General features: G+C 45.5%; 1 protein-coding gene across 1 annotated transcript; it reads right to left on the reverse strand.

The window, feature by feature from the left end:
- Positions 1-8,162: 8,162 nt before the first annotated feature.
- On the reverse strand, positions 8,163-55,406 carry LOC148436094 (embryonic protein UVS.2-like). The gene is made up of 8 exons (XM_088465276.1): positions 55,370-55,406; positions 55,160-55,277; positions 33,875-34,053; positions 33,682-33,763; positions 33,390-33,517; positions 9,527-9,642; positions 8,282-8,507; positions 8,163-8,218 (listed from the first exon to the last, which is right to left on the reverse strand). Exons 2-8 carry the CDS (start codon positions 55,243-55,245, stop codon positions 8,163-8,165), a joined length of 873 nt encoding a protein of 290 aa, XP_088321402.1. The 5' UTR covers positions 55,246-55,277; positions 55,370-55,406.
- Positions 55,407-72,089: the final 16,683 nt, after the last annotated feature.

Consider the following 72,089-nt stretch of genomic DNA (forward strand, 5'->3'; position numbering starts at 1 on the left):
TCAATGGTTGAAGTGAGCTATTGCAGGAAATGGGCTGTAACTGGATGGGGAGTACTGAGTCTATTAATACAACTCATTTTCATAGGGATGTCAGGGGCGCGTAAGAGTCAGCATGGGACAAGGGAGGGAGGGGGGGCGCCAGCATCTGTCTTGCCTCCGGGCAACTGGGATGAAGTAACGCCACTGCACAGGAGAAACATTTACCACATTCTTTCAGTGGCGCTAAGGGACCAGTTACCTGTAGTTGTTTAAACTGCTACCTAATGGGGTATTGTAGCTTCCATTGAACCAACCAGACAGGCAGATTAACACATAAATAAAACAAGGAGTGCTATAGCAACTTGCACAAAAATAATGTATGATGTGTGACTATTAAATAACAAGACTGTACTTTTAAAAATAAACCATACAGCATGAGTTAAAAGGGAGTGAGGGAACATTGACCTTGGACTATCCCAAAATGGTTTTGTAAGTGTCACCACTCTCGCACAAATAGTCACACAGCATCCCTGCTTGCAAATTTACTAAAGGCAAAGTCGGGTGAGTTAGGGAGAGATTTTTCTCATCTCCCTCGTAAAACTCGGGTGAGATAGCAATCTCGAATCAAATCACCATCGGGCCAAATCGGAAGTACTTTTCACCTAAAACATACATCTCTCAAATTTACCAAACATTGGGATGACAAGCTCTGGTGAGATAGGAGCAAACTCTCTTGCAACATCACTTTTCAAACTATCAACCCCCTGAGCTAAAAGATGGTCAGAAACATGCACAAATCATTGTGATTTCTGTATGTTTCTTTCTGTAACTGTAAAAAATAGGGATAAATTGAGAAAAAAAAAATGACGTGAGGTCCCCCCCAAAAACACTAACCAGCCTCGGGCTTGCCAGCCTGTCCAGGTTCTTAAGTTGCGGGCCGCAGGGCCAATCAGCGGCGGCTAACATTAGCGGCCGCTCATTGGCTGGGACCCACGTGGGCTTAGCCAATGAGCAGCTCCTCCATGTGGGTACCAGCCAATGAGCGGCTGCTAATGTTAGCCGCCGATGATTGGCCGGCGGCCCGCGACTGAAGTCTGCTCGTTCCCACGAGTTGACAGTAGCGCCTTGTAACAGCATGCAGTAACATGCTGTTACATTGTATCAGGGGACCATCTTGGATTTCTGCGGAAAACATCGTGGGACAGAAAGGTGAGTATTGGATCTTTTTTACAGGTAATTCCAATAGGATACTTTACGTTGACAAGTGGACGTGAACATCTGGAAACAGGTGAGTATGTATGAATGTAATAAAGCTTTATATTACAGGTGTGTTGTGTGTTTTTTTAAACATTTCTTTACAGGTGAAGTACAGGTACCAGTGGGCCCTTAATGCCCCACATGCTGGTACTTGTGGTTCTCCAAGTACCAGCATGTGGGGGAGGCTTGCTGGGACCTGTAGTTCCACTGTAAAGACAATGATGATACATATATTTTTTACACTTCACCTAACACAATCAACCCGCCACCCACCACCAAGGGGTGGTGGGGATAGCCCTGGGCTACCAGCCTAGGCCAGAGGTGCCCTGGAGAGGGTGACCCCTTTATTTGGAGGGGGTCACCAACTCCCCAGGGATCCCTGGCCTGGGCTGACTAACGGTCAGGGCTGATGCTGCTGGGGCTAGGGGGCCCGGTGAAAGGGAACTCACGTCATTTTTTTTTCTCCGTATATTTAAAACCAGCTCTGTCCCTGCTGCCTTGTGCTGGTTCTTACATTACAGGGAATCCCTACACATTTTTTCCCTGTAATGTTAAGAACCTGGACAGGCTGGCAAGCCTGGGGCTGGTTAGTGTTTTGGGGGGAGGAAATCACATAATTAAAAAAAAAAAAAAATTTTTCAAATTTTTACAAAGGGTTAACACACAAGCAGCAAGCACATATCTCACTGATATGTGCTGGCTGCTAGCTCGGGAGAGATTTGCAGAGAGAAAACACTTCAATTTCGGGTGACTAATCTCCTGCAAAATGAGTTACTCGGGAGAGATATCTCGTTCTGCTTCACCATTGGCAAACTTGTTTAGCTTCAAATCGCCTGCTGGTAAATTTGGTAAAATAAAAGGGATTAAATCAACCGAATTTGGGCGAATTCCAGCGAGATAAATCACTTTGAAAATCGGGACCATCTCGAATCTTAGTAAATTTACCCCTTAGAACCTCATTTATGAAAACGTTTTTTCATATGCAACTAGTGGTTTCAAACAGATGACAGTTGAGAGCGAATTGGCTGGAGCACCATTATCATACGCAACAAATGTTATCACTTCTTGCATACGATAAAACTCATTACTAAATAAGACTCTTATACTGTAGCTCCACTGCCTGAAGGTGAGCCAGTGCTGCCTGTCATAAAGGGCTAGACTGGAACTGGATTTATTGACCATCTCCTTCATAACTCCTGAGTCCTCATTTTTTATATACAACCCCCCCTCCTTGCCTGCAGTCTGCATGGCCAGTGTCTGTGCACTAAGCCAGTGCAGGCTGTCATTGCACAATAGCCAGCTGCCCCCACAGTACTGTGGGTTATATTTACTAAGCAGTGTTAGGAGACAGAGTGAAAAGTGATAAGACAGTGATAAGGTGACAGCCAATCAGCTCCCAACTGTCATCTCACAGGCTGTTTGAAAAATGACAGTTGGCTGGCACCTTCTTACTTCCTTATCACTTTTCACTGTCTCCTAACACTGCTTAGTAAATAGACCACTGTGTGTGTTAGCTAGTTATGGACATTGGACACTCATCACATCTGATCCATTTGATTGTAGAACCATCATGGTTTGCACATGCAAAAGAGAGACCCGTAGCCATGCTGTGGCCAGTCACATTTTTAACAGCTGTAGTCAGCTGTATTTTAGCATTGGAAAAACATTGCTTCAATACCATTCAATGGCAGCAAACATCAGAAAGCCATCATCGAATGGGAAAAACATTACCATCGGAAATTAACCAGACAATTGAGAACCTTTGACTATCAATGTCCGTTGCTCCCAGGAGACTCCCGGACATATCTGGATGGTAGACAACTACGATTGATACTCTATTGGTTATATGTACTGATCACTGTTGAAATCACTATGCTATGACACAAATCGCAGTCTACTCAGTTCCTCTATGTCTAGCTGTACTTTTAATTTGTAGGAAAAATTATTAATTCCTTGAAAAAAAAAAAATCAAATGTTGCCAACTATGCCCAAGGTGTCAGTGAGATAAATATGACAGATATATGACTATTGTGTCACTGCCGCGTTGAGTGTTAGGCTTGGTTAATTTATTTGTGGGATAATTACTATGCAGTTGCTACATCTAACTTTCTACTTTCTGTCTAATAACCATCCACTATCTTTGTTATATTACACATACTACACATAACAACTACAGTATAGCTATATGTCTAGTATTTCTGCAACTGACATTCCCATCACCTCTTCCATTCTGTATGTATTATGCGGAATCGGAAAGATTTACCGTCGGCCGTTCAAATCCCAACAGCGGAAGCCCGGCTGGGATGAAAATCCCAAAGCTACAAAAGGTAAGTATCGCTAACCTTTTTTTTTACCCCCTAACCATCCCTTAGGGGTGCCTAACCCTAACCTCCCCCCTCAAGTGCATAAACCTAACCTCCCGTTCCCCGCAGCCTAACCCTAAGTCTCCCAGGGGGGTGCCTAACCCTAACCCCCCCCCGGGAGCCCCTAACCTAACCCTCCACCCCCAGCGGCTGTCCGCGCACGGCTTACCTTCAATCGGTAAGCCGAGTGTCGGGCTCCCGGCGTAGGTCTGATGACAGGCGTCGGGATTTCGACGCCTGTTATTAGTACCTTGCCGGGATTAGACAGTCGGGAAGCCGGCGGTTGGGGTTTCGTCCGTCGGCTTCCCGACTGCTTCCCATATTATGTCTGCAGCAGGAAATTGTACAGGCAGCTCAGCCTGGGTTCCTCAGACAATCACTGTATGACTGTTTACTGTCTGATCTGTTTAACATTTGCAAACTGAGAGAAGAGTCACAGCAGATAGAGGGGTCTATTTACTAAGCAGTGTTAGGAGACAGAGTGAAAAGTGACAAGAAAGTGATAAGGTGCCAGCCAATCACCTCCCAACTGTCATCTCACAGGCTGTGTTTGAAAAATGACAGTTGGGAGCTGATTGGCTGGCACCTTATCACTTTCTTGTCACTTTCACTCTGTCTCCTAACACTGCTTAGTAAATAGACCCCTTTATCTCCTAACACAGCTTAGTAAATAGACCCCATAGAGCATTACCGTAGCCCGGGAACTGGGGCTCACTGTGAGCTTTTCCCCTGTGCCTCCCTTTAATCCAGCTATGGTGGGCCCTAAGGTAGGTGTTGGGTCCCTCAGGTACTGGGGCCTAGCAGGGATAACCCTGGTTCTCCCCATAGCCAGTATGACCATGCCTCTGTGTGGTGGTATCAAGTTTTTACCATCACTAGGCAAAGTGAAGTCCCAAATGTTAGTTTGTTGTCTACCCTTGCTGTAGATAACAAGTGATAAGTGAGACACTGATTTAGCTAAAAACAACAGTGTTCCCAAACCACTTCATTACTGTATGTTGATATGTCCTATTGGTGTGAAACCTAGGAGCAATAATAGGCCTCAGTGTAATTGTGAAATGGAGTTTAGGCCACACAGTGATCCTTAACCAGGTAACTGGATTTATAAAGGAATAGCATGTAGGAGTTAACACACAGTGGTATCATATAGCAACACATTAGTGGTGCCGTGTCAGCCTGGAGCAAGTAAAGGGTTGCTGGGCATTGTGGTGCACCTGGTGCAGGATGCACCCTCGAGCTCTGTACCCACTGTGGGGCCAGCGTTATGCAAGTGGAACTAATCAGTGGTGGCACAGCTTAGATTGGCAGCCCTTGTGGTTGTAGCAGAGTCCGGTGCTAGTGGACTGCATCCATGCACCGATGACATCAGAGGAGAAGAGCGAGCAGCAGTGACTCACATCCAGCAGGACGGACATGCTGTAAGAGCCGCCATGGGTCCTAGTGCCCGCCTGCTCATGCAAATAAGAGTGAGGCATCACAGAGGGGATGGGTACTGGTTGCCGGCGTTTGGCATCCCAGTGGTCAGAATCCAGACGCCGGCATCCTTATCAGGTTACAATCCCGATGCATAGAGGTAAGTAAGCCTAATATTAATCCCTGTATTATTTCAGAATATTAAAGTTAATGCATTGAAAAATGTTAGCACAAATGTAGAATATAAAAATGTTATTGAAGTGTACACGTTATACAGTGCTAACTCTATTTACTAAGATATAAAATATATTACAATTCATAGAGAGCGAGATATTAATACTCATATAATCTATTTTCAGAAATAAATGTGATTGTATTGATTATATAGACAGTATATTGTTTTATTCTAACCAGATTTTTTTTTTTTTAATTAGAACTATAAAATAAAACATATTTGCCATATAGAAATGGAATTCATATGTGAATTTGATCCAGTTATGATTACAATTAGTCATTTCTCCCACTGCAGGAATCTCTCGTTGGTTTTTCTTACTGTCCTCATGGGATCATGTACTTTTTTACTGTAGTGATAGACAAATAAATGAGAGTTATAGCAAAATGATTACACAAATACTGTGTACATCTGTAACAGCAAAGCAGTAACCTTTCATACCACTCTAAATAAATGATATCACTCTATGGGTGAGATATACTAAGCCTTGGAGAAAGAGAAGGTGGACGGAGATAAAGTACCAACTAATCAGCTCCTATCTGTCATTTTTCTAACACAGCCTATAACATGGCAGTTAGGAGCTGATTGGTTGGTACTTTCTCTGTCCACTGAATCTTCGCTCCAAAGCTTAGTACATATGCCCCAGAGTGGGGAAAGATAAAGTACCCACCAATCAGTTCCTAGCTGTCATGTTACAGGCTGTGTTTGAAATCTTACAATTAGGAGCTGATCAGTTGGTACTTTGGGATCTATGTACTAAGACTTGGATGGAGATAAAGTGTCACAGGCTGTGTTTGAAAAATTACAGTTAGGAGCTGGTTGGCTGGTACTTCATCTCTGTTCACTTTCTTTCTTTCCGTCCAAGGCGTAGGTAATAGACCCCTTTATCTCTATTCACTTTATCTTTCTCCAAGGCTTAGCACAACTATCTACCCCCCACCAGTCTGTAACAGCAAACCAGTAACCTTCAATACTAGTCTAAATAAGTCATATCACTCTATGGGGGAGATGTACTAAGCTTAGGAGAGAGTTAAAGCAGTTATTAGCTGATCGGTTGGTACTTTATCTCTCTCCAAAGCTTAGTACATCTCCCCTTATGTGACATTTAAGTATCATACTTGCTGACCTTGATGGTGGGAGGTGATGAGGGGGGCTGGATGATTCGCATTAGGCCACGTCCCCTCATGGTAAAATGATGCGTTTTACCCACTTCCAGTGGTGCGGGGGCTACACAAAAAATCGGGAGCCTCCCGCAGGTCCCAGGAGAGTAGGCAAGTCTGATGTATCAGCAGCTAACAAAGAGCCTGATTTAGAGCTGAATGCTAATGCCACTGCAGCCGCGTCTTTCTATGGCACCGCTGTGCAACAATATGCAAATATCACAGGTGCCGGGATTGTCCCACAAAGATGCAGCATCGGTCATATGGCTACTGAGAATGGGACATGCCCCGAAAACGGTCACAACACCTCCCTGTTACCTTCTCCAAACAGTTTGTGACTGCCAATCACACTGCGAGTAAAAAGTCGCTATGATCGGTCGATGGTAATGTACCTTGACGCATGCGCTATGGGACTTAAGCCGCATACACACTTGCCGATGCCGACCAGCGACGGACGACGGCGGGGGGGGGGAGGGGGAAGCAGGGCCATGCTGCATTCAGCAGCATGGCATCGCTCACGATATCCCCAGATTGGACAACTTGTACAGCCGACTGGTGATATTGTAAATGACCAGCGGGAGCGCGCATCGCTGGTCGTTTTTAGCATACACACTTGCCGATATTGTGAACCATATCGTTTAATATATCGGCAAGTGTTTACTAGGCTTTAGACGCATGCACAGTTTTTTGAAAATCGGTCAATTGTGTAATCATCGGCATTGCGTACATGTCTGAATCAGGCCCAATGGAATGATATATCCATTATAATACATGTACTGTATGAAACTGTTATAAATAGATTGTACTGTAATAGTCACTGGAGCTTGAATAGGTCTTAGCTGAGAGTGCTCTGATGTCTGTTAAATCACTGTAGATAATACAAAATAAAGGCAGTGATGACCAGTTATCCTTCGGTGCATTGTGTCATTTTGCACTGCATAGAAAGCTAATGCACACACACATATACACTATGCAGCTGGCACAATGCAAGCCTTATGGCTGGAGAGCTGGAGCATTTTCTGCCAATTTTGTTACCAACCCTCTATCAGCCCCAAAGTCTCTACAGTAAAGGCACCCATACACGGGCGATTTTTTACACGATATGGCTGTTTTCCACTGATCGTAACGACCAACCGTGTGAAAATTAGAGTTTTCATACAGGTTTACCATGCAATGCGCGTCCCCGGCATCGTGTATCGACATCGTAGATCAGATGGCTTTGCAGTAGGATTTCGACTGAACAGTACGATGTGACACATCTTAATACATCGGATCGTATGGTAGTTTGTACAATCGTACCTTTTCTACACTCAAATCGTACAGAACGTCAAGGGAATCGTATGCAAGATCGGATCGGATACAAATTGCCCCGTGTATGGGGGCCATTAAAGGTACCATAGGATAAAGCAAAGAATTCTTGTTATTCTGTGACATATATCTAACTAGTGTAGCTGGTAATTGCATATTCTAATTAACTGCTGAAAATACTCTTTGGGTTGGGTAAGGGGATTCTGGCCACGGGATCCCGGTGGTCAGAATCCCGACATTGGCATACCGACAGGGTTAGGATACAGAGAACTGTCTGTAAGTATCCTAAACCTACCACTAACCGTCCCTCTCTAGTGCCTAACCCTAAACCTACCCCGTAGTGCCCAACCCTAATACTCCCCCTAGCCCCACTACTTACTGTCGGGATGCCAGCGCCGGGATTCTGACTGGTGTTGAGATTCCGGCACCGGTATCCCTACAGCAGGGATATCAACTAACTCCCCTCTCCAATGCCGTGCCATATAATGCAAGATACAATGCTTCATCTGTAGAATATTAAGACAGTGGAAAACCGTAACATTAAGCATTCCTATAACTTGGTACAATACCTGTGTTGTATGTAGCATTGAAGCCGGTCCCTGGGGCACTGCTGTCACTTACAAGCTCTATCAGCATCTGGTTGGTGGAAGCAGTAACTAGAGAGATCAATGCCCATCCACAGGTTCTGTCCAGCAGCACAGGATAGGTCTTATCGGGACCATCATAAATCTTCATGTACTCAGAAGCACAATTAGGGGAGGACTGGATTTTAAAGTTAATGAAATTCAGGGTAACCTAAATATAATTAAACTATACATCAGACAGTCAGCAATTAATTAATTTGTACATTTAGTTTCATAAATACCATAATGTGTAACTTAATTTGTACACTCCTATGCTAAAATGGACTTTACAACAAGGATAAGCACTTAGGGTCCTAGTTATCATTATATACAGTATTTGTGACATATTCCCCCAAAACACCCATGTTTAGGTGATACTCGCAAATATTTTGTATCCCCCAGATGTATGAGGGTGGTTTAATAAGTAAGGTAACAAGACCTCTCACGTGTGTAATATTCTCTATTTCATTGTAATTTCCCACCAGGCCAGAGCAGATAGGCCACTGATTCCCTTATGGCTATTAGACTGTGCCTCTTATCAGTTATACTGTCCCAACATCAGTTGTGAGATGGCGAGGCTGGTGGAAACATTGGCTGCAGGTCCTTCGGGGCTGAGAAGATTGCATTTTACAGTGAGGGTAAGGATAGTGTAGGAGGTGGCAGAGACCTATCAGCTCCTACCTGAGGCAGATACTTCCTAATGCAATCTGAGTGGTGATCTTAATTTCAGCACACTATCCCTTTCTGGGCAGACCTAACCTTGGCGCTCAATCCCCTTCCCCAACACACTTCATAAAGGCTGTAATCATGGAGAATCCTACTCTCAGACATTGCCAAGCTCACTAATTAGCCAGTGAGGGAATAACGGGAGCATGGGAGATGGGTCATACCAGTGTGGAGCTTACTGAGAGGGAAAGACAGAGACAAACACCTATATAAGTGCTGATAAGTCCCCCTTGTGATGGTGGGCAGTGTATCAGACCCAATTGCTTAGCAAGAAATTACAAGAACTTGGTAGACAACTATAAGACCTACAGTAGGTGTGGTTCCCCTAAGACTTTGGGTCCCACTGCACCTACTATAGCAAGGCCCAGGCACCCAGGTACATTTGATGTAATGCCCCTTAAAGTAACTGACTATATTGTACAAGTGTACACTAATATCTGTGTTTGCACAAATTCATTACTGTACCTGCCCAGACGGGTTCTTGATCAACCAAACACAGCTGGCACTATTGGGATAGGCTGAGCGATCTTTGGCCGATTGCACAGCTCCACTCTTATCATTAAGCAAAAAAACACAAACATCTAAAGAAAAATAAAACAAACAATAATAAAAAACAATGACCATAGAACTGATGAAGTGTATATGGGCCAGATTCAGATGTGGTCGCACTGCTGATATTTACACAGAGTGAGCGACTGTTAGCCATTGCTCATGTGCAGTGATTGCAATTCCGCTCACACAGAGGATCCACTCGCAAAGTGAGTGTTTGCGGGAGGTAATGGAGGGTAGTTAGACAAACGCAGTTGTGTCGGGACCATTTAAACAATGTTTTTTGGTTGTGCATAAATTAGCCACTACGTTCTTGCTGGCAGCAGGAGAGCCCTCTGTGTGTCTGGAGACCGGCTATATCTGCGACAGCTTAGACTTAAGCTGGTCACACATCTAAAGATTATCTGTCCAACCAGCCAACTTGTTGATTGGTTGGAATGAAAATGTGGTAAGGATGAAAGCAAATGACAATCAGCAATTTGCTCCCAAATGCCAGAAAATGGACAAAAACTGGTGTTTGAACAAATTGTTTAGATCAAACATTTAACAAACTTTTCTGACGAACATTTTCATCTGTTTTCTGGCATTTAGGAGCAAATTGCTGATCATCAGTTACTCCCATCCGTTACCAGATTTTCATTCCAACCAATTAACAAGTTGGCTGGTTGGATGTAAGTTGGTCTAGTGTGTGGCCAGCTTTACTCAGAAGGCGGATGTGAGATGCTGTCAGTGGGTGTCTCTAAGCTCTGTACGGTGGGTGGCTCATTAGCATATTTTCACATTTGTGAATCCGTGAGAGATCCCAGCTGCGATGGCATTTGCGTCTATATCTGAATCGGGCCCATAGTTAATGATGTGCGCATGCACGTGTCACCCATCACCGCTGCTGGGGAACACCACCCCAGGAGGTGATAACAAAATAGTAGAGCAGCCCTGCTATTTTGGTGTAACCCCCTCAGATAGTGTCACCCAATGTGGCCTGCACCCCCTATGTGACACCACTGCCTATCGATCGTGCAAGATGATTAAATATCAAAATTCGTTGCAACATTTAGGACTCTGTTTAGTAAAAATGCAGCAATAGTTTAAAATGTTTTGTATATTATTGCGGCATATTTCAACACTATTACCACTATTACTATTTAAAATTGAACTTCATTATGGGACAGACCGTGCAGTAACGATCTGTCCCTGTGAGGTTATCTCCACTGTACATGCACCGCTGGGTCTGACAAGTCACATGACGTCAGACCCGACTAGAGGGGCACGAGAGTGCACGGCAGGACCCTCTGCAGCTGTGCAGTATTAAGGTAATGGCTGCTGCATCTCTCACCTCAAGTCCTACAGTGTCTGCAATTATTATATTACCAGTGCTGCCAACTTTTCTAGGGACTCCTACAGTACAGTGGAAACTACACACAATGGATAGACAGCAGTACTCACGGGTCTTGTGAGCCATAAATCAGATGACAGACTGTGCTGGTTCATTCAATGTTTCAGTCCGAGGTGACTTTATAAAGATAAAGATGTTCTTGATAAAAGTCTTCACGGAGTGAAACGTTGAACGAAATGCCGAAGTCTGTTGCCTAAACTTATGGTTCGCAAGACCTGTGAGTGCCGCCATTTTTCCATTGTATTTTATTTAATATACATTTATAAATATTTGAACTGTGTAAGTGGAGTGCTCGTTATTAAGGAAATGAAGAGAGAACAAGCAGCAAATTGCGCCTAATAGTATAGTTAGCAACTTCAGTATCCATCAAATGCTTACAGTATGAAAAAGAGCAGAAGATGGAGCTGTAATTTGACCTGATGCAAAACAAAAAATCCACCCAGATGGCATGAAGAGAAAAACAAAATTCCTAATGCAGCTCTACCAAAGGTGGCAAGAAGCTAATCCTCATTTAAGACACACTGGGCCTGATTCAGAGCCGGACACTCTGACAGAGCGCTTGCTCTGAATCAGTGCACGCCTATTGTATTTTTAGAGCGGCCTACTGGCCGCTCGCATAGCTGTGGGTGACCACCCACAACTAGTGCGAGCAACCAGGATGATGGTCAAGACCATCGTGACCATCGGACTTGCGACAAGACCCTTGTGGTAGGGTCTCGTTGCCGCAAGTCACAGTGGACTTCTTGCTCTTACAGAGCAAGAAGTCCACCCACTGACATCACTTGTGATGTCAGTGGGGCCAGCCCCAGACGGTAGGCGTTCCCATGGGAACACCTCTGTCTGGGAAGGCACGCCCCCGGCCCGCCCACCAAAGGGGGCGTGCTGTCTCTCAACATCGACAGCACGCCCCCTTTGGTATGTGACCCAGAGCGACGGATTGCCCGTCGCTATCCGGGTCTCTCGCATGCGCACGACGGAGCCGGCTCCGTCGTGCGCATGTGCACTGGGCCAACATCGACCCGCTTGCGAGCGCTTCCAGTTCCTAAGTGAACAGACTGGAGAGGTTGACAGAGCAAAGGAGATATGGGCACCTGCACAACCACCCTCTACAGCAGTGGTAGCCAACCCTGGTCCTCAAGACCTACCAACGGTGCATGTTTTGCAGGTCTCCTCACAGAATCACAAGTGATATAATTAGCTCCACCTGTGGATCTTTTCAAATGTGTTAGTTAGTAACGAATACACCTGTGCACCTGCTAGGTGGTCTGGAAAACGTGAACTGTTGGCAGCTCACGAAGACAGAGGTTGGCTACCCCTGCTCTACAGGATAATGGGACTATAACCTGCTTACGACAGACCATATGGTGCAGTGATGTCTTAAAGCAGCTTACAGTATAGCACAAAAACTTTTTGTATAAGAGAGACTCTATAAGAAGTCCACCAGGGATTGGGATCCACTCCACTGAATTGCACTTCAAGAGTGCTACCCATTACCCCAGACATTTGTGAGTATACATGTGGGATGCCACTCAAACATATTACCCCCAAGTAGACATTCCCCACTGATTGTTGCACAGCATACCACCATAATGATTAACAACTAAATCAATACCCTACGTAGAGACAATCCCTCAAAGAGAAGGTGATTGGGATAGTATGTACAGTATATACACACACACACACATACAGTGATTGGGATATTAGAGATATGTGTGGAACCCCGTGTTTGGTTCTACATTAATTCATCATCAAGTTTGGTTTTGGCAAAACCATCAAGTGTTTTGGTTTGGGTTTGGATTTCACAAAATAGGCTAAAATTATGTAATTTGGACCTGTTTACATGCAATCAAAAACCTGAGTTTGGTTTTTAAATTTCCGAACTGACAACAGACCCAAGCCGGGACTCTGTTCTACTTGGATCCCCAAAGTGATTCTTAACTAGGAATTGATTTGACCCAAAACCCCTAAATTGGAATTTCAGGAAAACAAAAACCACACATCTCTAATATATATGCACCAACATTCCTGATAGACACAATTTATTAGAGATGAGCGGGTCCCACCCGAACTTCATGTTCCGAGACGAGATCCGAGTCTGGCTCAGGTTTTCCCGCCTGACTTGGATCCGAAAATTAGACAAAATGCATCATCCTCCTGCTGTCGGATTCTTGCGCGTTTTGGATTATATAAAGGTCCCTGCAATCGGTGCCATTTTCACTCCGGCTGTGGAGAGAGAAGTTAGCAGACGGGTACTATAGTCACTGTCAGTCACTCAGTATGTGTGTCCAGTTGGGGTCTTGGGTTGAAGGCTGCTGCTGTGTTCTCCATAAAGGGGCTTAGGCTGCAGTATATAAAGGGGGTCTTCCTTCTGTGGGTGCTACAGCTGCTGTGTCACTTGTCCTGTGTTGTGGCCTGAAACATTGACATCTGCATTTTTTATGATGATGTGAGTAATTAAATTATCCTTTATTGCCTGCATTTGAAGACTGGTTGGAGATTGTGGAGTCTGACTACCAAAGGCACACTGTGTATAAAGGGTTATCTGGTGAGAACTGTAGGTTTAAGGGTCCATTTAATCCACGAGGAAGACATCAGGGTGGTTACAGGGGAGCTGGAAACTATTCCTCTAACTCCTCCTCTGAAGCAGAATCCATTGAAAGCTTGCCCTCCTCTGGTGCATCTTTTTTAGGCCCCGACCCAAGGACAACAAGAAGTTGTATAGGCCCAAAACAACAAGACCACAGCCAAGGAGAGGGCGTGGTAAGAGGATGAGGACGTCCAAGAAACAGGATGGGTCAGAGGAATTAATTTTTAATCTCTCTTCACATTTATTAAAGTCTGCTAAACAGTCTCTACTCTCTAAAGGGTTGTCATTTATACCAACAAATCCCTTTGACTCATTCAAGTGGTCTGTGGACCATTTTCGGATGGGCAGAAAGTTACGCTTAAGGGAATTGTCACGCTGGGAGGCGGTTTTCTGGAAGCTGAGGTCTGAGGCTGCGGGAGGAAACGGAGGCGAGGGGCCTGAATGTACGACCTCCGCATCCACGGGTCTTGGTCGTTGGCGAGACCTAGTCAAAGGTGCGGAATCTAACCCACGAGATGGTGTTCGCCAGTGACCCCACCAATCGGGATACGGGCTTGAGCTGCACCTCGTAAGCAGGTCGCGGTCCTTTGACTAGGTGACCAAAGCCTGCGGGAAAAAGGAGAGACGAACACTCGTGGCCCAAAGGGTCTGTGCCAGTAAGGGGCACGTAGGGACACTGTACTTGAGGTACAAGGAAGTGTGCACTGTGGACACACTCTACCGGGTTGCCGGTTAGAAAGAGTGCACCACGGTGCAATACTGTAACATGTAGGTAGGGACCACAGAGTCTAGTAACGAGGTGGGTAGAGGTACTGGAGCCAGCCAGAGATTATGACGCTGGAGAGGTGGGTACGTATAACTACACTCAGGCTGTGATGGTAAAGCACTGGTGAAATGGATAGTATACTGCACACAGGCGGCGGTGGTAATGCACTGGTGGAATGGAGGTATACTGCACACAGGCGAGGTGGTAACGCACTGATGAGATGAATGATATAGCTGCACACAGGCTGAGGTGGTAAAGCACTGGTGAGATGAATGATATAGCTGTACACAGGCTGAGATGGTAAAGCACTGATGAGATGAATGATATAGCTGCTCACAGGCTGAGATGGTAAAGCACTGATGAGATGAATGGTACAGCTGCACACAGGCTGAGATGGTAAAGCACTGATGAGATGGATGATATAGCTGCACACAGGAATAGATCACTGGAAGCAAGGGAACCTGGAACGAGAGACCACTAGTAACACTAGCAGCGACAATGGATGTTAAGGCAACTACCTGATACACAGGAGCCGGATATATACCCCTGGAAGCCCACTGATTGGTCCACAGCGTCAGCTGACCGGCCAGACTGTCAGGGAAGGAAGGATAGTCAGAAAAGGAAGTGTCATTGTGGCGCCCATGACAGGAACTCCGATCCCCGCGCACCAGGCCGCCCGAGACACCAGCATCAGGGAGAATGCTCAGCACCTCCCACGTCGCCGCACCACCCACCCGACTGCCCGGGAAGTCAGAGGAAGCCGGCGGGACGGTAAGGGACAGCCGATCCCTGGATGAACTCTGACAGTACCCCCCCTTTCAGGGTGGACACCGGACACCCACCAGGTTTACCAGGAAATCTAATATGGAAGGCTCGAACCATTTGAGGCGCGTGAACATCTGTTGCTCTGATCCATGCCCTTTCTTCCGAACCGTACCCTTTCCAGTCAATGAGATATTGGAGGTTGTTAGATTTGGAAAATCGAGAGTCCAAAATCCTCCCAACTTCGAACTCTGTACCTTGAGAAGTTTGCACTTGAGGTAACTTGGGAGCAGAAGTTTGAAAACGATTCAGCGCTAGAGGACGCAGCAAAGAAATATGAAAGGTATTGGATATTCTTAGTTGAGGAGGGAGTTCCAACTTATACGCGACTGGGTTGATGACCTTGCGAACACGGTAAGGACCAATGAAGCGTGGGGCTAGCTTCTTACTGGGTACTTTCAATCGGATGTTCCTGGAGGATACCCAGACTTTATCTCCAACTCTCAGCAGTGGAACAGTGACACGTCATCTATCCGCAAATTTTTTGTAGTTCTTGGACGACTGCTTCAGAGAGGAATGAACCCTCTTCCAAACGGTTACGAAAGACTCCACCAATTCAGAAACTGCAGAGACCTCTACTGTAGGCAAATTTTGAAAATCTGGGACTTGAGGATGTCTCCCAAACACCGTAAAAAAAAGGAGTGGCTTTGGAGGAAGTGTGATATTTGAAGTTGTATGAAAATTCTGCCCAAGGTAATAGATCCAGCCAGTTATCTTGTGAGGAGGAAACGAAGAGTCTTATGAAAGTCTCCAACTCTTGGTTAACTCTTTCGTTTTGCCCATTAGTTTGTGGATGGTAGGCTGAAGAAAATTTTAACTTGGTTCCACAAGTGCTACATAAGGCTCTCCAAAATTTAGCTACGAATTGAACTCCGCAGTCGGAAATTATCTCTTTAGGAAGTCCATGCAACCTGAATATTTCCTTAACAAAGACTCTTGCCAACTGAGGAGCAGAAGGGAGACCCATCAATGGAATAAAGTGTGCCATCTTAGAAAAGCGATCCCCCACTACCCATATGGTATTGTATCCTTGGGAGCATGGTAGTTCAGAGATGAAATCCATGGATATATGGGTACAAGGAGTATTAGGAATGGACAGGGGTCGCAGGAGACCTGCTGCCTTCTTGTGGGGAGTCTTATGCTCAGCGCATTTTACACATGAAAGAATAAATTCTCGAATATCCCCTTTCATTGTGGGCCACCAATAGGAACGCTGAAGGAACTTGTAAGTCTTGAGGATACCAGAATGGCCAGCAAACAGAGAGCTATGAGCCCAAGTTAGTAATTTTCCCCGTAGTTCTGGGGTCACAAAAATTTTCCCTGGAGGAGGAGTCAACATTTGAGTAGAGACGAAGACTACAGGATCTAAAATTGGTCGGGAACGTTGATGATCCTCTTCCTGAGTGCTGGACAAGAAAGACCATGAGAGGGCGTCAGCTTTTCTGTTTAGACTGACAGGACAAAATTGAAGTTTTAAATTAAATCTTGAAAAGAACAAGGACCAACAGGCCTGTCTAGCATTTAGACGGTGAGCCGTTTGGAGGTAGATTAAGTTTTTATGATCTGTGATCACGGTAACTGGAAAGTTGGCTCCTTCCAACAAATGCCGCCATTCCATTAAAGCTAACCGCAATGCTAGTAGTTCCTGGTCACCAATTCCGTAGTTCTTTTCGGCAATGGAAAACTTACGAGAAAAATACCCACAGGGATGGTACTTTCCATCACTTGAGATTTGAGACAGTACTGCCCCTACCCCTACTGAAGAAGCATCTACCTCAACTGTGAACGGTTTGTCCAATTGGGGTTGGCACAGGATAGGTGCAGTGGAGAAGGCTTCTTTTAATTTTTGGAAGGCTTGGATGGCAGTATCTGGCCAGCGAATGGGATTGACACCCTTCTTTGTGAGATTTGTGATAGGAGACACCAGTGTGGAGAAATTTGGTATAAACCGCCGGTAATAATTTGAAAAACCCAAGAAGCGTTGAGTAGCCTTCAAGGATTTTGGTAACGGCCAGTCAGAAATGGCTTTTAAATTCTCGGATCCATCCGGAGGGTCTTTCCAGAAATTATGTGTCCTAGGAAGGGTACCGAGGTTTGTTCGAAAAGGCACTTGGATATTTTTCCATAAAGATGATGCTTCCGGAGGCGTGACAAGACTTCGCGGACATGCTGGCGATAATCTTGCAAATTTTGGGAAAAAATTAGACTATCATCCAAATAGACTATAACAAAACTGTAGAGGACATCCCAGAAGATCTCGTTCACGTAACCCTGAAATATCGCTGGTGCATTGCAGAGTCCGAAGGGCATTACGAGATATTCGAAGTGGCCGTCTCTGGTGTTAAAAACGGTCTTCCACTCATCTCCAGCTTTAATACGTATTAAATTATACACACCACGCAGATCAAGTTTGGTGAACAAAGAGGCCCCGCGAACTTTATCAAAAAGCTTCGGAATCAGAGGCAGAGGATATCGATTCTTTACAGTAATCTGGTTGAGACCCCGGTAGTCAATACAAGGACGAAGCCCGCGGTCCTTCTTGCTAACAAAAAAAACCCCGCCCCTGCTGGAGAAGTGGAGGGCTGGATAAACCCCTGAGCTAGATTCTCCTTTATATATGCCGCCATAGCGGCTGTTTCAGGAACTGATAATGGGTAGGTTCGACCCCGAGGAGGGTTCTTCCCTGGCAGGAGCTCAATACCACAGTCCCAGGAACGATGAGGTGGAAGTTTATCTGCAGCCTGTTCGCAAAATACATCGGCAAAATCTTGATAAGTTGCTGGTAGACCGGGAACAGAGAAACACTTGGGCTTGTCAGACGGGGGGAAGCTTATATTTCCTCTGGAGGACACCGCGTTAGTGCGGACAGGGAGTACTTGGATGAGACATCCATGGAAACAACTTGGACCCCAAGATAAAATCTGCATACTGGACCACTCAAATATAAGATTGTGCTTTTGTAGCCAGGGGAGGCCTTAAACTAGTTCATAGGCTGAGTCGGGAAGAACAAAAAATTCAATAGTCTCCTGGTGCAGACATCCAATCCGGAGGAACACTGGCAGGGTTTTTGAGGAAATGGATCTCCCTAGCAAGGTCTTGCCATCTACACCAGAGAGCAGTAATCTGTTTGGCAATGGAACCACCGGAATGCCTAGGGTCTGAACCAGTGACTTAGAAATAAAACTGCCGGCAGCCCCAGAATCCACAAGGGCTTTAACCATCCTTGTCCTGGACTGGTAGGAGAGCGACACAGGCAATAAACTGTCATTTATTGGGAGGAGTCAGAAATAACCCCCAATTGCATGCTCCCAACATCAATTAGGGTTTCGCGTTTCCCGTCAACACAGGACAATTCCTTAATGTGTGCTCCGGAGCAGTACAATACAAGCACAATTTATTTTGAAAACGCCGCTTCCGTTCGGCGGTACTTAACCGGGATCTGTTAATTTGCATCGGCTCCTCACTGCTAGAGAAGGAAGGAAAGGAATGACCTCCCAAGGATGGGCGATCCCGAGGACGATCTCCACGCCCCCTATTTCCCCACTGTTCTCTATGGCGAAGGTCAATTTTTATACAGAGGGATATAACATCCGAGAAGGTGGGAGGTAAATCCCTAGATGCCAATTCATCCTTCATCCTCTCAGATAAGCCATGTAGGAAGGCTGCCTTAAGTGCTTCCTCGTTCCATTTTAGTTCGGATGCCAGGGTTTGAAATTGTACTACATATTGCCTGACGGACCGGGTACCCTGACGGACACGAAGCAAATCTGAAGAAGCAGAGACAGATCTCCCGGGTTCATCGAAGATCCTTTTGAAAGCTGCCACGAACTCTTCATATCTAGATACGAGCAGATCTGCTCGTTCCCACAAGGGGGAGACCCAATCCAGAGCTGCCCCGGTTAGTAATGAAATTACATAGGCCACCTTAGACCGGGAGGTAGGGAAATTCTGGGGTAGGCTTTCGAACTGGATCTCACACTGGTTTATGAAACCACAATATCGTTGAGGAGTACCATCGAACCTCTCGGGAGTAGCCAAGTGCAAACTGGATTTTTGAGGAACGACCCCCGAAGGTAATACAGGAGAAACCGTAGGAGCGACAGAAGGTGGAGCATGAGACATAGCTGCCAGTGTTCTGAAAAGACAGGAGCTGACCAGATAATTCCTGTAGGTACTGGACCACATGCTGCTGTGCCGCCTCTTGGTTATCCATGCGAGCCGTTAGCTCCTGGAGATTCCCAGTACATGGGGAGCCTGTAGCTTCCATTTGGCCTGAACAAACTGACACGCTGGGAGGCGGTTTTCTGGAAGCTGAGGCCTGAGGCTGTGGGAGGAAAACGGAGGCGAGGGGCCTGAATGTACGACCTCCGCATCCACGGGTCTTGGTCGTTGGCGAGACCTAGTCAAAGGTGCGGAATCTAACCCACGAGATGGTGTTCGCCAGTGACCCCACCAATCGGGATACGGGCTTGAGCTGCACCTCGTAAGCAGGTCGCGGTCCTTTGACTAGGTGACCAAAGCCTGCGGGAAAAAGGAGAGACGAACACTCGTGGCCCAAAGGGTCTGTGCCAGTAAGGGGCACGTAGGGACACTGTACTTGAGGTACAAGGAAGTGTGCACTGTGGACACACTCTACCGGGTTGCCGGTTAGAAAGAGTGCACCACGGTGCAATACTGTAACATGTAGGTAGGGACCACAGAGTCCAGTAACGAGGTGGGTAGAGGTACTGGAGCCAGCCAGAGATTATGACGCTGGAGAGGTGGGTACGTATAACTACACTCAGGCTGTGATGGTAAAGCACTGGTGAAATGGATAGTATACTGCACACAGGCGGCGGTGGTAATGCACTGGTGGAATGGAGGTATACTGCACACAGGCGAGGTGGTAACGCACTGATGAGATGAATGATATAGCTGCACACAGGCTGAGGTGGTAAAGCACTGGTGAGATGAATGATATAGCTGTACACAGGCGGAGATGGTAAAGCACTGATGAGATGAATGATATAGCTGCTCACAGGCTGAGATGGTAAAGCACTGATGAGATGAATGGTACAGCTGCACACAGGCTGAGATGGTAAAGCACTGATGAGATGGATGATATAGCTGCACACAGGAATAGATCACTAAGGCAACTACCTGATACACAGGAGCCGGATATATACCCCTGGAAGCCCACTGATTGGTCCACAGCGTCAGCTGACCGGCCAGACTGTCAGGGAAGGAAGGATAGTCAGAGAAGGAAGTGTCATGTTGGCGCCCATGACAGGAACTCCGATCCCCGCGCACCAGGCTGCCCGAGACACCAGCATCAGGGAGAATGCTCAGCACCTCCCACATCGCCGCACCACCCACCCGACTGCCCGGGAAGTCAGAGGAAGCCGGCGGGACGGTAAGGGACAGCCGATCCCTGGCTGAACTCTGACAGGAATATTTTGACAACCGGACAAAAACCAACCTACAAGTGTCCAAATCTTCTTTTAAGCGTCCAAGAACGTTTGATCCTATGTCCAATAATGCTAGCCTAAAAACGTTTGAGAGTTGTAGATCAGGAATGTAGACATGAGGCTAAAAACTATAAATCTTATGATAATTTGAGTACAGCTGAAAGAAGGGTGCTGAAAGCCTTGCAAGAGGATTCTTCTGTGGTATTCTGCAATGCAGATAAGGGTGGGGCGGTAGTGTTACAGAATTTTGACCAATATAATCGAGAAATCAAAGATAGTTATCTGACATCTGACATATAGAAAGGTTGATTTGATCCAGTATTCGGTTTTAAAAAACAAGTTGATGAGTTGCTGAATATGGGCCATATCCAGGTATAGAACAGTGAGGAGACAATATTTTATATCGAACAGTGGAATACCCGATTTGTCACATATTATATACATTACCAAAGATTCATAAGTCCCTCGCTGACCTCCCTGAAAGACCCATAATTTTGGCCAGAGGCTCCCTGCTCCAGCCGCTGGTAAAATATATAGACCATTTTCTTCAACCTATTGTGACATCGAATTTGAAGGATACGGGACATTTCCTGAGGGAGTTGAGACTGTTGGGCATTGTACCATCTGACTGTAGATTAGGCACCATGGATGTTTGTTCTCTATATACCGTGATTCTCCATGAAGGGGGGATCCAGGCGGTTGAAGAGGCACTTTTGATTGGTCCATATGAGGGACCTCCAATTGAGTTCCTGATATCATTAGTACATGCAGTGTTGGGACTGAATTATTTTATGTATCAAGGTGATTGGTTTATTCAATTAACAGGGACCGCTATGGGTTCAAACCTGGCGCCATCCTATGGCAATATTTTCATGCACCAGTATGAGTGGAGACACATCTTTGAACACTTTTCTGATTAGTTGTTTTTTTTTTAAGAGATTTATTGATGACATTTTTGTCATATGGATGGGCAATATAGACTCTTTTTTTGCAATGGTGGACTTTTTGAATCACCTAGACACCCCCATTCGATTCACAGCTGCAGTTGACCACTCCCAGATGCATTTTCTTGATGTTACTATAAGGCAGGAATATGCTTTAGGCTATACATTATATAGGAAGGAGACAAACAGGAATACACTTCTGTGGGCTTTCAGTCATCACCCTGATCCCTTAATATCCAACTTACCTGTATCACAACTTGTAAGGGTGTTAATAAATAATTCAAACCCAGACTGGGCAGAACGACAATTAGTGGAATGCCACAATAGGTTTTTGGAGCGAGGGTACAAAAAGAAGGATATTGAGAGATGCCTCACTAGAGCTAAGGCAATTGTCGGTGGTGAACAGGTTGGAGTGAAAAGAATGGAATCCGATAAAGTGTTTTTGGGACAACATTGTAACACAAACTTAAAGGCCACACAAAGATCAATTAAGGGAAACTGTCCGTTAATCACTACAGACCCAGCATTTAAATGCCTGAAGGATAAAGCTCCACTGTTAAGTGTGAGCAGAGGTCGCAATTTAAAAGATATGTTGTTAAGACCAGATTTGTGTCCAGGAAGTTTAAGAAAGGAAAATTGGCTGTCACTGAATAAAGGCTTCCACAAATGTTTGGGATGCATGACATGTAGATCCCTTATCACTGGAAAATTCTTCTGCCATCCACATAGTGGACAGAAAATTTATTTGAAACATAGGCTTTCGTGCCATTTGGATCATGTGATCTATTTCCTCACATGCCCTTGTTGGCTGATGTATGTGGGGAAAACGATCCGTACATTTAAGGAACGGATGTCGCAGCACTGTTCTTCCATCCGTCTCGCATATACTACGGGTACCATGGATAAACCTATAGCGTTGCATTTTTTGAAAGAACATCATCAGCTAACAACTTTGCGCTATATGATAAATGATTGGATTCCACCACCGGTTCGAGGTGGTGACAGAGATTTGTTGCTATTAAAAAGAGAAGCTAGGTAGATTCACCAACTGGATAGGGTGGCCCCGAGAGGACTGAACGAGATGAATCCTCTAAATATCTTTATATAGCTATCATGGTTTTGGACCCTTCCTATGATTTAAAAGTAGCTGTTGCTTATATATATATATTTTGTGTACATTAATATGCATGTTTGCTTGTAAGTGTGTTCAGTGCCTATATGTTCCACAAGGGTATTTTTGTATTTTTTATTATTTTTTTGTATACATGTGTGTGTGTGTATATATATATATATATATATATATATATATATATATGCATTTCTCCATATATTGAATTTGTTGTATTGTTCATACATTATTCTTTAATATTATTATTATTTTTGTAGTTTAGATATAAGTAAAATTAGTATCAGCTGATTTTCACTGTATTTACTTGAGTGTCCAGAGATATTTCCTATAGACTTAGCCCATTTGGGTCTTGTTGCTATGGTGATGAGAACTGGCTTGCAGTTCACTGAGAATGGGAAAGGAACGCAAGGCCCGTATGAACGGGCACTAGATGGCTTGGTGAAGCTCTAGAGCGAAATAATCCTATGTTCATAGCAGATGCAGCGTGATGGCTAGTTATACTAAAGGTGCATACACACACAACGATTATTTGAACGATTATCGTTAAACGATATTGTTTAACGATAATCGTTTGAAAAAATCGTTCACTTTCTGAGTCAAACGATGAACGATCATTGTTCATGCGCATTCACATTTGTAGTTTAGTCAGACTTGTCAACTCAACGATTTTCATTAAGTTAATATGCAAAAATCGTTTGTAGTTCATAAAAATCGTTCATTACATTTAAATGAACATAGTAAATGAACAACTTTAGTAAACGATTTTAGTTCATTTTTTCAAGGTAGAAAATAGTTTACTAAAATCGTTTAACTAAATCGTTGTGTGTGTATGCACCTTTAGAGTGTGACAGCTACACGTGTAATCACAGGCAAAACCTGGAATTGGACCTAAGCGGCACCTGTATGATTGCCGCGATGTGCAGCTTACGGTTTGCGTTCCAGTATGGTGGAACGCACGCCAGGGTAACACGTTGTGAATGAGCATCTGGTCATCCTGATGCTCTTCTGTTGATAATGTAAGTGGAGCTCTACATAGAAAATACATATGGATGTGCCTTTTATGAAGTTTTGTCGAATGATACAAGTGTTTGATATTGGCTTTGCTTCTTGTGCTAATCAGGGGGTGTGTCTATTTGGGCAGGTGGTATGGCTGGCTACTTACACACTCTGGGTTCTGGTCTTGACAAAGGGCCCTGTGTGGCCCGAAACATCAACATCTGCATTTTTATGATGATGTGAGTAATTAAATTATCCTTATTTTGCCTGCATCATGAGGAGTGTCCTCTCTCTCTCTCTCCCTCTATATATATATATATATATATATATATATATATACAGTGATTGGGATATTAGAGATATGTGTGGAACCCCGTGTTTTGGTTCTACATTAATTCATCATCGAGTTTGGTTTTGGCAAAACCATCAAGTGTTTTGGTTTGGGTTTGGATTTCACAAAATAGACTAAAATCATGTAATTTGGACCTGTTTACATGCAATCAAAAACCTGGGTTTGGTTTTTAAATCTGAGTTCCAAACTGACAACAGACCCAAGCCGGGACTCTGTTCTACTTGGATCCCCAAAGTGATTCTTGACTAGGAATTGATTTGACCCAAAACCCCTAAGTTGGAGTTTCAGGAAAACAAAAACCACACATCTCTAATATATATGCACCAACATTCCTGATAGACAGTATATTGAACACAATTTATTAGAGATGAGCGGGTCCGGTTCTCTGAGAACCGGACCCACCCGAACTTCATGTTCTGACACGAGATCCGAGTCCGGGTTAGGTTTTCCTGCCTGACTTGGGTCCGAACATGAGGCAAAATGCATCATCCTCCTGCTGTCGGTCAGACCACTGTATAAGTGTGCTGATATGAAGGACGATCAAACGAGAGGAGAGCAGGAACCACATAACAGTCTTGCAGCTGCTGCCAGCAGTCATGATGATGAAAGACCGTCAACGTAATCTACAAAGACTGATGGTTCTGCATCTTATGATGATGTAAGCCCTTCTCCATATAGAAGTGTCAAAAAAATTTAAATCGCTAAGACACATGAGTCAACTGTGTGCTCAGAAAAGTCACAGATCCCTGAGAGTTCAAGTGTGTCACTGGTTGCAATGTATGAGCCTGACCTTTCGAATACTGTACTTGAAGAGGATCCTCCTTCCAACATTTGTGTGCTCTCAGCAAATGTGTGGATAAGCAGCACAAGTCAACATGCTGACATAGCAATTGAGGATGCTTCCGTGGAATTGCACCAGGAGGATGAGGAGGATATTTCTGTAGTTGGCACTAACAAGGATGATGAGGATGCTGATGATGAGGATTTTGTGTAAATCAGGCAACCGTTGTTGCCAATAGTATGAAAAAGCCACTTCTCATGTGTGGAATTATTTTTGCCCAAATACAGACAACAGTTGTCAATCCATCTGTAACGTTTGCCAAGCAAGAGTGAGTGGAGGTAAGGACCTTAACCATCTAGGTACCTCCCCCATGTTACGTCACTTGCAGCACATTCATCAAATTCCAAATTATTTGCAAAATTCAGAAACTTTCGCTAAAAACTTAACAATCAGTCTAACGTCACCTAGCTGCTCCCTTCTCTCTGTTTGATCCATCTGCCTGCAATCTCCACCACCAACACCTTCATTATCAACCTCTTCATTTGTGATTGGAAGTAGTCCTGCTGCATCCAGTCTCATAAGCATGACTGACTCCTCTCCTATCCGTGATTCCTCAGAAGGATCCTTGAGTGCTCCGCCTGTTGTTGTTGCTGCTGTTGTGAGTGGATCTTCATCCCAGAAGGGGACAAGGAAGACTACTTTTAGTAGTTTAACAAAACAATTGACTGTCAAACAATCCTTTGCAAGGGGGAACAAGTATGACAGCAGTCACCCAGTTACACAGCGGATTACTGACGCCATAACAGCTATGCTGGTTTTAGATGTGTGTCCAGTATCCGCCATTAATGCAGTGGGTTTTAGACAGTTAAATGAGGTCCTGTGTCCCCGACACCATGTCCCTTTTAGATTCTACTTCACTAGAACAGCAATTCCCAGTCTGTACAAGGACATTAAAAAAAACCTTATTAGTGTCCTCTGAAATGCAGTTGTTCTCACTGTGTCATCAATCGCTTGAAGCACCTATGTGTGTGAAACGCACTGAATTAAAGAGCTGAGGTATCATCTTCAAACTTCATTTTGAAGATAAAACTCGATCCTATTACATTTGGCCCGCAAAGTTTGTTCCTACAGACTTCAAAGGGACATGGCTCTTGTACAGGGACCATGATACACATTTATGTTATAGGTGTGTGACCAGGGTTTTACTGATGAGTCTATTTTATATGCTTTATAAGATGTTCCGACGTAGGTCCAGGGAGTATTTTAAAGTCAATACCCTGGAGTCACAACAAAATGGCACACAGCATACAATCTGACCTCTACATTATTATTAATAATAATAATAATAATAATAATAATATTATTATTATTATTATTAATAATAATATTATTATTATTATTTCCAAATCACTTTTCTCCTGCTAGGACACAAATAGGGGTATTCAATATGGAGCGAAAAGTCATTTTTTGCAATAATTTGGCAGGTTCGAAAAGTCTTTGGAAAAAAATGGGGATAACTTTTCACCACTGAATAGGTGACAAAAAAAAGTGCAGAATTGGGGTTTAGGGGTGCAGGCTTAAAAAAAATAGCCTGCACCCCTGGGAATGACATTTTAAAAATAACTGTCAAACAAAGTTTTAAAAAAAAAATAGGGACACCCCAAAAAATTTGTTTAAAAATTGGGGTGAAAAAAAAAAAAAATGGGAAAAAAAAGTGTTTAAAAACAGGGAAATAGGTTCAGGGCTATTCTGCAAATATTCGGCAGGTGTATTCTAGAATAGGCTATTAGCGGCAGGCGCATAGTTGCAGAATTTTTTAAAACTTACTTTAGGGACATAAAAATATGCTAGTACCCATTTTCTTTTACCCCAAATTTGATGGGACCACTTAAAAAAACGAAAAATATAACCTAAGTGCTCTTCTGCAACACTTCTTCAATGTCGGAAAAAAACACCTGCTACGGCTATTTAAATCCCCGACTTTCATTTGCAGGCTAAAACGGGGGTACCCATAGTGATCCCCTATGTTTTTACAACTTTAGGGGGGTCCTACAATTTATTCAAGGAAAATTTTGTTTTTTTACGCAGATCGCACTTCGCAGTTTGCCGTTTTCGTAGCTTTTATATTGTATACTGGGATAAAGCGGGCGCGCGCCCGATACTTTATCCCAGGAAAATCTCTGATGTGGAGCGAAAAAGTCCAGCACGAACTTTTCGCTCCCATATTGAATACCCCTCAAAGTGCTTAAATACTTGGGGCATAGCACAATATTATATAGCTTTTTTTGTGTGTGTTAGGCCTCTCTCCCTTGTGTTGCTGTAACTCCACATACTATTGCATTTTGCTTTAGCCATACTGTACCTCCCAACTATCCAGCTTCTGGCGGGACAGTCCTGCTATTCAGGTACTGTCTGCCATCCCACCCACGGTGGAGGGAAGTTGGGAGAAATCATGGCATTTCTTCACTGTGCAGGGATCGCCTGGGGGCAGCCTCGCATCTCCGGGGAGTGATATAACGGAATCATGCCATAAGACAACGGCCCCTTTACGAATAGACCATGCCCCTTTTTCAAGTGCGCGCACCTTTGGTGTGCGGTTTTCCCGACCACTGAATCACCAATGTTGGGAGGAATGCTTTAGCCTTGACTACTAATTGTATGCTAATCCCGCCTACTTTTATATTAGCCCCACCTACTGTTTTTGGTCCCACCTACATGAGGCCACTTCAAAAAATATTTCCGGGCCACTTTAAATTCCCAATCCGCCCCATTCTTTGAAGCACACAATTTTCCAAAGGGCTACTGAAAAGAAACCATCGATTTGTTTGACAAGGTGCTGTTCGTTGGCCGCAAATTGGTAAATGGCACCTAACCACTGCTTCACCCAAAATGGTGTGAGCTCATGACAGTGGACCCAATTGATCTGGCCATAAACACTCCTTCTACCCGACACGTTTCATCCTTCAGCAGGACGAAACGTCATCCTGTCAGTAAGTATTGCCATCAGCATCCCATCAGTAAGTATTGTGGTTAGGGGGAAGGTTAGGTTTAGGCACTAAGGGGGAGGTTTAGGTTTAGGCTGTGGGGAGGGAGGGGTAGAAGTAGGTGAAGGAGTTCATACTTACCTCCTTCTGTCGGGATGCCGGCATCGGCATTCTGACCACTGGGATCCTAAGCGGCGGTATTCCGTGCCCAACCCAGGCCAACAACTCTATTTATCAGCAACTATTCTATTACACCAGCCACAATGTACAGGAAGTACTTACTAGGACAATTTAATAAAAGCCACAAAACTCACCTTTTAATAGTGTTTACAGGTTTGACAATTTATCATTAGCATTTATATTTTGCAGCTTTTAATCAGTATAATAAAGTTAAATATTAATAATACACAATAGTGCAAGATTGCATTACCAAATACTTTCCTTTTTTCTCACTTATTTACATTGACAATGACATCCACAACCTGCCGCCATAAACATCTATCATACAAATCCCGCCAATATATTTATATTTCTCTTCTTCTGCTTCTATTAGCTGGTGACATAGCACCAAATCCAGGCCCAACACAGATGCCACACCCACAACGAGCTATAAATCCAGCTAACCTTATAAATATTGCGTGCCTCCCCTCCAAGTCACTAAAATGTGCCTTATGGAATGCACGCTCTGTCTGCAACAAACTAACATCCATCCATGACCTCTTTATTTCAACTAACCTCAACCTTCTGGCGATAACAGAAACATGGCTCACGCAATCAGACGCTGTCTCCCCTGCTGCACTTTCATATGGTAACCTACACTTCTCACACACCTCCAGGCCTGGTAATTGTAAAGGAGGTGGGGTAGGACTACTACTCTCCCAATCTTTTACATACACAGTTCTCCCACAGGTACCTTCACTCACATTTACATCATTTGAAGAACATTGTATCAGGACTTTCACCCCTTTCTCTCTGCGAGTTGCTGTTATCTATCGCCCACCTGGGCCACCTGAACAATTTCTGGAACATTTTTCTGCCTGGCTCCCTCACTTCCTATCCTCTGACATCTCCACCATCATTATGGGTGATTTCAATATCCCCATTGACAGTCCACAATCTCCTCATGCCTCCAAACTACTCTCTCTAACCTCCTCTCTTGGCCTCTCCCAATGGACTGACTCCGCTACTCATAAGGAGGGCCACTGCCTTGATCTTGTATTCACCCGACTATGCTCAGTCTCTGATTTCACTAATGCTCCTCTCCCTCTATCAGATCACAACCTTATCACCTGCACACTCTCCTCAATTACATCAACCTCAACGTCAGTGAAATCAACCAAACCTCGTAAAACCCACAGAAATATTAATGCTATTAACTTTCATCAACTATCTACCTCTCTACAACAGCAACTCTCACCAATTTCTACATTCACTTCTCCTGAGACTGCTGCATCACACTTAAACCAGATTCTAGAAAAAGCCCTTGATGAAGTAGCTCCAGCTACGCATCACACACCACGTAAACTTAGACGTCAACCGTGGCATTCTAACTTTACAAGGCATCTACAAAAACTCTCACGTAAAGTAGAACGTCAGTGGCGAAAGTCTCATACTCCAAGTGACTTCCTCACATATAAGACTATCTACAACTCTTATCGTACTGCTCTGGACACTGCCAAACAAACATATTTCCAATCTCTTATCTCTGCTCAAGCCTCTAACCCCAAGCGACTTTTTAATACATTTAAACTGCTTCTTACCCCTCCCTCACCCAAACCACCTGCTACTATCTGTGCACAAGATTTTGCTTCCTATTTTAGGGACAAGATTGATGAGATCCGAAATGAAATGGTATGCTCTTCCACAGCTAGTGACCTGCTCAATTCGCTACCAGTATCCTCTGGCACATTCTCTTCATTTGATCTCACAAATGAAGATGAAGTATCTTTCCTCTTCTCATCCTCCTACTCTATTACCTCTCCTCTAGATCCTATACCCTCACAAATCAGTAAAGCTCTGTCTCCTGTGCTTATCCCAACCCTAACTAAAATCTGTAATCTCTCTCTCTACTGGCATCTTTCCATCACTGTTCAAGCATGCAGTGATTACTCCTATTCTGAAAAAACAACACTCTGACCCCAACACTCTTTCAAATTACCGTCCTATCTCCCAGCTCCCATGCCCCTCCAAGCTACTTGAGAGACTTGTCTACACTCGCCTCTAACACTTTCTTAACTCACACAACCTATTGGACCCACTAAAGTCCGGCTTCCGTTCCCAACACTCCACAGAGACAGCACTGACTAAGGTAGTAAATGATCTGGTCACTGCCAAGGCTAAAGGCCATTACTCACTCCTAATTCTTCTAGATCTCTCTGCTGCTTTTGACACTGTTGACCACTCTCTTCTCATACAAACACTACAATCCCTAGGTTTTAAGGACACTGCTCTTTCTTGGTTCTCTTCCTACCTATCTGATCGCTCTTTCACTGTTCGTTTTTCTGATTCTGCCTCCTCTTCGCTACCTCTATCAGTTGGAGTACCTCTCAAGGCTCTGTGTTAGGGCCTCTGTTATTCTCAATCTATACCTCCTCTCTTGGCAAACTAATCAGCTCTTTTGGATTTCAGTACCATCTGTATGCGGATGATACTCAAATCTACCTATCTTCCCCAGATTTATCACCAACTGTACTGGTCCGTGTCACTGAATGTCTTTCTGCAATTTCATCTTGGATGTCATCTCGCCACCTGAAACTTAATATTTCTAAAACAGAATTAATTATATTTCCACCAGCCAACAACAGTTACCAACATGATCTCTCTATCACAGTTGATAAGTCGACAATCCACCCTGCCCCACAAGCTCGCTGCCTTGGTGTCATCCTTGACTCTGAACTGTCCTTTGTTCCCCACATTCAATCTGTCTCTAAATCATGTTACATAGGAAAACTGAGGGAAAAGAAACTCAAAACCAGAACAATTTCTGAACAACAAGAAGCAACATACTTATGTGAATGAACAAAATCAACATCTTCTGCTGTATGCATATCCAGGCAACTACTTACTGCACTCACTGCTTGGACACTGCAAGTGCTCCCCTGTCTGTGTGCTGCTCTTGTTGATTGATCTTTGTTGATCAGAACACTTCAGACTGGATCAGCTCAGATACATTGTAATTTTGTCCTCATTCATTTTGTATTGCCTTTTCCAATTGTGTCACATCTATCCACTTTAATCATTTGTTTAAAAACTAATTCCTGCACCCACTACTCACATACCTCTCCTTTATATATCACTTTTGGAGCTGTGCTCATACATTAGCAGCACTGTTCTTTACATGTATTTTTGAACATTTAACAACTTTAATCCACACTGACTCTATATCTCACAGCCTCCACTCCAGTTTACATCTCAATTATTACCTTGTCCACAGCATGAACACCCTTACTTCACACAACCCCCATATTCTATGTCCACATAATCCTCTACTCTACTTTATCCATCCCTCTCTTCCCCCTCCTGTTTCCTCCACTTGCTGTTCTTCCTTTTTTTCTCTCATCAGTCTGCTTCCAACCCTCTGCTTCTTTCCCCCACCTCTGCTATACCTCCACTCTCAACCACCTCCCTCCATGGTCTTGTTACCCCACTACTAAGCCCCATTCCCTCCTCGTTCTGTCTGTCACCTCCAGGGCTGCCAAGAGAAATTCTGGGCCCGGGTACTGCAACATCCTGTGGGACCACATCATGTATGGCTGCACCCATTTGTGAGTGGGTCTAGCATGTGAGATGCACCCACTCACAGGAGCATGGCATAGCACCCAGCAGCTGGAACTAAAGTAGTCACTACTGTATTAGGATGGCGGGACAGTCCCATAATAGCTGCATTTCTTGTCAGGCTGTATATAGATGCTAAAATGTAACACACAAATTAAAGTGCTTCTACTTTACTTTGTACATCTCTCATGTAAATAACACAAACAATCTATTTTCTATCATAGAGATAGATGTATGAATGACTTAATTTTTACATAACATCAGGTCATCTTATACACACACATTCCGCAGCACATATCCTAACCCACTGCTCCATGCTCCTTCTTCACTATCTACCCCTCTGTGTCGCCCCTGTCTGTCTGCCCTTCCCCTTTAGAATGTAAGCTCTCACGAGCAGGGCCCTCATCCTCACGTGTTTCTCCTCCCCCTACTTATAGTATCATTTACTCCTAACTCCCCACAACGGCACCTAACACCTGGTTGCTCATGTCCTGCTGCTTGTGTTTTGCAGCTGAGTTTATAACCTTGTCCTGCATTGTTTTGTATTACTATTAACTGTTTTTCTTGTGTGCTCATTTATGTACTGTGTAAGGCGCTGCGGAACCTTTGTGGCGCCATATAAATAAAGGATAATAATAATAATAATAATAATAATAATAATAATAATAATAATAATAATACATCTAAAAAACATATCCAAAATTCGACAATATCTCACACAAGACACTGCTAAAACTCTAATCCATGCACTTATTATTTCCCGCCTTGACTATTGCAATAGTCTCCTTACTGGTCTTCCCAAAAACAGGCTATCGCCATTACAATCAATTATGAATGCAGCTGCAAGACTTATCTTCCTTGCCAAACGTTCATCGTCTGCTGCCCCGCTCTGTCAGTCCCTCCATTGGTTGCCGGTTTTCTACCGTATTCAATACAAAATACTCTTACTTACACATAAGGCTATTAACCAAACCACACCAACATACATCTCTTCACTCATCTCAAAATATCGCCCTACCCGACCTCTCCGCTCAGCACAAGATCTGCGTCTCTTATCCCCATGCATTACTTGCTCCCACTCACGATTACAGGACTTTCTTAGGGCTGCACCCACTCTATGGAATGCCTTACCACGCAAAATACGACTTTCCCCTAGTCTCCAATCCTTCAAGCGATCCCTGAAAACTGACCTCTTCAGGCAAGCTTATCAGATCCCAGAACCGCCCACACAACATTCATAGTTTACATATCTAATTACATCCCCTTTTACAGTCCACACATAACCTCACACATTGTCTTTCTCTCACATCCTCATGACATTTGGCCGACATTCCTGTGTGACTGGATCATGCAGCCAACCAAGAAACTGTGCATTGTGGCTGGACCAAGATGCAATATATAGCACCTATCCTTGTGTATTACTGCCTATTTCCCTATAGATTGTAAGCTTGCGAGCAGGGCCTTCCTACCTATATATCTGTCTGTTATTACCCAGTTTTGTTCTATCAATGTTGACAATTGTAAAGCGCAACGGAATATGCTGCGCTATATAAGAAACTGTTAATAAATAAATAAAATAAATATGTACAATATTTTCTATAGTATTCTAGGGAGCACCATTTAGCAACAATATGATGTAAACTGGATTATTAGTTTGGGAAGCAGTGTTTTATCTAATATACAGTATACATAATTTTACCTATTTTGTGGATTATCCATATTTATCCATCTTTCTTCACAAAACCCATCAAAATTGACTTGTGTTCAATTCCTAATAAGCCTCTATATAGTAACCAATACTTACTGCACTGGTAGAGTCGATTAATTTTGGCAACATCCAAGATACTCAGTCCATTCCTTTGGCCAATGGGTACAGTAGGGTCAGGCTTTGGTACAATGGTTGGTTGGTTGGAGGTGTTAGAGTAGGCATACCTGCCACATAGACAAGAGACATAACAGTATCCAATGGTCATTAGTGCAACCCAGAAGTATACATTATACAAGGGACTATTGTAACAGCAATGTGTTCTAATGACTTTCCAGCACCATCACCTATCATTTAATAACACTGTTCATGGCAAAATGCAACAACTTACTTGTCGTAATGCATCACAGAGCCATAATCATAAGCCAGACCCAGGTTGTTAGTGTTTTGTATGACAAAATTTTGCACATTTTCTGTAACAGGAAATCTCTGATTATTACACATCACATTACAGTGTAAACACATTTTCTTTAAGTAATAAAAATATGTAATCGGTATTAGAGTAATTGCCTTGTGCATTGTACCTGGTGAGATGTACTGTAACATGATGGTGACATAGTCATCACGGTCACTCCTTGTATGCTCATGGTAAAATCCCAGGGCGTGATCTAGTTCATGTTGTATGATCCCTCTGTACATGCAGCCATAACGATCCAATCCAACCATCTGGGCTCCACCTGTTCGCCCAACATAGGACGTACAGCTAGAAGAAGAGAGAAAGTTATAGCAGTCTGTTCCACGTCTACAGCCAGTGGCGGTTCTAGGGGCGGGCTAACAGGGCCATCGCCCGGAGCGCCGGCCCCTAGAGGGCTCCACTGAGTCCCCAGGAGAAGAAAAAAAAATCCTAGAAAAAAAAAAAACCAGCGCCGGTCCCCCCGCTAGCTGCTGCAGGGAGGCTGTATTTGCCGGGCGCCCACTGATATTTGTTATCAGCGGGCACCCGGCTCCATCCCTGCAGCAGCAGCCGAAAGCCGGGGCTCACTCCTGAGAGTGCACTACGGGAGGGATGTCATGACTTCTCTCCCATAGATCTGTGGTGTTGTCGCGTCGGACCAGATGGCAGCTGACGCAGGAGCGGGGCTTAAGGTAAGCATTGTGTTTGTATTTTAATTGTATTTTTTTTTTCAATAGGGAGGCATGGGGGCATGGCTATAGGGGGGATTACTATAGGGGTCATTACTACTGGGGGCATGGCTATAGGGGGACATTACTACTGGGGGCATGGCTTTAGGGGGGATTACTATAGGGGGCATTACTGGGGGCATGGCTATAAGGGGGCATTACTACTAGGGATTTACTATAGGGGGCATTATTACTGGGGGCATGGCTATAGGGGTATTACTACTGGGGGTATAACTATAGGGGGGCATTACTACTAATGCATTACTAATGGGGGCATTAATATAGGGGGCATTACTACTGGAGGCACTTCTATAGGGGGCATTACTACTGTGGGCACTACTAATGGGGCATTACTATAGTGGGCATTACTACTGGAGGCACTACTATAGAGGGCATTACTACTGGGGGAACTACTAATGGGGGGGCATTACAAGTGTGGACACTACTATAGAGGGTATTACTACTATGGGCACTACTATAGGGGGCATTACCAATGGTGGCACTACTATAGGGGACATTACCAATGAGGGCATTAAAACTGTGGGCATTACCACTGCGGGCACTACTAATGAGGGCACTGCATGGGGGCACCACTACCGGGGCCATTGTATAAGTGGCACTACTATTGTGGGCATTGTACTAAGGGCACTACTACTGTGGGCATTGTATTAGGGCACTACTACTGTGGGCCTTGTGTATAAGGGGCACTAATTTGGGGACTACTGTGTGGCGTAATTTGAATTAGGGATAATGTATTATAAAGGGAATTACTGTGTGTGGCATAATGTGTTATACAGGCCATAACTGCGTGTGGCATAATGTGTTATACAGGGCATTACTGCATGTGGCATGTGTTATAAAGGCCATAACTGCGTGTGGCATAATGTGTTATACAGGTCATTACTGCATGTGGTATAGTGTGTTATACAGGGCATTACCGCGTGTGGCATAATGTGTTATACAGGCCATTACCGCGTGTGGCATAGTGTGTTATTCAGGCCATTACCGCGTGTGGCATAATGTGTTATACAGGTCATTACTGCGTGTGGTATAGTGTGTTATAAAGGGCATTACTACATGTTGCATAATGTGTTATAAAGGCCATTACTGCGTGTGGCATAATGTGTTATAAAGGGCATTACTGCGTGTGGCATAATGTGTTATACAGGGCATTACTGCGTGTGGCATAATGTGTTATAAAGGGCATTACTACATGTGGCATAATGTGTTATAAAGGCCATTACTGCGTGTGGCATAATGTGTTATACAGGCCATTACTGCATATGGCATAATGTGTTATACAGGGTATTACTGCGTGTGGCATAATGTGTTATAAAGGGCATTACTACGTGTGGCATAATGTGTTATACAGGGCATTACTGCGTGTGGCATAATGTGTTATACAGGCCATTACTGCGTGTGGCATAATGTGTTATACAGGCCATTACTGCGTGTGGCATAATGTGTTATACAGGGTATTACTGCGTGTGGCATAGTGTGTTATACAGGGTATTAGTGCGTGTGGCATAATGTGTTATACAGGGCATTACTGTGTGTGGCATAATGTGTTATACAGGCCATTACTGCGTGTGGCATAGTGTGTTATACAGGGTATTAGTGCGTGTGGCATAATGTGTTATACAGGCCATTACTGCGTGTGGCATAGTGTGTTATAAAGGGCATTACTACATGTGGCATAATGTGTTATAAAGGCCATTACTGCGTGTGGCATAATGTGTTATACAGGCCATTACTGCATGTGGCATAATGTGTTATACAGGGCATTACTGCATGTGGCATAATGTGTTATACAGGGCATTACTGCATGTGGCATAATGTGTTATACAGGGCATTACTGTGTGTGGTATAATGTGTTATACAGGGCATTACTGCGTGTGGAATGTGTTATACAGGGCATTACTGCATGTGGCATAATGTGTTATACAGGGCATTACTGCATGTGGCATAATGTGTTATACAGGGCATTACTGTGTGTGGTATAATGTGTTATACAGGGCATTACTGCGTGTGGAATGTGTTATAAAGGGCATTACTGTGTGTGGCATTATGTGTTATACAGGATATTACTGTGTAAGACATACCGTGTAAGGCGCATTACTGCACATGGCCATTATTCGCCACGAGGGGAGAGCTTGGGGAAAGCCCAGCACCTTCGTAAGTGCTGGGCACGCCCCATAGTGAGATGAATTGGGGGTGTCCCTCAAGGACACGCCCCCTCTCCGGAAGAGGAACGCCATCTAAAAAAAGTTGTTTTTTTCTTTATTTTTTTTTGGGGGGGGGGGGGAGCAACTGGGAACTTTCGCCTTGAGCTCCACAATGTCTAGAGCTGGCCCTGTCTACAGCACACTTTATACAGCAAAATAATACACATTTTGAGCCATTTGAGAAACAAAAAATGTTAGGAATATTAATAGACACTTGTGAATATTAAGTCTATTCTGCTTAGACTGTGAGCGTTTCAACCTCAAATGCAGAAGAGATGACGGGTTCCTCTGTTCCTTTCTGGGCCAGGAAAATAAAGTACTTAAAAAGAAACGTTACACAACTATTTCTAAAGTAAGGTTTGTAGAGTTACAAGAACAGGTGGGATGTAGTCAGCATCCTAATGGTCAGGATGTGACCAATCAGAATCCCGGTGCCGGCATCCCAACAGCAGTCTGAATCATGACCGCTGACATCCCAATGGTGAATATTGATCTTGGGGTTAGGCTCTAGGGGAGGGAATTAGGTTTAGGCTTTTGGAGGGGAGGGTTAGGCTGCAGTGGGGGGGTTAGGGTTAGGATGCGGAGGGGAGGGTTAGGCTGCAGTGGGGGGGTTAGGGTTAGGATGTGGAGGGGAGGGTTAGGCTGCAGTGGGGGGTTAGGATGCGGAGGGGAGGGTTAGGATGCGAAGAAGGTTAGGGTTAGGCTGCAGTGGGGGGTTAAGATGCGGAGGGGAGGGTTAGGGTTAGGCTGCAGTGGGGGGTTAGGGTTAGGATGCGGAGGGGAGGGTTAGGGTTAGGCTGCAGTGGGAGGTTAGGTTTCGGATGCAGAGGAGAGGGTTAGGGTTAGGCTGCAGTGGGAGGTTAGGGTTAGGATGCGGAGGGGAGGGTTAGGGTCAGGCTGCAGTGGGAGGTTAGGATTAGGATGCTGAGGGGAGGGTTAGGCTGCAGTGGGAGGTTAGGGTTAGGATGCGGAGGGGAGGGTTAGGGTCAGGCTGCAGTGGGATGTTAGGGTTAGGATGCGGAGGGAAGGGTTAGGGTTAGGATGCGGAGGGGAGGGTTAGGGTTATGCTGCGGGAAAGGTGAGATAGGGAGAGGGTTAGGGTAAGGGTTACTTACCAAATGCTGACTGTCGGGAGGCCACTGTCTGTTTCCTGACCGCTGGGATCCAATACCCAAACTGAACAGGATCATTATATTTTATTTTCTGACTATATACAGTGACTTGCAAAAGTATTCAACATCCTTAAAAGTCAAGAGATTTGTCTGTTTACAAATGAAGCTTAGGCAGATTGTTCCACAGTATTTTTATTCTGAACCAGGAGGCTCTTAACCACTTGCCTGGCATGGTCATATCAGATACGACCATACCAGACTGGGCTTTCCCTGACATGGTCATATCAGATACGACCAGTCAGAAAAGCTCAGTGGGCGGCTGCTGGAAGATGATCTTCTAGCAGCTGCCTATCTCAGAGGGACCTCCTGGTCCCTCCGTACTCTTCAATCATCCCCGTGTCCTCCTCTCCTTCCCCCAGCCCAGCTAGAGCCCGGTGCACATGGCTCCCACACCCGGCGGCTACAGAGAGGAAAGAGCAGCCGTCGGGAATATACAAACCAACAGCGCGCTGTCGGCGCTGTTATCTCCCACCCCCGCCCTCCAAGCGGCAGCCCGTTGGCTGTTGAGGTCAGAGAAGCCGTCGGGAAAATACATACCAGCGTGCTGTCGGCGCTATCTTTTCTCCCCCTGCCCTGCCAGTGACAGCCCGGCAAAGCCTCACCGGTGGCTGCAAAGTGTACAAAGCAGCCGCCGGGCGGGCAAGGAAGCCTCTCCCTGTCACAAATTGTGTCTGTGAGTTAAATGTCTCAGGTGATGAGCTGGATTCAGCAGGGACCGGCTTGGCTGGAATCATGGATTACGTTAATAGCTCTATTGCATAAGAATTGTGTAGCAGTGAGAACTGCCTTTGATGATAAATGACAGGAACTAGAAACGTAGGAGTGGAAAAGTAGGAAACTTGGAGGAAATGGACCGGGACTGGCTGGGAGGTTTACTGAGCTGGACGGGATACCAGTAAATGGGCTTGCAGACGGATGGTAGGAAACTGATGACAGCATGGGACTGTGCTGATGTAGCAGTGATGGTGCTGATGTCACTGATGAAGTGATGGCAACTCAGGAGCTGCTAGGTGCGGCTAGGAAGCTGAAAGCAGGACGATGGTAGCAAGGAACTACTTGGTGCAGCGGAAAAGCCGTAAGGTGAACGATGGTAGCATGGGAGCTACTTGGAGCAGCTAGGGAGCCGTGAGGTGAACGACGGTAGCACGGAAGCTACTTGGAGCGGCTAGGGAGCCGTGAGGTGAGTGATGGCAGCACAGGCTACTTGGGGCGGCTAGGGAGCCATGAGGTGAACGATGGTAGCACAGGCTACTTGGTGCAGCTAGGGAGCTGTGAGGTGGTTGATGGTAGCATGGAAACTACTTGAAGTGGCTAGGGAGCCGTGAGGTGAGTGATGGTAGCACATGCTACTTGGTGCGGCTAGGGAGCCGTGAGGTGAAACGATGGTAGCAAGGGCTACTTGGTGCGGCTAGGGAAGCCGTATGTAGAATCAGTAGACAACTGGACTCCAGGTATAATGGAGGTTGGCTGTAATTCCGGATAGGACTGGAGGGTAACTGGAAGCAGGATTGCTGAATGTTCTGGTCTAGGAACGCAGCAGGATTTCTGGATGAACTGGTCTAGGAACCAGCAGGAGCCTGGGATACCCTTGTACACAGAAGAAGCACGAACCATACACCACGGGAAGTAACGAGAAGTTCAGGCCCAGAATGCTATCAGGGGAGGATATATATACCCTGGGTCTGGCTGCAATTGGTGGATATGGACAGGTGGTCTAGCAGTAGCATTCTGAGTGGTGGAAGGCACAACATGCAGAGGGAGAACTCATCTCTGCAGCACTGAGAATCAGAACCACACCTGCGATTCCAATCAAGACTAGCAATGCTCACAGACAGAGGAGAGCACAGGTGAAATAATCACTGTGGAAAGGAGAGCACAGTCTAAATACACACACAGCAGTGTTACAGCCAGCATAATTAAGAGCAGATCTCCCAGGTGAATTGCACACACAAATCCATGGAGCAGCTGGCAGAGGTAAGTCTCAAGGCAAAAAACTAGCCAGGGTTGTGACACTCCCTCCCCAAGCCCTGCCTAGAGTCATCCCAGGGGACAGCCCAGTGTAAAGCTCCACCCCTCAATGCATACCATGCACTCAGCAGGAGCTATAAGCAGCAGAGCACTGGCCTCATATATATATATATATATATATATATATATATATGTATGTCTATGTGTATATATATATATATATATATATGTATGTCTATGTGTATATATATATATATATATATATATATGTCTATGTGTGTGTATATATATATATATATATATATATATATATATATATACACATAGACATACATATATATATATATATATATATATATATATATTAGGGGTGTGCACCGGCCACTTTTCGTGTTTTGGTTTTGGATCTGGATCTTTCTTCGTGTTTTGGATCTGGATTGGTTTTGCCCAAACCACCCTTCCGTGTTTTGGGTTCTGGGTTTTGTGTTTTGGATCTGTATTTTTTTGAAAAAAAGCATAAAAACAGCTAAAATCACAGAATTTGTGGGTTTTTCTGCTCCTATGCTATTATTAACATCAATAACCTTAATTTCCACTCATTTCCAGTCTATTCTGAACACCTCACAATAGTGTTTTTATGTCCAAAAGGTTGCACTGAGGTAGCTGGATGACTATGCTAAGCGACACGAGTGGGCGGCACAAACACGTGGCCCATCTAGGAGTGACACTGCAGTGGCAGACAGGATGGCAGTTTGAAAAACTAGGCCCAAAACAGTACATAATGCAAAGAAAAAAAAGAGGTGCAAGATGGAATTGTCCTTGGGCCCTCCCACCCACCCTTATGTTGTATAAACAGGACTTGCACACTTTAACAAACCAATCATTTCAGCGCCAGAGTTTGCCACACGACTGTGGCTGAAATGATTGGTTCGTTTGGGCCCCCACAAAACAAGCTGGCAATTAATCTGTCCCTGCACAAACTGGCTCTACGGAGGCAAGATGTCATCCTCATCCACCGATTCCTCACCCTCTTCAGTGTTGTGTACATCCTCATCCTCACAGAGTATTAATTCGTCCCCGCTGGAATCCACCACCACAGGTCCCTCTGTACGTTCTGGAGGCTGGTCTCCCTGGAAGAGTTGATAATTCATTTTTATGAACATCATCTTCTCCACATTTTGTGGAAGCAACCTCCTACGCCTTTCGCTGACAAGATTCCAGTCTGCACTAAACACTCTTTCGGAGTACACACTGGAGGGGGGGCAACTCAGGTAAAATAGAGCCAGTTTGTACAGGGGCCTCCAAATTGCCTCTTTTTCCTGCCAGTACAGGCACGGACTGTCTGACATGCCTACTTGGATGCTGTCACCGATGTAATCCTTTAACAGACAAACCAAGCTGGTTTAGCCTTTAAAATGATTGCCACTTTAAAAATACGGGGAGACTCACATAAATCCCCGCAATGGCTGAAGATTGCAAGCCACTGTATTTAGCCCCGGAACTTTGACCTGGCCATTGTAGAACATTCACCTTTTTATTGTTCATCCATTACATTTACAATGTTGTTTTGGCCTTGTGCTTGGGAGCTTTAGTTTTCTAGCAGATTGAAGCAGATTGTCTGTAATACTGTATCTCCCTATATTTTGCACCATCGGTCCTTCAATTTAATCAACATTCTCAGGACCTGATTCAACAAGGAACACAGTTGATAACATGCACGCAATCGATCTATTGTTGCGGTGCGCGAACTAGCAGTTACGGTTGGAACTGTGATAGCAGAGGCTACGCAGACCCAAAGCAGAGTGATTGACAGTATGTGCCATTTGTAGGTGGTGACGGGAGTTCGGGCAAACGTAGGCGTGCCAGTGCGTTGCAACGCCATTGTAGGACCATGCATAAATTATCCATTGTGTGGCCATAAGCAGCCATAGCACTGATAGTGTGCGTGGATGTTAGCAATTTCTGAGTAAGGTCAGGGCTTGTACATATGGGTCCGATGTTGCTCAGTGTTACCGATTGTTTTGTTATTTTGCCCTAGTATACGGATGTGATTAAGGGGAGTGGGCGTCCTTATGTCTGCCTGTGATCGCTATGGGATGCAAACATTTAAATAGCACTGGTGATATTAGCATCTGCGGTCCATGCATATAAGCAGAATTGCGATCCGCAGTCCCAACTGCAGAAATGCATCCCTACAACATGATGCTGCCACTCTCATGGTTTACTGTTGGGATGGGGTCTGCTGAGAAATGGGCAGAGGGCCTAGTACAGAGATGGTTGGTAATGCAGCCGAGCTCACAACCGCTCTCTAATTTCATCCATCTTTGTGCGATGGAGTGTACGAGCGGTGAGACACCCACTTTCCAGCTGCATGGCCTGTGGATTTGCAAAGGAGATTGTAAATATTACAACATCGAAACATTGGTCGCACCATCGACATTTCTGGTGGCCTAGGGTCTACTCTAGCTACTCTACTCACCCCGATGTTTTCTGGCAAAATCCATGTGATTTCATGTGGTTTATCTTCAGTAATGGTATCTTTCTATTCATCCTCCCATACAGGCCAGGTGTATGCACAGCTCCTGATATGGATGGCTGATGCATCTTCAGTCCAATCTTAGCCAATGCATTTTGTAGTTCCTTCAGGAACAGATGTACTAAGCCGTGGAGAGCGACAGTTAGGAGCTGGTAAATGGCACTTTATCTCTCGACAAAGGCTAATTTATATATTAACAGTTTCTTATATAGCGCAGCCTATTCCGTTGCGCTTTACAATTGGAAACATAAATAGAACAAAACTGGGTAATAACACACAGATATATAGGTAGGAAGGCCCTGCTCGTAAGCTCACAATCTATAGGCTTAGAACATCTCTCCATCAGAGTGATAGGTCTTCATTTTCACAGCATTCTTTGTAATGTTATTTGAAATAGGGGGGATTTTATCCATACAAGCTGACTTTTTAATGATTCACAGATAGAGGCTAATTGAAAGCCAATTGTCACTGCAATTATTTATCATCTGTGTAAACTTGGAGCATCAACAGCACCCAAATTAAAGGCTTAAACTAACAACATTTTTCAGTTTATATTTAAAAAAAAATGTGAATATATAATAATTTATGACTTTGACAATTTATTCTAAGAGCCTACTCATTCACAACAAGAACATTGTCTTACATGTGACACACAGTTTCTTCAAGAAAGACATATCTGTTGACATTTTAAGAGGTTTACTAATTTTTAAGCCACTTTGTATTAGAGATGTGCGCCGACCCCCTTGTTTTGGTTTTGGATTTGGATCTCCCCTGGTTTTGGATCTGGATTGATTTTGAAAAAACCTCACCTCCGTGTTTTGTTTTTGTGTTTTGGTTTTGGATCTGGATTTTTTCTTAAAAAATCAAAAAAACTGCTAAAATCACATAAAATGGGCCTTTTTTTGTTCCTACAGTATTAATAACCTCAATAACATTTATTTCCACTCGTTTCCAGTCAATTTTGACCACCTCAAAGCTCACAATATTGATTTTTTTCATCTAGTTACAGGGCCAAAAGGTTGCATCCAGCTTGCTGGCTCAAAACTGATTGATATAATTATTAATAGAGTTGAGGACTTTGCAAAGATGATGGTTGGGATACCCTTGAGGATTGAAGAATTGATAGTTGGTGCAGCCCCTGGCTGTAAAATTGATGATAAATTCATTACAAAAACAATTCATTGGTGCAGCCCATGGCTGTAAATTTTATAATAAATTAAAAAACAATTAATTGAGGGGGCGTGGCCTGACTAGCAAGTGGAGAGGCTGTGTTTTTCCCGGAGCTCCCCAGAAAACCACTTCAAACTACCCCATTACTGTTGCCCCGGCTGTCCCAGCGGATCCCTTCATACCTCCTGCCACCCCGCTGTACTCCTACCTGAGCTCCGGGAGTGATCTCCGGCTCCAGCAGCATCGCGGCCTACTCCTCCTCCAGAAGCCGGGGGCTCAATTTTGGAGCCCCGCAGGTCGGCGGCGCCGCGGCCAGCTCTGATAGCCGGCGCTACCTCCCGGTCCTCTCCCTGGACTCCCCTAGCGGTGTGGGGATATGTGAAGGGGTGTTTTATAGCCCGGTGGTCCCTTATAAGCAACCGCGGCCAGAGCTGCGAGTAGCGGGTGGCTGCCATCTTGAAAACGGCCCTGGAGACTGGCCTGCATTTCAGACCACGCTAGTCTGCTCACAGCATCTCCTGGTCACCTTCTCCATGCTGCGCTATCTCCCTCCTGCTGGATCAGCTCATCTGCCCTTCTCTGCAGTGTGTGGGCCCCCAGGTGACTCACCTTCTCTGCTGGACCCCTCCTCCACTGTAATTCTCTCCACTTTGGATTGACAATCCTTAAAACACTGGAAGTCCCTTTTCAAGTCTGTGGTCTACCAACTACATAAACTTGCACAGTGATCTAACATCAAGGGTCGCCCTCACCCCGGTTACATCGTTTGGTTACCTGCTACTAACCAGAAGGGTGAGTGCATTCACAATAAACTGAACATTTGATTATATAAAAAGTGATTTTACAGGGGACGTGGCTTGGCAGGTAAGCTAAGCAGACGTGGATAAGTGCAGATTCTGATCTGTCCACACTTTACATCACACAGACTGCACACCTGATAGAGGTCCCTAAATTTTTTCATTCTCCGATACCGCTGGCTGGGCTGAAAAGTAGCTTTTAAGCGAGCACGCACATCCGACTCCAGCAGAGCCTCACTGCCGCCTATCAATCACTCTGTGATACTGAAATAAATGTGTATACAATTTGAAGCAATGACCCCCTGAGAGTGTTGGGGCAGTGCCCTCGTGTGGTTCTTTTCTAGACAAAGGCTGCACAACTACACTCTGTGCATATTTGCAGACGTCCACTATCTCGGGTCCTCTGTCACTGCTCAACTAGGTCCACAGAGTCCTTTCAGTCACCATACTTACCCCTGACTACTGACTCCCTCACCACCACTATGAACAGGTCAAATACTAATGCCAGAAAACGTGTGGGTGGTGATATCTCCCAACATTTCCCTAAAGGTGACAAGTCCTCGGCGGCTGCCGCCGACCCCCCTTCCCCCAGTCCACCCCATATAGAGGGAGAGGATACACCTTCTTCAGCTCTATCCACAAAAGAAGACATTATGGCACTGCGATCCCTTATTACAGATTTTAAAGAATTTCTAGAGTCCAAGTTGGATAAAGCAGTTTCCTCGATCAAATCAGACCTATCCTCACTTTCTACAAGAACCTCTAAATTAGAATCACGCCAAGACACCCTTTAAAAATTCCAAACTGAGACTCATAGGGACATTGATCACATTGTCCAGGATCTCCGTACCAAGAATGAGGATCTGGAGAATCGAGAAAGACGAAACAATCTCCGCATACGAAACATCCCAGAAACGGTGTCTCCGGATAACTTAGAGACTTATCTCCACAACGTGTTCTCCTTCATTCTCCCTGACTTAAGCCCTCATCAGCTGCCCCTTGAAAGAGCCCATCGAGCCCTCAGACCTAAACCAAGAGATGGTGAACCCCCAAGAGATGTAGTCATATGCTTCCTAAGCTCTAAGGACAAAGAAAAAGTCTTGGCCCCGACACGTTGAAAACCCCATATTCTCTATGATAACATCAAATTACAATTCTTCCAAGATCTAGCCCCCATTACAATTTTGAAACGCAGAGAACTTCAAGATCTAATGAGGGCACTAAGAGCATGGGGGATCCGTTATCGATGGGGTTTCCCCTTCAAACTAATGGTTGACTTCAACGGTAAAACAATTATCATCAGAGACCCTAAAGAAGGCAAAGACTTTCTTTCCCATCTGGAAGACTCCGGCCCCCCTCCAACAGCTTCAGAGGACATATAGTATGATTAAAGTTACATGCTGCTTCTTCTTCCCATTTGGGTTTACCCACGATAACTGGACACTCCTCTGAGAAACATACTACTATATGGCAGAGACTACCCTCCTCCGCCATGGGATCCTAATCTTGGCCCTGAGTCTCTACACAGACGGCCATTTCATATCCTTTTTCTCAGTCATATTACTATGTGTTAAGATATTTGTAGTTGTTTCACCTGTTCTACTGATTCATAGTAGTATGTTTTGGCTATATGTCTACTTTATTTCATGTAGCTGTATCTTTAGTAGTTTATTACTCCATTGGAGCTACTGGAATGATCTGCCCTCAGGACTTCACACGTGGGTTTCACGCGAGTAATATTATCCTATTCTTTTTGTGTTTCTAGGAATATCTGACGAACATATTTGAAATGTTTATGTATGTTATATATTCAGTTATAATTGACTTTGTAATTTGTAATTGATAAGTATACCCTTATCTGGGCTTTTCAACTGTATGCTTTCTCTCCCCCCCCTTTGACAACTCACATTGACATCTCTTCAATCATTACTAAGTCTTCATTTACCTCTACTACACAACCACAAATGGAGGGCCAAGGCTCTCTGACACGCTCACTTATTTCCTCTATACATACTCAGTACTCTTCGGTATATACAATTATTTGTTTTCTAATCTATATTAATTAGTTACCTAAAGGTAGTTCGAATTCCCCTCCCTACTACCTACCTGCTTAGTCCCACTCTCCGAGTGTGTTTTTCCCTGCTGGACATGGGGAATTCCCACCCGGTTCTCTCCACCTTGTTTTCCCCACTTTTAACCCCTTTCCATTTCTCCTTTCTTTATTTTTCTTTTTCTATTCCCCCTCTGTCTTTATTTTCTTTTTCCCTCTGCCTCTTAGCGAGTCAGGAATTTCCCGCTTACATTATTATCTACATTGAGTATTGCATTCCAGCCAAATGTCGCTAACTTTTGCCTCCCTTAACTCCAAGGGCTTAAACACCCCTCAAAAGCGCTCATCGCTCTTCCGAACTATCCGAGATCTCAAGGCTGGGATTATCCTGATCCAGGAAACCCACTTTAAAGCGCAGTCACATCCCTCACTACATACTAAGAGTTTCCCCACCGCATACTACTCTTCTAGTCAGTCTAAACACAATGGAGTAGCGATACTGATTAATAGCAAAATCCCCTTCTCCTTACACACAGTACATACAGACTCAGACGGGAGGTATATTATTTTGACAGGCAAATTAGATAGTTTAGAATGCACAATTGCTAATATATATGCTCCCAACTCAGATCAATCATCATTCTTCAATTCCGTTTTCTCTAAAATAAACAAATACAGGATAGGCAGCCTCATTGTCGGAGGAGATTTCAACGCAGTCCTTAGCCACGAGCTTGATAAAGGTCCTACCCCTACCAAAACACGACCCTGCCCAGCAACTCGCTCCCTAAACAATCACCTCTGCGAATTGGGTCTACTTGATACATGGCGGGCCCTCAACCCCTCATCCAAGGATTTTACTTTCTTCTCGATACCCCAGCAGTCCTACTGGAGAATAGATCTTATTTTATGTAGCACATCAGCCAGCGAACACCTTGTTGACTCCTCTATTTTGTCTAATGCTTGGTCAGACCACTCTATCGTCACCGCGTCCTTCGATTTTTTTGATGTTCCACCCTCACGACCCCCATGGCGTTTAAATGAAACTCTGCTTACCATTCCAAAATTTCAGGAAAAGGTGAAGTCCACCCTTGAGGACTATTTTTCTTTAAACAATGAACCTACTTACACCCCTTTGGTATGGGAAGTGCATAAAGCTGTTATCCATGGGCACATCATTAATTATGCTTCCTTTAGAAATAAAGAACGTAGGTCCCAAATAAAATCCCTGACCGCAGAGGTTCAACGTCTTGAAATGTACTACCTCCCATTCACTATACGCCCAACTGACTTCCTCCAGGATGGCCCTTAATGCCCTTAACGCTGAAAAGACTGAACAGGCCCTACGCTGGCTCAACCAAAAAGTCTACGAAAAGAGCAACAAAGCTGATTCCCTACTAGCCAATAGATTGAAAGCTCGGAAAGCCAGGACCGCTATCCCAGCATTAAATGATGACCGTGGCACCAGCCACTATAGTCCATCCACCATCAATTCTTTATTTAAAAATTATTACGAACGCCTTTACAATCTCCCTCCAACAAATAACATCAACGCTGACACCTCAACCGCAGACTATTTGGCCTCCTGTAATCTCCCCCGAATCTATACCGCCATCTCTTCCACGCTAAATTACCCTATCTCTGCAGAAGAAATTGTTTCAGCTCTCAAAATACAAAAATCTTCAAATGCACCCGGTCCCGACGGACTTCCAATGTCCTATTATAAAACTTTTCAAACTTCCTTGATACCTCACCTTACTGTGGCTTTCAACTGTATTTTAGAAGGCTCCTCATTCCACCCACACACGACTAGAGCTTCCATAACTGTCATCCCGAAACCTAATAAGGACCCCCTTTTAGAGACTAATTACCGTCCCATCTCACTACTCGATACTGATCTAAAGCTCTTTGCTAAGGTAATTGCAAATAGGCTCAACCCCCTCCTTCCCTCATTAATCCATCCCGACCAGGTGGGCTTTGTCCCGTCCAGATAAGCACTGGACAATACTAGATGCACAATCGATCTAGTTCACTATATCAATACTCACAAACTCCCCTCTCTGGTGCTTGCTCTGGATGCGGAGAAGGCCTACGACAGGGTCACTTGGCCTTTTCTTTTCGAAACATTGCGCCAATTCGGATTCCGAGGACAGTTTTTACAAGCCATCCAAGCCCTCTACTCCAATCCCTCTGCTACGGTCTCAGCAGGAGACCTGCTCTCCGACTCCTTCTCAATAACAAATGAAACCAGACAGGGATGCCCTCTATCGCCACTCATATTTGCCCTTATTATTGAACCACTTGCTTCTCGTGTACGGGCCAATCCCGACATTACTGCAGTCAAGGTTAAACATTCTCAATATACCCTGTCTCTATTCGCAGACGATATACTTTTTACGTTAACAAAACCACTCACCTCTCTCCCCAATCTGTTTCGAGAACTCTCTATGTATGGCTCCCTGTCTGGTTACAAAGTTAATCATACCAAATCCGAAGCTCTTCCTATACATCTACCCGGCAATATGAAGTCATTATTGCAATCAAATTTTAATTTCATATGGAAAAGAGATTCCCTCAAATATCTAGGAGTATTCATTACTAAATACTATGAATCTCTATATAAAGCCAACTACCCTCCCCTCATCAGCTCAATCCAGAGAGACCTACAACAGTGGCAAACACATTTCCTCTCAATGCCGTGAAAATGAACATTCTCCCCAAACTATTATACCTATTCCAAACTCTCCCTATTCCTATTCCCTCCCACACCCTCAACACACTTCAAACCGTACTCTGTAAATTCATCTGGAACTACCGAAAACCCTGAATTCGTCAAGATATACTCACTAAGCGTTCTTGGGACGGAGGCTTGGGGTTACCCTCACTGCACCGCTACTATATTGCAACCCAATTGAGTCAGTTGGCCGCCTGGCACTCAACCCGCCATGTTAAGAGATGGGTTGATCTGGAGAGCGACTTACTGGATGTACACTCAGTCTCTTATCTACCCTGGATGCCCCGTAAACATAGACCTAGATCCGCTCTTCTATTCCCCACACCCTTCCCCTCTAACCCCCATTTGGAACAACCCTGCATTCCCCCCTGGTCTATCTCAAACAGTGGCTTGCCCCTGGATATCAGCAGGCATCACTAGGCTTCACCATATAGTTGAAGTATCATCACCTAGATCTTTCTCAGACTTTTAAGACAAACATAAAATTCCCAATAAACTCCACTATCAATATTTACAAATCCGCCACTTTGCCAGCTCAAATCCCTCCACTCACTCTCCTCCTAACCCCACAACTACAGAAAAATTATGCATGTATAGACCTAATGACAAAGGAGCTATCTCGCACCTTTATCACTTCATACTGGCGTTGAAGCCTTCTCCGCTTGAAACACACGAACAGGCTTGGGAATCAGATCTTGGCCTCTCTCTTGGGGAAGAAGCATGGGACACTATACGCTTGACCATTTCTAAATGCTCCATCAATGTGGCCATCTGCGAGAATTCATAGAAGGTGTACACCAGATGGTACTTAGTGCCAGAACGTCTACATCAGATCTACCCCAGCACCTCTAATCTCTGCTGGAGAGGGTGCGGTCAACTCAGAACTTATTTTCATATGTGGTGGTCATGCCCCTTGATCATCCCATTCTGGAACATGGTCCGTACCCTACTCTCAAAATTGTTACCATTCCGATCTCTCCTACCCCAGCTACTCTTCTACTTTGTGCTCCGATCGACTCCATCCCCAACACTACAAATAAACTAATCCTTCATATCTCCTGCGCAGCCAAATTTCAAATCGCTCGTAATTAGAAAGTACAACACACTCCCAGCCGCCAGGAGCTACTGAACAGAATTTGGTTTATAGCAAATATGGAATATATCACCAGTCTACAAAACAATGCTGTTCGGAAATTTCATACCGTGTGGAATCCCTGGTATACCTTTCAAAACTCACCTCTCCCAGGCCTTGGTTAGTTTCGGCCTGACGTTCCTCATATAACTATATATAAATACACTGTATACTTGTGGCTCACTCTCTTACACTTCTCTCCCCTTTTTTTTTCTTGTTTGTCCCCTCCCTCTCACATAAATTCTTTCTAATCCTACAGTCTGTGGCAAATGTCATTACCTGACTGTTGTTGATATGCTATTGAATAATATTGTCCAATACGTCATTTGTACAAATTATTGTGCTATCATTTATATTCAATAAACAAATACAAAAAAAAAACAAAAAAACAATGAATTGGGTGCAGCCCCTGGCTAAATAATTAATAAAAAGAAATTCATTGGTGCAGTCCCTGGCTGTTAAGTTGATAATAAATTAATTAAAAACAATTCATTGGGTGCAGCCCCTGGCTGCAAAGTTGAAAATAAATTAATTTTAAAAAAAACAATTCATTGGGTGCAGCCCCTGGCTGCATAATTAATAAAAATAAATTCATTGGCACAGCCCCTGGCTGTAAAATTGATAATAATTTAATTTAAAAATAAATCATTGGCTCCTAAACCAACCATAACATTAATTTAAAAATGTCAGGCAGCAATGCCCCAACCAGCACATAATGGAATGGAAAAAGGTTCAAGATGGAATAGTCCTTGGGCCCTCCCACCCACCCTTATGTTGTATACAAAACAGGACAGTTTAACAAACCAATCATTTCAGCGACAAGGACTGCCAATTGTGGCTGAAATGATTGGTTTGTTTTGAGCCTCATAAAACAAGCTGCCAATGTGCATTGGACATGGAAATGAAAATGATCCCATACACAAACTGGCTTTACATTACAAGTTGTCGTCATCCTCGTCCTCATCATCCCCATCAGTGTGTACATCCTCTCCTTCACACAATATTAATTCGTCCCTGCTGGAATCCACCACAGGCACCTCTGTAATTTTTTTTATGTAATTGTTGGTAGAGGTCTTCCTCGTGGAATTTGTAATTCATTTTAATGAACATCATCTTTTCCACATTTTGTGGAAGTAGCCTCCTACACCGATCACTGACAAGGTTGCCAGCTGCACAGAAAACTCTTTTGGAGTACACACTGGAAGGTGGGCAACTTAAGTAATGCAAAGCCAGTTTGTGTATGGGACTCCAAATTGCCTCTTTTTCCTGCCAGTACTGAAAGGGACTGTCTGACATGCCTATTAGGATGCTATCTCTGAAATAGTCCTCCACCATTCTGTGCATGTAGACCGTATCACACTTAGTCACGGTAGAAGACATGTCACTAGTAAGCAGTTCTTTCAGGCCTGACCAGATGTCATTTTTTGGTGAACGATCTGCATGACCAGCAGGCATTCTATAAGGAAAATTTAGTTTTTTCCTGGCAGCTGCAGAAACTGAAGGAGATGATGGCGTTTCACGTGCAGCTGCAGCTGACAATTTTTTTACCAACAGCTCTTTGCACAGTTTTAGATTTGGGTGTGTTGGAAAAAGACTCACAAGATAGGACATAAACCTAGGATCTAGAATGGTCGCCAAAATATATTTTTCAGATTTCAACAGATTGACGACTCTTGGATCCTGGTGAAGTGAATCAAGGGCTTGATCCACCAGTCCGACATACTTTGCGCAATTGCTCCATTTTCACCTCCTCCTTCAGTTTCTCCAGCTGTTTTTATAAATGTCTGATGAGGGGAATGATCTGACTCAAGCTGGCAGTGTCTGAACTAACTTCCTGTGTGGCAAGTTCAAAGGGTTTGAGAACCTTGCACAACCCGGAAATTATTCTCCAATGCGCTTAAGTAAGGTGCATTCCCCCCTCCACGGTCTATGTCATAATCCATTGAATAGCCCTGGATGGCCTTTTGCTGTTCCTCCATCCGCTGAAGCATATAGAGGGTAGAATTCCACCGAGTTACTACCTCTTGCTTCAGCTGATGGAAGGGGAAATTTAACTGTACCTGCTGGTCATGCAAACTTCGACAAGCAGTCGCCGAATGTCTAAAATGTCTGGATATTTTGCGGGCCACCGAGAGCATCTCCTGCACGACCGTGTCAGTTTTTTAAAAACATTGAACCACCAAATTAATTGGGTGAGCAAAACATGGGACATGTTGGAATTCACCCACATGTAATGCTCTCACAATATTGGTGGCATTGTCCAAAATCACAAATCCCAGGGAGAGTCCAAGTGGGGTAAGCCATTTAGCAATGATTTCCCTGAGTTTTTCTAAGAGGTTCTCAGTGGTATACCTCTTAGTGAAACCAGTTATACAAAGAGTAGCTTGCCTCTGTATCAGCTGTCTTTTGGTAGATGTTGCTGCTGTTGTAGTCAATACCCAGTGGGCTGTCACAGTCATGTAATGCTTAGTTTGCCCTATCCCACTTGTCCACATATCAGTGGTCAAGTGGATAGTGGGTACAACAGCATTTCTGAGGACATTAATAAGGTTTTTTTTAATGTCCTTGCACAGACTTGGAATTGCTGTCCTAGCGAAGTGGAATCTAGAAGGGATCTGGTAGCAAGGACACAGGACCTTTAATTAACTGTTGAAATAATGGCGGATACTGGACTCACATCTAATACCAGCAAAGCTGTTACAGCGTCAGTAATCTGCTGTGCAAATGGGTGATTGCTGTCATACTTGTTAGCCCTTGCAAACAATTGTTTAACAGTTAATTGTTTTTTGGAGGATACACTACAAGTAGTCTTCCTCCTGGTTCCCTTCTGGGATGAAGATCCACTCACAGCAACAGCCGTAGTCATCAAGGATCCTTCTGAGGAATCATGGATAGGAGAGGAGTCAATCATGCTTCGAATACCAACATTGGATGCAGCAGGACTACTCCCGATGACGAATGAGGATGTTGATGATGCAGGTGTTGGTGTTGGAGATTAAAGGCGCTTGGATCTCATAGAGAGGGAGCAGGTAGGTGACACTGGACTTGTTACATCTTGAGTTTTGGAACTTGGCAACGTACACTTTGATATTTGATGAATGCGCTCCAAGTGATGTAACAAGGAGGAGGTTCCTAGGTGGATTAGGTCCCTCCCTCTACTTACTCTTGCATGGCAATGGTCACATATGGCATGACAACTGTTGTCCGGATCGGGTGGAAATAATTCCACAAGTGAGAAGTAGATTTTTTTGTCTTCAGTTCCGGCATGACAACAATGGGCTTTGGCTTTTTCAAACCATGGGCAACAGCTGTTGCCTTACTTACACAAAGGACATCCTCGGCATCAACATCCTCATCACCAACATCTTCATCATCAACATCCTCATCATCCTTAGCACCTTCAACTTCCAAAATATCCTCCTCCTCCATGTGCAATGTCACAGAAGCATCCTCGATTACTACATCTGCAAGATGTTGACTGCCCTTCCCCACATTTACAGAGGGCACACAATTGTTGGAACTTGGAGGATCCTCCAGTACACTAGTATTTTGGTCTGGCTCACACATGGCAACCGCAGACACACTTGCACTCTCCTCAGGGATTTGTGATTTAGATTTCTCAGGGAACACAGTTGGTTTTTCCAAAGGGCTATCAGAATCAGAGCCAGCAGTCTTCCTAAAGAAAGGCCAAGGCCTTATCATTTCCTTGACACTTTGTGTAGTGAATGGCATATTGCCAATATTTTGTTTTTCTAAAGGCAAATTTCCTTTAATTTTTTTTTTCTGTACTTCGGTAAAAGTAGCTTTACCATATCGATGGTGTAACTTAAGCCCTGGGGCATGGGCCTTCATAGAGGATGAGGAAGTTGATGGCCTTGCACTTCATGGCGGCAGCTACAACATGGGATTCTTAGCTTTGCTCTCCTGTCATGTGACAGCCCTCTGTATTTTCTGCGGTCTTGAAGCAGTTGCGTTGCCGACTGGCTAGATCTTTTGTGGCTAAGCCTAGCACGCAGAGACACACAGACAATTATAAGAAAAAAAAATAAGTTTTTTTTATTTTTTTCTGCTCCAGAACTTTGGGCCAAGAGCACAGATTGATGACGAATGGAGTCGGGCAGCACTAGCTTGCATTGCCGACTTGCTAGATCTTGTGCGGCTAAACCTAACACGCACAGACACACAGACAATTTGAAAAAAAGAGACAAGTTTATTTAATTTTTTTTCTGTTCCAGAACTTTGGACCAAGAGCACAGATTGATGACAACTGGAGTCGGGCAGCACTAGCTTGCGTTGCCGACTTGCTGTTTTTTGTGCGGTTAAGCCTAACACGCACACAGACAAAATATATTACACAAAAAAATACACTTTATTTGGGTCCAGAACTTGGGCCCAGATGGACGCAGCAGACAGCACCAGCCCACAAGGATCAGCAACAGCCCAAATGGACCCAGCAGACAGCACAACACCAGCCCAGAATGGATCAGCACCAGCCCAGGACACAGCAGACAGAACAGCACAGCACCTCTCCCCAGCCCTACACTACCCACCCTCCCTGTTCAGTCTCCACAGCCAGAGTGAAATGGTGCCTGCCGTGTACCTTATATATAGAGACGAAAGCTTGTGAGCCACAAGATTTCGCCTCTATGGTTTGCCTCGATGTCAGAGATCCGAGTAAGGCGGGAACATCCGAGGCTGCTTGGATCCGACTCGGATCCCCTTAGTTAGGGTGGGTTCGTATCTCTTAAATCCGAACCCGCTCTTTTCTACTTTGTATGTATTAAACATATATATAATTTTGTGCACACACCAACAATATATGCAATTTAGTCAAAAACATTTCCAAGTTTTGTATCATTTGTACATTTAATAATCATCTTATTTGTTATGGAGTGCAAGCACATACCCCTGTGAGGAGACGATGTTGAGGAAATCCTTCTCTGTTGTCCGAAGTATAAACTTTACACAGGTCAATGTCTCAAACACCTGCATAGCATTTGTGAACAGTTTGACATCACTGGCACCTGTGTAGAAGTTAAATTGAATATCTATTACACTACATTGATACATCAAAGTCATTATCTATATTAGTATAACAAATGAAAAGGAAACTCACTATAATCAGAGGATAAGGTGTAGGGCACATAGACAGTCCCATCCGCAGATTTGGGCCACAGGCATTTTGTACAGCTGATGGCGCTACGTCCAGTACATATTAATATGTCGCCTCCCATTACTGGCACCATAAGATCTACATTAATCACGAAAAGGAGGCAAAACATTCCTAAGTTATTGTACTGTTGGTAAGATCCAGGCAGTGTTGTAACTAAGGGGGGGTGGGTGTTTGAACAGGGCATTTGCCCTGGGCGCCACTGCAAGCCCAGCCGAGGGGGGGTGCCGACATCAGGGCAGCCTCTCCTTTCGTTGCACTGCGCAATGTAGCTTTCTATTCTGTGTGACTAAGTCCCCTGTGAGTGTCTGGTGGCCAGGCCCGCCTGAGGTGCCTTCATTGGTGGCTGCTGCCTGGTGGCTGGGGTGGTGATTGTGTGCAGATGCGGTGGTATTATCAGGGCTGGATGCTACTGCTGCTGCAGCAGCTGCTCTCTGTAGTCACGCCCTCCGGCCGGAGACACTCAGCCTGCGACCTCCGTGGGGCTCCTCATCACGCCGCACATACGCAGCATGGCGCCCCGACTGCTGCACATCCAGGAGCAAGGAGGCTTCTCCAAGACCCTGCATCAAATCAATGGCGCTGAGCAACTCTGTATTCACCGAAAGTTACAACTGGGGGGGAGGGCTCAGCTGCTGCAGAATCTCTTCCGGGGGGAAGGCGGGGCTCAGCTGCTGCAGATGAGGGACACAATCGTATCAATTACTTTCATAATAAGGAAGGTTTATTAATAACAGTTATGCCTGACGTTGAATAGATCTTGTTTCCTACTGTCTATCATTTTGGATATCCCTGTGTCTGTTCCCTCGGTATCTCTCTCCTGCCCCTCAGTCCCTCTCTCACCTGCCCCTCAGTGTCATATTCTCCTGCCCCTCAGAGACTTGCTATTCTGCCCCTCAGCATCTTACTCTCCTGCCCCTCAGCATTTTACTCTCCTGCCCCTCAGTCTCTCTCTCCCTGTCCCTCAGTGTAGTACTCTTCTGCCCCTCAGTCTCTCTCCTTCACCTCAGTCTCTCTCTCTCACCCCTCAGCGTCTTACTCCCCTGCCCCTCAGCCTCTCTCTCCCTGCCCCTCAGCCTCTCTCTCCCTGCCCCTCAGTCTCTCTCTCCCTGCCCCTCAGTCTCTCTCTCCCTGCCCCTCAGTCTCTCTCTCCCTGCCCCTCAGTCTCTCTCTCCCTGCCCCTCAGTCTCTCTCTCCCTGCCCCTCAGTCTCTCTCTCCCTGCCCCTCAGTCTCTCTCTCCCTGCCCCTCAGTCTCTCTCTCCCTGCCCCTCAGTCTCTCTCTCCCTGCCCCTCAGTCTCTCTCTCCCTGCCCCTCAGTCTCTCTCTCCCTGCCCCTCAGTCTCTCTCTCCCTGCCCCTCAGTCTCTCTCTCCCTGCCCCTCAGTCTCTCTCTCCCTGCCCCTCATAATCTCTCCCTGCCCCTCATAATCTCTTCCTGCCCCTCATAATCTCTTCCTGCCCCTCATAATCTCTTCCTGCCCCTCATAATCTCTTCCTGCCCCTCAGACTCTCTCACACCTGCCCCTCAGACTCTCTCACACCTGCCCCTCAGACTCTCTCACACCTGCCCCTCAGACTCTCTCACACCTGCCCCTCAGTCTCTCTCGCTCCTGCCCCTCAGCCTCTCTCTCTCTCTTGTCCCACGGTCTCTCTCTTGCCCCTTAATCTCTCTCTCCTGTCCCTCAGTCTCTCTCCCTCCTTCACCTCAGTCTCTCTCTTGCCCCTCAGTCTCTCACTCTCCTGCCCCAAAGTCACTCACTCTCCAGCCCCTCAGCCTCTTTCACTCTTGCCCCTCAGCCTCTTTCTATCCTGCCCCTCAGCCTCTTACTCTCCTTCCCCTCAGTCTCTCACTCTCCTTCCCCTCAGTCTCTCACTCTCCTTCCCCTCAGTCTCTCACTCTCCTTCCCCTCAGTCTCTCACTCTCCTTCCCCTCAGTCTCTCACTCTCCTTCCCCTCAGTCTCTCACTCTCCTTCCCCTCAGTCTCTCACTCTCCTTCCCCTCAGCATCTTACTCTCCTGCCCCTCAGCCTATAACTCTCCTGCCCCTCAGCCTATAACTCTCCTGCCCCTCAGCCTCTTATGCTCCTGCCCCTCAGCCTCTCACTCTCCTGCCCCTCAGCTTCTCACTCTCCTGCCCCTCAGCCTCTCACTCTCCTGCCCCTCAGCCTCTCACTCTCCTGCCCCTCAGCCTCTCACTCTCCTGCCCCTCAGCCTCTCACTCTCCTGCCCCTCAGCCTCTCACTCTCCTGCCCCTCAGCCTCTCACTCTCCTGCCCCTCAGCCTCTCACTCTCCTGCCCCTCAGCCTCTCACTCTCCTGCCCCTCAGCCTCTCACTCTCCTGCCCCTCAGCCTCTCACTCTCCTGCCCCTCAGCCTCTCACTCTCCTGCCCCTCAGCCTCTCACTCTCCTGCCCCTCAGCCTCTCACTCTCCTGCCCCTCAGCCTCTCACTCTCCTGCCCCTCAGCCTCTCACTCTCCTGCCCCTCAGCCTCTCACTCTCCTGCCCCTCAGCCTCTCACTCTCCTGCCCCTCAGCCTCTCACTCTCCTGCCCCTCAGTCTCTCACTCTCCTGCCCCTCAGTCTCTCACTCTCCTGCCCCTCAGTCTCTCACTCTCCTGCCCCTCAGTCTCTCACTCTCCTGCCCCTCAGTCTCTCACTCTCCTGCCCCTCTGCCTCTTTCACTCCTGCCCCTCAGCCTCCTTCACTCCTGCCCCTCAGCCTCCTTCACTCCTGCCCCTCAGCGTCTTTCTTTCCTGCCCCTGAGCCTCTTTCTCTCCTGCCCCTGAGCCTCTTTCTTTTCCAAAAGGTATAACCGGGGAAGGGGGGGGGCTCTGCTGCTGCAGGACCTCTTCCCGGCTCTGTATTATTATCATCTCCCAGAGTGAGCAGCATGTATGAGTCCTGTCCCCTCTCAGACATTGTATATGGTGAATATAGAGTGGCCTCCTGTCATGTATTGTATATAGTGATGCATTATAGTGTGTCCTGTGTGATACATGGTATAGTGTGTAATGCCCTGTCCTACATGATGTATAGTGTCTGTATCCTTGCAATACATGGTGTATAGTGTGCGCCCCACTGTCATACATGGTGTTTTTTGTGTATCCCCCTGTCATACATGGTGTTTTGTGTGTATCCCTGTCATACATGGTCCATAATGTGTGTATCCCCCTGTCATACATGATGCATTATGCGTGACCCCCCTTGTCATACATGGTGCATACTGCCTGTCATACATGGCGCATAGTGCCTGTCCCCCCTTTCATACATGCTGCAAAGTGTGTGTTTAGTCTTACAAGGTGTCTAGTTTGTGTATGTCCCTGTCATACATGGTGTATAGTGTGTGGGTCCTTCTCTGTATAAGGGGCACTACTGGGGGCACTGCATAATGGGCACTATTACTGGGGTACTGCTTAATGGGCACTACTACAGGGGGCATTGTGTAAGGGGCACTGGTACTGGGGGCATTGCATAATGGGCACTACTACTGGGGGCACTGCCTAATGGGCACTACTACTGGGGGTACTGCTTAATGGACACTACTACAGGGGGCATTGTATAAGGGGCACTGGTAATGGGGGCATTGCATAAGTGGCACTACTACTGGGGACATTGCCAAGGGGCACTATTACTAGGGGCATTGTATGCAGGGTTCTGCTACTAGGGGTATTAAGGTGCATATGAAATGGAAAGGAATGTTCCCAGAGTGATGAGAAATGGTGATGTGTCATGTTGACACGCCGCCATTTTCACTGGCCACGCCCCTTGTGGCATGTTGGTTGGGGGGGGGGGCTCAGTTTTTCATCTTGCCCTTGGCTCCAAATACCCTAGTTACGCCACTGGATCCAGGTCAGATATTTATATTAAGTCTATGGTGTAATTCTATCTTATTTTATACCCATCAATCTGTCCATTCAAAAATGTCACATATTCTATGTTTATAGGACAATTATGTATAACTGCACATTCATTTACTTTGTAGGAATTATTTCACATAAGCAACTGAATACTATTCTTATAACTATAGGGTTGTGAACATACTGTAGCTCATTTATATTGTAATTTAGCATTTACTATATACATATTAATAGACTGATACCTTTGTTGGCTTCGATAATGCTGCTGAAGATATTATACGGATCTTCTGTATCTCCTGTAAATACAAGCACACATACAAAGTGATAACAGGTATATATCCTATATCTGTGTAGTTACCTGAGTGCTGTTGTTCAGTGGACGGCTCTCTGTAATTTGCATTTCCTTACTGGGGATGCACACAGGGTGCAGATTTACTTGTCAGTGGGCCATAGTTGCCGACATTCAGCTCCCTTCTTCCGGGAGGGAGCTGAATGCCTGCAGAGGGGGGCGTGGCCGGGCACTGACTCCGCATGATCGCGTCATCATGGCCCCGCCCCCTCTTCACAAGGTATACAATCGGGAAGCCAGCTGCCGGATGCCCAACAGCCGGCTTCCCAACTGCTTTATCCCGGCGTGGGGTAAATGACCGCCGTCTATATCTAGACGCCTGTCATTTCCCAGATGCTGGGAGACAGGCGCCCGGCATCCCAATCGAAGGGATGGCGGGCGCCGCGAGCGGACAGCCATGGGGGTAGTTAGGATAAGAGCACCCGGGGAGACTTAGGGTTAGGCACCCCCCGGGGGACTTAGGTTTAGGCAGCGGGGAAGGGGGGGGTTAGGGTTAGGCACTTAGAGGGGGGATTATGGTTAGGCACAGGGGGGGGAGGTTAGGGTTAGGCACCCCTAAGGAGGGTTAGGGGGGTTAGGTTAGATTAGTTGATACTTACCTTACCATGATCGGGATTTCCAGCACTGTCGGGCTTCCGCTGCCGGGCTCTGCTGTTTTGTCGGGCTGCCGCTGCCGGGATTCGAGCTCCCGGCCATGCGGCAGCCGGGACATCATACCGATTCCCCTCACAATGCGGAAAATAAAGGCATTGTGGAGCAGGGGCGGAGCCACGATGACGCGATATAGCGCAAATCGTGTCTTCGGGCTCCCCGCTGCGGGGGTTTCTAGTTGTAGCCTGGGGGGGGGGCAGACAGCAGCCGGGAGAATTGTCTGCCTTTCCGGGTGGTCAGGAGCGGCATCCGATATTCGGTAGGCTCCCAACCAAATCGGGAGGGTAGGCAAGCCTGCAGTGGGCCTGAGTCAGCATGGATTGTAACAGCAAACGCAGATTGATCGGTAGTGCATACTGTGCATGTGTATGCAGCACAGTGTGCGTGCATGAGTAAGCATTGTGATTGCTTTGCAATAACTCAAGCAGAATAAAACCCATTGCAGAGTGAGTTGCAGGCTGTGAGCGTTTGGCGGTGGTTACAGGGGGGGCGGTCGGAGAAAAGCAAGCGTGTCTGTCTGTTCGAACGCCATTGCATGGACGTGCATAAATTAGTTACTGAGACGGAATACACAGCCTGAGTACTCACTGCGTGCTACAAGACTTGCAGTTTCTGCGACAGGTCAGACCTGCTGTAATTGTACATGAGGGGACGATGTTACTCGATGTTCCTGATGTATACGCAGCAATTTTAAAAGCAAAATAAAAAACAGGAGTTGTCTTTTTTTTAGGGTGCACTAATTTTCTCTTATATAAAATTGAACCTTTAATTATTACAAATAAAATCAACATCATACATATAAGGACATACTGTATACTAGTGATTTCAGTACAAATATTGTAAATGCGTCTGATTACTTGAATAAATTTGAGGATGGATAAGCACCCTGTTTGATATGTAATTTTGTTAGGTAAGTTAAGGGTTAAAAGCTGGGGAGATGCGGTTAGTTATTGGTCACTTGAGGAGTATAAGCCTATTGTAGGATTCAGGGGAGGGCTTAGGAGGTCCCATACAAATAGCCTGGTGAGAGGAGCCATCTTCCTCTTTCCAGTTTATTCAACCAGGCTGGCTTTGTGTCATATATATTGTCTTTTACCTGTCTGTCTTTCTCTTATTCATTCACATTTCACACCTCATCATCTTTCCTTTTCTTCCATCCTCTCTGTCTCCTGTTAATTTCTCTTTCACTGCCTTCCTTGTTTTCTATTTTCCCCTACTCCCTTCCTTTCAGCACCTGTTCCCCCTTTTCTCATCCCTCCCCTGCTTGTGCTTTCTCTATTCCCCATCCTCTGCCAGGGCCCCCCCTGCCATTTACAGTACACCCAGGCCCCATCGTTCAGCCCCCCATACCGCTTGATGGAGACTGCTAGGCCCCTCACCTCCATGTCTGCCAACTCAGTCAGGTGCGGGCTGCGGCCTGCTGCAGGCCACGATGCTGCACCTGTCCGCACTCCAACTTCCGGCCCCCGAGCGCTGGGCACACCCCTTCCCCTCTGGTCATGGCCGCCTGCCTCTCCGGCGGTGCTACTTTGTGCGCTAAGTAACGCAAGCTCATGCGTTACTTAGCGCAGAAAATTAAAGGGAAGCAGTGGAGCCCTAAGAGGTCTAGCATAGTGTTGGCAACTAAGGTGCTGGATGCAGCGGGAGATATGGTTCACTGCACAAATATGGCTATCCTTAGGGGTTTAAGATCTAAAGTTAGAGAGGATCAGGAATGGTAAATTTGTGGTTATTTTGGCAATTTCGGACGAAGCGAATAGGGCTTTGGATCAAGCTAAGTCAGCTGGGGTAGTTGTGGGGGAAGCCTGTCATTCATACCAGAATTGGGTGGCAGGTATATATTTTTTTGCAGCATACTACCTTGAGTCCAGGTCTGGGGAGTATATGAATGTGCTCAAATATACACATATGGTACACGGCATGCACTCGTCAGCTGAGGGTACCACTTGGCGGCAATATGACGGAACATTTAGGACACAGGAGGAGGGGCAGGCAGTTTTTCAATTAGGTTTCAGGATGTTGAGGTTTGGCTTGCAGTTGATCAACTGCCTAGCACGCCTACGGATTCCTCGGCTGGTCGGCAGCAGCCCTTTCTGGGCCGCCCCGGATCTGCGAGCATCAGTCACGGGTAGTGCTACACGTTTAATAATGAGCAGTGTCATGAGGGGCAGGCTGTGGATACAGACATATCTGCATGCTCTGCGGGAGCGGTCACCCAGCCAAGTAGTGCGGGCTGGTCTGCGGTGCAGTGGCAGGTCGAGGAGTATAATGCAACAAGCAGCGTGGGGATGTTCAGAAAAGCACCATCGATGATTGATTTGTTTTTTTTGAGGAGCTGGTTGGGTCATTATCCCATTGGGGAAGAAGCAGCCTTTTTTGTTGCAAGGTTTTGGTGTGGGTTTTCATTTACCTTTGCATGGGAGATATACGGGGTCCCTAAGAAGAACCTGAAATTGGCGTGTGAACATCCAGAAGTTGTTAAGTGTAAAGTGGAGGTGGAAGTCAGGTTAGGGGGTGTCAGGACTGTGACTATCTCAGTACGTAAAGATAAACTACATTTGCCAAAGTTCCATTGTGGTCATTGGAGGAGCTATCCTGGTTGCTGGCGTTCCCCACATACAGGGGTTAGAGAATTAAAATGATCATCTGTCTCAAGGGTGTTGTCAGGTTGTGGGATTTCTGATTGCTTACTATTTCAAACCTAATTCCATTTGGGTCACATGTTCTGAACGTCCTATGGATCACAGACCCATAGTATAAAGCCTGTTACTAACTGTGTCTCAGTGTCTGTACAACGTTACTTTCAGGTCTTTCTTGGACTCCTGCCAGATCCCCGCTGTGCCTGTGGTTTGCTGTGGACTTTGCTATATCTCTGCCCGTGTTCCGGTTAAACTTCTGATACTGGTTACCAGCCGCACTACAGAGCTCAGCATTGCCATTGCCTAAGTACTGTTATCCTACTCCATCGCTGTGGTTACATCTCCTGCTGGATTATTTACTCTGCCTGTTGTCTTCTACTTTCATGGACATTGAACTCAACTTTACTACAGTTGTCAACTGCAACGTTACAGTTATTGTTGCTGGACCCTTCGTGCATCGTGGGGCTCAACCCCACTCCAGACCCCCATCACGCCACAGGGCTCAATCCTGCTCTGGACCCTCACTACATCGCGGGGCTCAACCCCACTCCGGATCCTCGTCACACTGCAGGGCTCAACACTGTCCCGGATCTTCACTGCATCACAGGGCTCAACCCTGCTTCACATCACAGGGCCCAACCCTGCCTCGGATTTTCACCATGTCTCAGGGCTCAACCCTGTTCCGGATCTTCACTACATTGCAGGGCTCAACCCTGTTCCGGATTTTCATCATACCACAGGGCTCAACCCTAGTAATGTCCTTTATACCATCCTGAGGTCTTAGCCTCATACTGGACTCGGGGTTCCCTTTCCCTTCCACATTAGTATCAGAGACTTTTTTTACATATGGGGGTTTACTCCTATATTGACTACTGCATATCTGAACTTCTGTGTTGTTGAGACATTATGTGAAACGTTGCTATATATTTTGCCTGTGAATAAATTCTATTTACTTTTATTCCGTGTTACTGAGATTCCATGAAAAGGTCAATCCTAAAACCACCTAAATTTATAGTGCCCAGTAGGGGTGAGCAGGTTCGGATTTCTGAAATCCGAGCCCCCTCGATCTGAGGCCGATCCGACTCAGGCTCGACTTTTCCCACCTGACTCGGATCTGAAATCGAGGCAAAACGTCATCATCCTGCCTTCCGGGTCTCGAGGGTTTTGTTTTCTATATAAGGTACCTGCGTCGGCGCCATTCTCTCACTCGGCTGTGGACAGTGAAGAGGGAGGGTGGGAGTTGGGGCTGGCTGGGCTGTGTAGTGTAGTGTAGTGTTGTGCTGCTGTTGTCCATAGGGGCTGTGTCCACTCCTCTAAAGTCCATAGGGGCTGGCTGTGTTGTGCTGTGCTGCTGCTGTTGTCCATAGGGGCTGTCCACTCCTCCAAAGTCCATAGGGGCTGGCTGTGTTGTGCTGCTGTTGTCCATAGGGGCTGTGTCCACTCCTCCAAAGTCCATAGGGGCTGGCTGGACTGTGTTGTGCAGTCAGTTGTCCATAGGGGCTGTGTCCACTCCAAAGTCCTGTGCAGTGTCCCAATCCTAAAGGTGCTCTGTCCATCAGGGGTGCTCCCCCCAAGTGCAAAAAAAATAAATATTTTTTCTGTGTTTGTGAATTGTGTGCGCAGTAGCCGCACGTGCATCAACAAAGTAGTGCCAAGCGTGCGCCTGTCTCATAAGTTAAGAGCTGGCTGGCTTGACCGTTAAAGGGTGCTGTAACCCCAAAGTGCACTCCAAACAAAATAAAAAAATATTTTCTGTGTTTGTGAATTGTGTGCACTGTGGCTGCACGTGCATCAACAAAGGAGCAGCGCCAAGCGGGCGCCTGTGTCCCATAAGTAAAGGGCCGGCTGCCTTGACCGTTAAAGGGTGCTGTAACCCCCAAAGTGCACTCCAAAAAAAATAAAAATATATATTTTTTTGTGTTTGTGAATTGTGTGCGCAGTAGCCGCACGTGGATCAACAAAGTAGTGCCAAGCGTGCGCCTGTGTCATAAGTAAAGGGCCGGCTGGCTTGACCGTTAAAGGGTGCTGTAACCCCCAAAGTGCACTCCAACAAAAAGAAAACATTTTCTTCTGTGTTTGTGAATTGTCTGCACTGCACGTGCATCAACAAAGGAGCAGCGCCAAGCGTGCGCCTGTGTCCCATAAGTAAAGAGCCGGCTGGCTCATTTCTTAAAGGGTGGTGTAACCCACAAAGTGCACTACTCTCCAGCAAAAATAAAAAATTCTTTTCTGTGTTTGTGTGCGCCTTAGCCGCACTTATATATCAATATAACATAAATGGAGGACCAAACTTTCTCCGATAAAAATAAAATAGGGAAAGATCAAGAACCACTTCCTCCTAGTGCTGAAGCTGCTGCCACTAGTCATGACATAGACGATAACATGCCATCAACATCGTCTGCCAAGGCCGATGCCCAATGTCATAGTAGAGGGCACATACAATCCCAAATGACAAAGTTCAGGAAAATGACCTTGAAAAAAACATTTAAATCATCTGAAGAGAAACGTAAACTTGCCAATATGCCATTTACAACACGCAGTGGCAAGGAATGGCTAAGGTCTTTCCCTATGTTCATGACTAGTGGTTCAGCTTCACATGACGATGGAAGCCCTCCTCCCGCAAAAAAAATCAAACGAGTTAAGCTGGCAAAAGCACAGCGAAGAACTGTGCGTTCTAAGAAGATATCACAAATCCCCAAGGAGAGTCCAAGTGTGGTGGCGGTTGCGATGCCTGACCTTCCCAGCACTGGACGGAAAGAGGTGGCTCTTTCCACCATTTGCACGCCCCCTGCAAGTGCTGAAAGGAGCACCCACAGTCCACTTGCTGATATGCAAATTGAAGATGTCACTGTTGAAGTACAACAGGATGAGGATACTGGTGTAGCTGGCACTGAGGAGGAAGTAGGCGAGGAGGATTCTGATGGTGATGTGGTTTGTTTAAATCAGGCTCCGGGGGAGACAGTTGTTGTCTGTGGGATGAAAAAGCCCATCACGGTCATGCCTGGGCAGAAGACCAAACATTCCACCTATTTCGTCTGGCAATATTTCTATCCAAATCCGGACAACAACTGTCTTGCCATATGTACCATATGTAAAGGTTAAATAAGTAGGGGTAGGGACGTTAACCACCTAGGAACATCCTCCCTTATACGGCACCTGCAGCGTGTTCATAAAAAGTTACTGTCAAGTTCAGAAACTTTGGGTAAGACCGTAAGCAGTCCAGGGACACCTAAATCCCGTTGTCCTGTTGTATCCAAGCGCCTGCAAACCACACCGTCAACTCCCTCCTCGTCAATTTCCTCCTTAGTCAGGATCGGAAGTAGTCAGCAGGCCATGTCACTGGCATGACTGACTCTCCTATCCGGGATTCCTCCGGAGGATCCTGCATTGCTACATCTATTGCTGCTGCTGTTGCTTCTGCTGGGAGTCGTTCATCATCCCAGAGAGGAAGTAGGAACACCACTACTTTTACTAAACAATTGACCCTCCAACAGTCCTTAGCGAGGAGGATGAAGTACGACAGCAGTCATCCTGAAGCAAAACGTATAACTGAGGCCTTGACTGCTATGTTGGTGTTAGACGTGCGTCCGGTATCCGCCATTAGTGCAGTGGGATTTAGACAATTGATGGAGGTAGTGTGTCCCCGGTTCCTAATCCCGTCTAGATTCCACTTCACTAGGCAGGCGATACAGAGACTGTACAGAAACGTCAGAAAAAGTGTCCTCAGTGTCCTGAAAAATGCGGTTGTACCCAATGTCCACTTAACCACGGACATGTGGACAAGTGGAACAGGGCAGACTAAGGACTATATGACTGTGACAGCCAACTGGGTAAATGTATCACCTTACGCAGCAACAGCAGCAGCGTCACCAGCAGCAGCATCTCAGAAACACCAGCTCGTTCTAAGGCAGGCTACACTGTGTATCACCGGTTTCAGTAAGAGGCACACCGCCGACAACCTCTTAGAGAAACTGAGGGAAATCATCGCCCAGTGGCTTACCCCACTTAGACTCTCCTGGGGATTTGTGATATCTAACAACGCCACCAATATTGTGCGGGCATTACATCTGGGCAAATTCCAGCACTTCCCATGTTTTGCTCACACAATAAACTTTGTGGTGCAGAATTTTCTGAAAAGCGACAGGTGCGTGCAGGAGACGCTTTGGGTGGCCCGAAAAATTTCTGCCCACTTTCGCCATTCAGCGACTGCGTGCCGAAGACTGGAGCGCCAGCAAACACTCCTGAACCTGCCCCGCCATCCCCTGAAGCAAGAGGTTGTGACGCGGTGGAACTCAACCCTCTATATGCTTCAGAGGATGGAGGAGCAGCAAAAGGCCATTCAAGCCTATACATCCACCTATGACATAGGCAAATGAGGGGGTATGCACCTGACTCAAGCGCAGTGGAGAATGAACATCCGTGTTGTGCAAGGTTCTCCAGCCTTTCGAACTTGCCACACGTGAAGTCAGTTCAAACACTGCCAGCTTGAGTCAGGTCATTCCCCTCATCAGGCTTTTGCAGAAGCAGCTGGAGAAAGTGAAGGAGGAGCTAAGACAGAGCGATTCCGCTCGGCATGTGGGACTTGTGGGTGAAGCCCTTCATTCGCTTTGCCAGGATTCCAGGGTGGTCAATCTGTTGAAATCAGACCACTACATTTTGGCCAACGTGCTCGATCCTAGGTTTAAAGCTTATGTGGTGTGTCTCTTTCCGGCTGACACAAGCCTGCAGAGGTGCAAAGACCTGCTGGTGAAAACACTGTCAGCTGAAGTGGAACGTGACACATCAACAGCTCCTTCTTCATTTTCTCCCGCAACTGGGGCTGCCAGGAAAAAACTTAGGTATCCTAAGCAACCCGCTGGCGGTGATGCAGGGCAGGCAAGACCAAGTTTGGACATCTGATCCGGACTGAAGGACCTGGCAACAATTTCTGACATGTCTACTGTCACTGCATATGATATTGTCACCATTGACAGAATGGTGGAGGATTACATCGGTGACAGCATCCAAGTAGGCATGTCAGACAGTCCGTACCTGTACTGGCAGGAAAAAAGAGGCAATTTGGAGGCACCTATACAAACTGGCTCTATTTTACCTGAGTTGCCCCCCTTCCAGTGTGTACTCCGAAAGAGTGTTTAGTGCAGCCGGGAACCTTATCAGCGAAAGGCGTAGGAGGTTGCTTCCACAAAATGTGGAGATGATGTTCATAAAAATTAATTATCAACTCTTCCAGGGAGACCAGCCTCCAGAACGTACAGAGGGACCTGTGGTGGTGGATTCCAGCGGGGGCGAGTTAATACTCTGTGAGGATGAGGATGTACACAACATTGAAGAGGGTGAGGAATCGGTGGATGAGGAGGATGAGGACGACATCTTGCCTCTGTAGAGCCAGTTTGTGCAGGGACAGATTAATTGCCAGCTTGTTTTGTGGGGGCCCAAACGAACCAATCATTTCAGCCACAGTCATGTGGCAGACCCTGGCGCTGAAATGATTGGTTTGTTAAAGTGTGCATGTCCTGTTTATACAACATAAGGGTGGATGGGTGGGAGGGCCCAAGGACAATTCCTTCTTGCACCTCTTTTTTTTCTTTGCATTATGTACTGTTTGGGGCCTAGTTTTTCAAACTGCCATCCTGTCTGCCACTGCAGTGTCACTCCTAGATGGGCCACGTGTTTGTGCCGCCCACTCGTATCTCTTAGCATAGTCATCCAGCTACCTCGGTGCAACCTTTTGGACATAAAAACACTATTGTGAGGTGTTCAGAATAGACTGGAAATGAGTGGAAATTAAGGTTATTGAGGTTAATAATAGCATAGGAGCAGAAAAACCCACAAATTCTGTGATTTTAGCTGTTTTTATGCTTTTTTTAAAAAAAATACAGATCCAAAACACAAAACCCAGAACACAAAACACGGAAGGGTGGTTTTGGCAAAACCAATCCAGATCCAAAACACGAAGAAAGATCCAGATCCAAAACCAAAACACAAAAAGTGGCCGGTGCACACCCCTAGTGCCCAGTAGGCCTGACTCCTTCCAGGAGTCTCAAGTGTCGGCAGCTGTTACAGGGGGCATGTGTGGCCCCTTTTTGATTCCCCCTTTATGGAGGGTTTATGTTCACTGCCTTTAAGGAGGCGCCATAAAAGGAATCGGGTAAATTTGGGTTGATACAGCATCTCTCTTACCCAGATGGAGGGGTTGGGCAACCACGCATTATTTCCATCAGATTGCCACGTCATTTACCAATCTTTCAAACATGCCCTGGAAATAGTTCAAGGTTCGGGGGGAGGGATCTACTAGTTAAGGCAGATATGAAATCTGCTTTTCGTCTGCTACCCATTCACCCTGAGTCCTTTAAATATATGGGGTTTTAAGTTACGGGGCTCAATTACGTTAGATAGATGTCTGCCGATTAGCTGTTCCATTTTGTGTACTTTCTTCAAGTGTTTTAGTTACTTTTTGTAGTGGTGCATCCAGGCGGGTACAGGACATACTGGTGTGTCCCACTACCTGGATGAGTTCATGTTAGGGGGCAAGTAGATACTCGAGTTTGCGAGGATTTATTTATTTTACTTGCTGGCCTTGTTCGTCGTCCAGTTATGCGCATCTCTTATTGGGGATAGAAATCGATACATTGATAGGGTTATGCTGTTTGCCTATGGAGAAGGCATGGCGTTTGGGGCAGGTGTTAGAAGCATTTGTTTTAGTGAAAAAGGTTTCGCTAATATAGTTGCAGTCATTATTGGGTCTCCTCAGTTTCGCATTTAGAGTCATTCCTAGGGGTCGGTTTTTGGTAGACTTCTAGAGAGAGCCACAGCACAGTTTAGGAAGCCTCATTACCTCATCTGCATCTCTCTGGAGCTGAGTGGTGATCTGCGCTTTTGGTTGGTTTTTATGCGCGAATTCAACGGCCTACAGATATGCCCTCATCACCCGTAGCCAATTCCGAACTTCAACTGTTTACAGATGCATCGGGTTTCTTAAGATTGGTGCATTTTTGAAGGGGAGTGGTGCACGGAGCCTTGGCCGGAATCTTGTGGGGTTCAGGGCCTAACCAAGAACATCCTTCTTATAGAGATTTCCCAATTGTAGTGGCGGTCGAGCTGTGGGCTAGCAAGCTTTGCAATAGGCAAGGTAGCTGTTTACGAGGGTGTTTCACAATTGTCTTATTGCTTTAGGTTTACCTAAAGAGCTTTGCGACACTCGTTATTTTAGAAAAAGGGCAGCTGCTTGCGCAGCGGTTGTTGCAGGTGTTTCAGTCGACTTATTAAAAACAGGGTGGTGGAAGTCGTATTTAAAGGGGGTTAGTTGCATTAAGTAGTTGCACTCCTTGCGAGTTTGTTGGGAAACCCAGGGGCCCCTGTGCCTACTGCCGCTTTGGAGGTTGAAGGGCTTTTCAGTTTTGCCCTCAAAGGGGTTTTATGTTTTTCACCTTCATCTGGGTCACACAACTATTGTTTCCCTTTCATTGGGGCTAGCTTTTTGTTATATAAATGCCAATTTTGTCTATATAAATGCCAATTTCTGTCTAGGTGAACTTTCGGACAGAGTTGTCCGGAGTGCTAACTGCTGGGTGTGGTTTATGGGGCATTCCTACATTTACTGGGCTAGCCAGCACCCCTTGGAATTACAGGCCCAATTTTTTGTGAGCAAGTAATTTATGTTGGTTAGGATTCCAAGAAATGCACTGGAAGCGCCTGCTAGATGCCCTATGGGCAGCAGAGGAGTAGTTTGGGGCCCCTGGCTAGGTGGTCATTCACTTAAAAGGCAATGATTTGGGCACATGCGTGAGTATTGAGCTGATATGGCCAATATTGTTGGCGGACGTGTCATATAACACCCAAGTTGACGTTTAGGCCCGATGGGTAGCACCTCACGGGCACAGGGCTAGAGCTGTTCATCAGCGACCTCTGCAATTTCCTCTTTTTTCAGGAGGGTCACAGTTTGGTGGCGGGCCTGGTTCTGCGAACCGGGCTTTGGCGGTAAGCAGTGCTACTGGGCGGCCTATTAGCGCAGGAATGCCTGTGGAATCATCTTTCCTTTGAAAGCGGCAAGTTGGTCACTGCCTAAAGGGGGGACCTGGCCTCTATGCCAAGGGAGGGGCCAAGGCTGTGCCAATTAGGGGAGGATGGTACTGCCCCAGGTCAGTCTGTACAGGGCGGGGACCCGCCCCAATTATTTAGTATTAGTATCCACCATTAGTAGCCTCGGAGCACTGCTTTCTTCTTTCCACCTATTCTAAAATTTAAATTTGATCAATAAATTCTGTCTGTGACCTCTTTTAATTCCATATACATGTGTCAGTGTGTTTATTTGTAGGGTTGGGTTAGGATTAAGTTAACTTAACAAAAGGGAACAGTAAAACAAATGGGTGACTTATTAAAACAAAAAATGTTTCACTGTATTTCTTCCAAATATTTATGATTATATTTGCCTTAAATGTGTATTCATGTACATTCAGCAGTTATATTATTGTATATTTTTGTCACAGTGTTATATTGATACTTAAACAGAATCCAATATAATAAAATTATATATTTTGTCCACCGCTTGTGCGCGCTTGTCAGCGGCTAACAAAGGCGGTCACAAGATGACTTAATTACAGCCTCTAGAGCTGCGCTAGTTGGAACGATTGGGCTGTATGCCCTAAAGCTGGGACTCCGCTCTCTGTGGACATAAAGCACCGCTAGTATATCGTATCCTCTTGTGATACAGACACGGAGGTCTGGCCAGTGAGGACAAAAGGTTTTTCCTTTGAACATGAAGTCCGGTGAGAATTATGGTCTGGATAGATGGTTTTAAATAATTTGATGTTGGTTCCTATTGAGGACTCTTTTCATATATGAACTGTCACTGCATAATATATATTTTTTTAATAGTGTTGATATAAATTTTATTGTGACACTAATTATAGTGCATGAATTTTCTTGATGTGTTTATAAAATTACTTGTATTTAATACATTATATTAGCTTCTTGGTTTTTATTTCTGTCATGTCAAGTTATTTTTATATAAGGTAATTGGGAGCTATTAGCGCAACACCATTTATAAATATTGAAATTTACTAAACTGAGAGTTATTAGTAGTGGAGATGTTGCCCATAGCAACCAATCAGATTTTACTTAACATTTAACTAGCACCTTCAAGAAGATAATAGCTAGAATCTGATTGGTTGC

This window comes from Taudactylus pleione, unplaced genomic scaffold (assembly GCF_031769625.1).
Source record: "Taudactylus pleione unplaced genomic scaffold, aTauple2 ptg001956l, whole genome shotgun sequence".
Lineage (NCBI taxonomy): Eukaryota > Metazoa > Chordata > Amphibia > Anura > Myobatrachidae > Taudactylus > Taudactylus pleione.

Bases quoted from the DNA above. Each gene is read 5' to 3' on its own strand.
- LOC148436094 (XM_088465276.1), bottom strand. From the start codon at position 55,245: ATGCAGGTGTTTGAGACATTGACCTGTGTAAAGTTTATACTTCGGACA. The intron at 33,764-33,874 runs GTACAATGCACA...TTCCTGTTACAG, and splicing joins GTTACAGTACATCTCACCAG to AAAATGTGCAAAATTTTGTC. The intron at 9,643-33,389 runs GTAAGTATTGGT...ATTTTTCTTTAG, and splicing joins TAATCGACTCTACCAGTGCA to ATGTTTGTGTTTTTTTGCTT.